General features: G+C 39.0%; 2 protein-coding genes across 3 annotated transcripts; both read right to left on the bottom strand.

The window, feature by feature from the left end:
* Positions 1 to 6,655: 6,655 nt before the first annotated feature.
* On the bottom strand, positions 6,656 to 26,151 carry LOC149827102 (ATP-dependent RNA helicase-like protein DB10). Of its 2 annotated transcripts, XM_090019175.1 has the most exons (8): positions 25,992 to 26,151; positions 23,223 to 23,913; positions 14,409 to 14,633; positions 12,705 to 12,773; positions 11,763 to 12,032; positions 8,988 to 9,338; positions 7,979 to 8,256; positions 6,656 to 7,781 (listed from the first exon to the last, which is right to left on the bottom strand). In XM_090019175.1, the coding sequence occupies exons 2-8, from the start codon at positions 23,691 to 23,693 to the stop codon at positions 6,833 to 6,835; spliced, it is 2,613 nt and encodes an 870-aa protein (XP_089875301.1). In that variant the 5' UTR covers positions 23,694 to 23,913; positions 25,992 to 26,151; the 3' UTR covers positions 6,656 to 6,832. The 2 variants fall into 2 exon arrangements, with proteins under 2 accessions (XP_089875301.1, XP_089875302.1); XM_090019176.1 differs by lacking the exon at positions 12,705 to 12,773 and having other exon boundaries at positions 25,992 to 26,150.
* Positions 26,152 to 29,721: 3,570 nt separating this feature from the next.
* LOC149827101 (DNA (cytosine-5)-methyltransferase DRM2-like) lies at positions 29,722 to 69,290 on the bottom strand. Its single transcript, XM_090019177.1, has 11 exons — positions 69,113 to 69,290; positions 66,031 to 66,121; positions 65,782 to 65,910; positions 65,550 to 65,679; positions 65,399 to 65,445; positions 65,097 to 65,226; positions 64,938 to 64,984; positions 64,198 to 64,293; positions 61,905 to 62,022; positions 31,175 to 31,299; positions 29,722 to 31,085 (listed from the first exon to the last, which is right to left on the bottom strand). Exons 2-11 carry the CDS (start codon positions 66,031 to 66,033, stop codon positions 29,841 to 29,843), a joined length of 2,070 nt encoding a protein of 689 aa, XP_089875303.1. The 5' UTR covers positions 66,034 to 66,121; positions 69,113 to 69,290; the 3' UTR covers positions 29,722 to 29,840.
* Between the last annotated feature and the right edge of the window lie 2,799 nt (positions 69,291 to 72,089).

Below are 72,089 nucleotides of genomic sequence, written 5' to 3'. Positions count from 1 at the left end.
ATCCTCCCTCTCTCTAATATCCTTAAAAATTAAAAAGTACCTACGTGCTCTCTCTCTCTCTCTCTCTCTCTCTCTCTCTCTCTCTCTCTCTCTCTCTCTCTCTAGAGGCCAAATACTCACCATCCGTCATACATTACCATCACCATCATCATCGTGCAGGTAGAAGAAAACAAGACAATGGTCTGGATTGATGTCATGTTTACATAAGCGTGTAGTGATTACACTGAAGATAACGACACAAACCAAAAAAAGAAAAGAAACACTTCGTAGATCGCAACATTTCCATCGAAAACCAGGAAACACGTTACCAACCGTAGCAAGAAGACATGGACTCCTTATTCCACAAATGACAACATGCTTCTTCTTCAGAGTACGTCACTTCTGTTTAATTTTATTCAGCCTCCCTTAGTTTTTACACCTCTTTTCTATCATTGAATCCTCGCCTCCCACCCCTCGAAGGAAAAGGAATATGTGAAAGAGACCCTTATTTGTTAAGTGTTGAAGTCATTTCGAAATACAATTCCATCAAATCCACATCTGTCTTCTTCTCTCGACGCTCAGGCTCTCTCACTTCTTTCTTTGGCTCCACCAGTTGGAAAGATGGGATCTCAAAAAGATTATTGATATTAATATCTTGGCTGCCATTCTTGGCCCTCTCTTGAAAAGGAATTAGGAGATCACTAGAGCTTAAATGGTAGTTACCATCAATGTGGTTGTAGTCAGCACATATGAACCCTTGCTCTCCCATGACACTTGAAGTCGCATGAGATGAAAACTCTTGTGTTAGGGACTGGTTTGGTTCTTGGGTAAGTTTCATAATGGGGTTATTGATTTGAGTTTGGAGGTCTTGATGATGATCAACTATTGATGATGGTGCTGATGCTGAGGATGAACTCAAGCTCTTGATGTAATCCTGCAAGATGGAACTTGGTATTTTGTTCTCAGAGTCTGATGATTTGGACCTTCTCTTTGAGAGCTGCCTTCTTTTTGTGGCGTTCCAATGGTTCTTTATGGAGTTCTCAGTTCTTCCTGGGAGCCTCTTAGCAATCTCTGCCCATCTGTTTCCGATCTCTGAATGGGCTGCAATCAACATCCTCTCCTCTTCTTCGGTCCATGAGTCCTTCTGCATTGCAAGAAAAGTATTCAAATCGAAACACGTAATGTGAAAACCAATTGAACATGCACAAGAATATTATAAGCAAAACACGACTTTCTTGGTCTATAGTTTGTTTAAGACATTGGGATTTATAATACAAAAACAATTTAGAGAGAGAGACCTTGATGTTAGGGCGCAGATGATTGTGCCACCTCTCACGGCATTGTTTTCCTACCCTCCCCTTCAGTATATGGGCAATGTGAGACCATTTCCTCAACCCAAACTGATCAACCAAATGTATCAGTAGCCTGCACACATCAACCTGATCAATAAAAAACCAGAGAGAGAGAGAGAGAGCTTTCGTTTTCCTAGTAATGTGGTAGAAATTCGAATGAAGTCACCCACCCATCTTCGAGGCAAATCAAAATCGAAAATCAAGATGGAAACATTTATTAGCAGTGAGGTGATATGTTGCAAAAACCTACTGTTCTTTTTGAGGCATAAACATATAAATAATAAATGTTTATTCAAGGAGAAGCTTACATAAAATGGTGTTGTGCACACAAAAAGAGAGAATGATGCAAACTTTCCCATTTTTTAAATAAATAAATCTTGTAAGAATATCATGAAAGATCACCAAGTTACCCTAGTCAAGACAGTTTAAGGAAGGAGTTGGGCAAGTAAGAGCGAGAAAAGAAAGAGGACCTTTCTGAATATAGTTTTCAGCTTTGTCATGCAAAATTTTTATTTTTTCTAAAAATAACATGAAACTTGCATGGTTTTAGAATAGTTGTGTTGGGCATAATCCCCTCTTTTTTTTTGGCGTAGAAAGATCTAGATCTCAGTCTTTACATTCATAAGTGCAAAATGAAAAGCCCAATCTAGTAATATTGTCCACTAGGGTTAAGAAACCCTAGATTTCCTTTCTTCAACAATCTCAAAAGTCCAACTGTGATTTCTCCTAATACTTTCCCGCTTTCCCACTTCTCTTTACCTTTAATTCACATCACGTAAAAGATGGTAAAAAGGAAAAAACTGAGTTTGTGCTTAGAAAAGTCTCTCTCTCTCTCTCTCTCTCTCTCTCTCTCTCTCTCTCTCTCTCGTGCCTCCAGTACATTTGGATGTAGAAAAATGCTTACATTTTAGCATGAATTATTGTACAAATCATATTATCTTTGGAAACATTTGAATCTAACAGAAGTACTAAACTCAATTTATGAGGCCAAAGAAATGGTACGTCTTTGATAAGTTGGGTAGGCCAGGAACTAAGAAATTACAATGAAGAAAAAGAAAGTCTAGTCAAGAGGACCAAGATTTGTTTTTGTTTTAAGTACATTCAGCACAAAAGAAATTATTAAATAAACAAAATTTTGAACTTTTTCAAGTTATTTTAGGAAATTAGGTGAAGCATCTTCTACTAACTGGAACTAATATTGTAGTGTACACTAATATACATGTATATGGCATGTACTCAACAAAGAGACTCAAAAAAGTTAATACATCAAAAACAAAGTTGGTCCATTTCCCTCTCAATTTCTTGTTACCTGTCTTCTTCAACAGTCCATTGTCCTTTGATCACATTGCCTTTCTTCAGATTCGTACTTGATTTTTTGATTGAGATGTCTTTCTTCTTTTCAAGACACCCTACATCACCTGTGGTAACACAAGAAATGTCTTGATCATGTGATGATCCATACTTGCTCCCCTCAATCCCACCATTCACTGCCCCTCCTCCACTCAAACATGAGCCTACTGCATCATTGTCACTAAGGAAATCCTCAATCCCAAATTGAAGACCATCTGTGCTGCACAAAAAATAGTCCGAGAAACCGGTATCCTCGGGTTGGAGAGTGGCTGCTGTTGCCGCATTCCGGTAGGTCCCCATTAACAAATTTGATGGGTAAGGGTGGAGATGAAGTCTATTGGTATAACTCAATGCCTCTGCAATAGTTGAAGATGAACCTTTGGACACAAATGCGGGAGGATTGGATGAAAATCCATCTCCAAACATGGTTTTCGAGCATTTGCCGGCCTGTCGGAAAACGACGTTTCCCGGAAAATCAGACAATCCTTCCATCATCTGCTAGGGAAGCAAAACAAAAGAAGAAATGGCGACAGGCTCAGAATGCAAGAAATTTATTCAGTCAGCTATTTAGGCTCTTTTTCATTGGCACAATGAATTTGTCTTGATCTAATGTTAAGAACTCTGACCGTTGATCTTGATGTGTATCCAGGGGCTCAAATCTCCTCTCTATTGTGACCCCTCAACTTCCTTTTCAAGAAGGATTTATGTAATGATGGAATTATTATTGTACTTTCCAGTTTTGGAAGACTGAAGTCAAATCGGATCAGTGACACGTGGCACTAACACCACCACCACCACCCAATGGGCCTTGCTAAATTTTATGTGGGGGAAGGATAGCACAATATTTTCTTAAATTGCCGGAATGCCCTATCTCTTTCTTTCATTTGTTAATTAATTATGTAGGTCACGAAAATAAAAATAAGAAACCCAAACTTCGAAATTTTAAATTATATAAATGTGGGTTCGCTAACAACACATAGAAATTAAAAGAAAATGCATTTTATCTTTCTTTAATTTCATTGACTACAACATATTCCCCACAAAAATGTGCAAATTTTCAAGACATTAATGATAATGGCTTTTTAAGAAAACAATAAATAAATAACATAAAACTAGAGTAAACTGGCTACAATAGTTAGGTTAATAGAAAATTAGGAAAATAGCTTACATTGGAAAAAAAATATAGAAAGTGTGATTTCTCTAACTATAGAGCATCCTAGATTAGAAAGATAAGAGACCAATATTGACTAGACTTAGTTGGTTCATGATTCATAGAAACTTTTGTCGAACATTCAGGATATGTGAAAGAAAAATGAGAACTTTAAAAAAACCTCAAATTTGAATTATTTAGCATAATATTGAACATTTAGCTTTATAGGGGCATCTTGGTCGTGTTTAAATTCCAATTACCTTCCTTTTATTCCTTGTTGCATTTGAAACAAATTTGAAATTGTAGTTATGATGTTAATTAATTTCTAGTAATTACACTCCATGCAAGATAAAAGGATCGTGATTAAGAAATTAGAGTCCACTAAGGAAACGGTAATGCATGGTTATTATTAGTATTGATTCAGACATAAAAAAAATGTGTAATAATTCACAATTATGATGCCTAACTTCCATGACCATGTCTCTAAGATTAATTGGGTTTTTAACTTTCAAATTATGACCAAATTATCATTATGGCAGTACTTGTTTCTTTAGCAATGAGTAGAGGCTTTTTGGTTATTTCGGAGAATCAAAAGGGCTTAATGGTTTGCGAATTGTGGGGCTGTTGAGACTTGGGATGAATAAAAGTAAAAAAAAATAGTTATTTTTAGCTGGGTAAAATTCTTTTTGTAATTTTCCTGATTATCACAAAATTTTGTAATTTCCTTGGAAGCCTAGGGAATTGAACGGTAGGGGCCAAGTCACCAAGAATCAAGGGTATTAATGTGATTTAAAAAGAACGAGGGTTTGTCTGGTTATTTGGTGAGTGGTCAAAGGCCTTAAGAACGGACCAAAAACGATATTTGTGCTTTGTTCTGACGGTGAACAGAAAGACTACTGGGTGCACCACCATGACCGTCCATCTCCAGATGAAGCGCCGTTCCTAGTGTTGCACAGAAGTGGACACGTGGCTTTGAAGCAGAGAACCGTGGAAAAATAGGCGAGCTGCATGAAGAATTGGTGGTGGTTTACTTACGAATGCATCTTTTACTATCGTAGGGTTCCGCTATGGACACGTGGCTTTAATAATGTGTTTCTGCCATGCCCACATGGCTTCTCTCATCTGGTAGGGACTACTTGTGAATGTCACCAAGTTGACGACACGTCATGAGTTCAAAACCTGATGTAAGGTTGAAACTGGGAGCCTGGGTGTACTTTCAGGTGGGCAGGGGGGACCTCAAAGGTTTTACCAATCGGAGGCCAGCCAATGTGCTGTAGGTAAGAACTCGGTTTACAAATGGGAGCAGGTAACTGCCAGAACTTGATTTGGATACATCTTTGTTAGTGAATCATTCCATTTTTTGATGGATCAGCACATTCTTTCACATGGGCATAGGGCACCCATTCATAGTTGAATGAATGTTAAGTAACCTACATTGGATATCATGAAAAAGGTTTAATAGAAATTGGGAAACAAAGCAATAAACAATATATTCATATGCTTGATGCTCTCTTTAGTTTGTTTGGGAGCCCTCCTTTTGTTGGTTTAAGAATCCACAAAAAAAAAAAAAGCAAGGCAATAAAAAATGAAGGAAATGTGAGACCATCAAAAGGCTTGTAAATAAGAGTACCATCCTTCACGAAGCTTTTACTATACATAGAATTGTACAACACGATCACCGAGTGATCAATCTTAAAAACAAGACTTGATGGCCTATGCCTGCCGCATATATGTTATGGTAATTTTCCTCCTTTGTTTATTTTTTTTGGAACCCAAAAATATCGTCTATTTACCTTGCGATGAGTGATTCCTTTGCAGTGCTGCCATATTTCATCCGAAAGAATAAAATAGTGAAGTTCATTTACTTCTCATATGAAGCAGTGGAAGCATTTAAAAACAATGAAGATTTTAGGAATATAAGGATTAAAAAATTAAGAAAATATAGAGCAGAATTTCTTAATTTAAAAATCGCATACATAATATTGATATCCTCCTCAATATTTTTATTTCTTTGAAAATACCATGAATTTTCAAAAGAATGTAGATATTGATGAGTTTTTAATTTAATAGTCAAAACTATTGTTTGCCTCTAAAAGGAATTCAAACCGAAAATCCCCTTTGATTAAGACGCGTGACTTTAACCAGCCGAGCTGCTTTATGATGCATGTTTCAACCATATGGCTTTGCATGCACCGCGTGCCATAGGTGAATGCTACAAGTGGTGAATGGGTTTTTTTCACCTTGATGATAAAGCTGGCGTTATTCGATTATTCAATGTCATATACTTAGTGGGCATAAAGAGATAAACTTTGTTCTAACCTCCGGTCCGAATTCAACAAAAACTTATTTTCGAATATGGATCATTAGAGAAACGATCCGAAAGGGTATTTAGATTATATTTGTATTTTCACATTTGGATGATTTTAGATTGGTCCTATTGTTCAGATTCAAATTTGATCTGATTTGTTGTGTATTTTACATGAAAACCTAAATTTAAGTCTTTTATTTACGGGAACAGTATCACCATATATTACATCTGACACTACTTAGATTCGGACCTGTATTCAGATTGCATAGAATTCAGATTCCAATCAGGCAGGGTCAAGCATTTCCCCCTTTCTGATGCATCAAATCAAAATAACTTGATAAAAAAAACTGCATAAGATTCCAGATTCTAATTACAATGCCTCCAACTATTTGTTTATAAACCACAAACCATATTAACAATGTAACCAAATACATTTGATAGCCCAAAAAGAATGTTTGATCACTATTGCCTTGCATTCATGTCTCCAAACAATCGCAGAACCAGAAAACAAAAACATGACAAAAAATACAACATTAATTTTGATATTAATATCTTTTTTTGTTTTTTGGACCAGTTTGCTTGCCACAAATCCATTCCCTACATTAGTGCCCCCAAAAATTGTACTTTAAAGAGGGGCAAAAAGAACAGAATAATAGAAACAAAGCCACCGTCAAGCATTTACATCCCATGGTGTCAATCCGGGAGTGCACCATCCCCAATAGCCATGTCCCGCGGTGAACCCGGCAACTCACCAGCTTCCTCTATCATGCCCTCTTCATAGTCAGAATACATCTGCCCATTTGCATCACCACCATCATCGTTAACAGGAACTGGAGAGTGCCTCTGCATGCCACCAGCATCGTTCACAGGAACCAGAGACCGCTTCCGCATGCCATTATCAGCACGAGGGGGTGAAGGCTTCCATATATCCCCCTCATCGTAAGGGGATCTCCGGTTGTGCTGTGTTGACATGCGATTTGCTGGTGGGCTGTCCCTCCTAGCTGCAGGGGAGCGGACACGCTGCTTCATGCCACATCTTTCACCACTGCGGCTCCTGCTCCTACTACGACCCTTGCTCCGGCTCCGGCTCCGGCTATGGCCATAACTGAAACCCCATTCCCATTCTTTCCCCTTGTTTGGGCTGCGGCTACGGCTCCTGCTCCTGCTCCTGCTACGACCTCTGTCCTTAGCACCACCACCACGCCAACTATCAATGTTCCGATCATACCCACGACCATGCCCATCACTGTGACCTCCATCATACCCACGATCCCGGCCACGTCCTCTTTCTGATCTGCTAGAAGATGAAGGTCTGCGACCACCACGTCCTCCATGTGCAGGTGCATCACTTCTGCTGGAACCATGCCCACGGGCACCACCACCGCCGCCAGACCTACCACTGCCATAGTCCCATCTATTACGACCTTTGGGAAGACCCACGCTTCGCACTGCTATGTCCCGCAATTCTTTTGGCACCTTCTGATTCGCACCTTCCAAAACTTTCACAAGTTCACCAGCATACTTTGCATCCTGATCAGAAAAGAATGTATAAGAAACGCCAGTTGCACCTGCCCTTCCTGTTCTCCCGATCCGGTGGACATAATCTTCAACCCCAGTAGGGAAGTCATAGTTAACCACCACCCTGCATAGCATAGAAGCATGAGAAGACGTTGAAAATCCACAATAGTTACACGATGGCTACAAATTATATTCAGAGGTCAAGCATTGGAGAGGCAAAGACTTCCTTTTCAAAACAGATGAAAAGGTATTTGAGGAAAGTACCATCATAAATTTCCATGCCTGTCTACACAAGATCTTTTGCGGTTTTCATTTCACTACCTGATGTCCTTTATGTCGAGTCCTCGGGCTGCAACATCTGTAGCCACCAGAACAGGAGACTTTCCAGTTCTAAACTGGTTCAAGACCCAGTCCCTCTCTCCCTGAGACTTGTCCCCATGAATAGCAGCAGCATTGAACTGGCGGGACATGGACCGAGCAAGCTGATCGCACATCTTCTTTGTTGAACAAAAAACTATCACCTTTGATCCAGGTTCCTGAGAGCGCAGAATCTGCTCCAACCGCCTTTGTTTCTCATTGGACGAGACCACTTCAACATACTGCAAAACAGGATTAATATGAAACTATTTACCAGAAAGGCATAACCTTATGTGATCTATTGTGCAGTATGCACTACAGGGTTTAAATCTGCTGGATATGATACATGTATTCCTACCAGTACAGGTGCAAGTGATCCCTAGCGGCAGGACAGGCCGATTATCATGTTCAGCCTTGCCAATGTGTTAACCAAACAGGTGCTGTAAGTACCACATCAAGCAGTTCTTGACAATCCAACTTAGAACTTAGTATTTCATAGCTAACCAGATCAACTTGCAAGCCTTTGCAAATCCGATCCTTCATGTATCAATCCTCTAGAAGTCTTCTTAAGTGATCCTAAATTTTGGATGCAAGATGGCCAATTTTTATAGAAACCACAGCTTTGAGATCCAAAGGTTCAGAGTCTGAGGCCAACCTCACCCAGACCCCATGGGACCAAATGTATAGTTTGTTATCAGTTCTGGATCAAGTAAACTCATTTAACCCAGATCCAATCAAGTGTAATTGATATACATCTAAAACATTTATATGGAAAACAACTATTTCAGACAGTTTGTTGCCCAAACAGCAACAAATATGAATCAGTATATTGTTTAAAAATATTTATACGCATCGCTTTTATCTATCATTTATAGATGGTAAAGATAAACACATCCAAACGAGGCCTGATATTTGCATATAACTCCAGCTTACATAAACTACAAGGAGAAAAACTCATACTGTTCATGCTTACCTGGGTAATGGCTTTGTTGGCAACAAGCTCATCAATGTTCCCTATGTTAACCTGAACAGGGTGGACGAGTAGATCAGCAGCAATCTTTCGAACTTCCTTTGGCCAAGTTGCTGTATACATGAGAGTTTGTCTGCATGCGGGAATCTCATTCACAATTTTCCTGATCTGAGGTTCAAAACCCATGTCAAGCATCCTGTCTGCTTCATCAAGCACCAAATACGAAACTTGACGGAGGCTGATCCGCTTCATCTCTAGAATATCATTCAAGCGCCCTGGAGTTGCAACTACAATATCTACTCCTCGATCTATATCCTTCAACTGGGGGCCCTTAGGGGCTCCTCCGTACAGACACTGACAATCACAGAACAAAAGTGAAGCAATGATCGCTAACAGGCTCACACAAAATTCGGCAACTGATAATGAGCGTTCCCATATGGACATTTGATCACCACTAATGCAAAGCAAACACGTCCAGAGACCAATACATGCATCCACATCACACATACCAACATATAAAACAAAGAAACTAAATTACACACAGAGAGAACAATGCAAAGTTTCCACCCAGGTATACATGGATACCTCAGCGAGGTTCAGGTTGGCTGGTGCCAGGGTCCCAATGTAACTGGAACCTAGCACACCTGGTTCCAGCTGGCCAGGTCCCGACCTTACTGTGTTTCAGGCTGCAAAGAAAGACTCATGGTTGGGTACCAGAAATGCTGGATACCTGACCTGATGTCCATCCTAACCTACATGATGTTAGCAGGCAGGCAGACAGAACATGCATCATAAAGCATTAAAAATGCACAGCAGTTAAACATGCACAATGTACCGCCAAAACCTCCCAATCCCCTCTTCCCCTGATCAGTTGACAACCCAAAACTGAAACTCATTGTTGTGTCCTGAATTTCAGGAACACAATTTGGGATCCCGGGACCTGTGGGTTATGGGTTGCGTGCACAAGCTGACTGCAAGCTATAAGCAGGAACCGGCAGTTTTGATCTTCGTGATACATAATCCAAGTAGTTTGGGTCTGAACTAGGAGCCCTAGGGATGTGTGCAGAGGCCTAAGACAGTTGGTTATAGTCTGGAATACATGAAAAGGCTGGAAAAGGCGTAGCACAATCACACAGTCTAAATAGAACCAAATGGCTAAATCGAATAGGCCTATTTTGGATGGTTGGGTTCTACGGGTGAAAGGCTGAGTCAATGGCTCAACCACGACTTGTTGAGTTAGAGAAGGTTCTAAGGAAATAGAGGGAGGTCTGAAGAGAGGCTGGAGCATTGGGATGAGTACAAGTCAGTTCCGAAAGTCAGAACTGTCCCAGTACACTCACTCAATAGGTGCGATTTTGGGCATTCAGGTAGAGACAGGTTGTGGGACGGTTCATCGAAGCTCCAAAGGTTGTATTAGCTTAGGTATACCTCTGATATACCTATGAGAATACCAGCAATGGGCTAGACCAGCAGAACTCTGGCTGGTGAACAGCATTAAGTCAGATTACCAGGATGAACGACACTTCTAGATGGCGTCAAGGAACTAGAAGGGCTTGGGCCCTTACAAAGGTGCGACCAGCCAGAGAGGGAAGAGAGAAACGTGAGAGAAGTGAGAGAGAGGAAAAGAAGAGAAAGAGAGATTCCAAATTTATTTCATAATTCAATTCCTTTCAATAATCAATAAGGGGATCTCATGCTTCTATTTATAAATTTGAGGCATGGAGAAGAGTCCAATTTTAATTCTTAAAATTAATCTAACCCATAAAACCAAAACACCCTCTATTTGCCAAAAAAAAAAGTCCTACTTGGCAACAAGAACTCAATTAGAATAAAGAGTCGAGTCTTACCCTGAATAAACTCTTCACAAGTCTAATTTCCTAAAATCATAAAATAATAAAATATGCATAATTAGACTCAACACATTCAAGGGAAGTAGGAGACATTTTAGAGAGGGAGGAAACACCCCCCTTGTGGGCCCAGCTAGCTTGTTCTCTTTCATCAACGTGCTGGAGATGTCATCTCAATTTTGAAAACTCCGTAAGAAACTGACACTTGTCTTGAGTAGCGCCCACTCCTGATCCACCACCTAAGTTGTCATATCAGCATGTGTGGCTCCCACATTGATTGGGCTGTCCATCTCAACAGTGAATTTGGGGCGCCATCTGGATCTGGATCATTGGCTGGATAAGAATCCCCTCTTGGGCGTGGAAGCTAGACTTGGATCAAGGACGACTATTGAATCGTGATCTGTAAAGACTTGACCCACTTCTTTAAAAATAAGTGGATCAAATACTAACATTCAAACCCAAAGACTCGCTACACCCGTGCCATTGAAGTTAAAAATTGAAACATCAAATCTAACTAAAATTAAAAGAACACCAAAGTAAGTTGGTGTGATTTCGAACCGTAACACTCATTAATGCATTGTAGAAAAAAAAAAGTAGAAACCTCTCATTTGCTGACCAAAATAACATTTCTACGACCAACATCCATGGGTACCTTCCCAGTTCATGAACCCCATTAACTTTGGGAAATTCAAGAGAATGCACAAACTTTCTCAAACACCATTAACTTTGAAAAGCCTCCTATTTTGATTCACTTAATACAATCCCAAGGAACCAAAAAAAAAATAGGATAAAGTAATCTCAGTTTTATTAAAAGAAGTAAAGCTTAGCATGTAATGCTAATATATGTTTGCAAATCCAACATATCAATAACCTGCCAATAAAAGCATATAACCTATTTAAAACACAAGATTGGGCAGAGTGATATACACACCGCAAATGAAATCTTAGATGACCTGCCAAACTTCACTGCTTCTTCTTGTATCTGTGTTGCGAGCTCTCTTGTTGGTGACAAAACCAAAACAGTTGGACCCAAACGTGGGTTGTTGCGGCAGCGCTTGAGATGAATAAATCCTGGGATCAGATAACCTAGGGTCTTTCCGGAACCTGTCTTTGCAATGGCAACGATATCACGACTCTGTAAAGCAATTGGCCAGGTCTGTGCTTGAATTGGAGTAGGAGAGGTGAAGCCAGCATTGTGCACCTGAATGCAAACAATAGTACCTATTCAGAAAGAAAACAAGTGGCATCTACAAATAAAGTAAAAGCATGTAAAAAGAAATGACAATGAACTGTTTTATTCTGGGAATTGTAATTGGAGTAGTAACTACTGCTAGAAGAAGCATCCCCAAATGACAAGACCCCCTGCTGAAGCAAGCTGGAGCAGGATAAAGGGGTGGACTTCTTTGGACTGAGTGGCAGACTGAAGCAGACTGACCACGAGCTGGTGATTCGGAAAGCCCATTCATAGTTGGTCCACTGTTAAGGCTCTCCAAATACATGCAGAGTGGCAGCCCTGGCCACAAGCTGGTGATTCGGAAAGCCCTCTCATAGTTGGTCCACCATTAAGGCTCTCCAAATTCATGCAGAGCCCCCCAAAACAAGGGCAGCACAACAGCAGCACAACAAAAGACATTAGCTCCTGCAGGAGCGAATATCGTGCCTACCACAAAGTAAAAACCAAAACTGGAAATGAGTCAGATGTAGGGAAGAAGAGCTTCAAAAATGTAAATCATAAACTAGAACATTTAAAAAGAAAAGAAAAGAAAATTAACTTACAAAAACAATGGAAAAACTACAGAACATAGTGAACCTACAAAGAAATATGTACAAGTGTATGAAATGCAGATGCTTAAAAGGTAAAATAGATAAGTACCGCTTTGAGAATCTCTGATGGGAAACCTGTTGAGTCAAATGTTGTGAGCGGTGAAGGGATATTTTCTCCCTGAATGATCAGCAGAATGACGTCTCTCAGATTTGTAAAAAATGGTAGACACCATGGATCTCACACACACACACACACACACACATTATACATATCACTGTCACCAATATCAACAATATTTTGAAAATATAGTGAGAAATATCAATATTTTAAGGTAGCCGACATTAAAGAGAATACCTCACGATATTTTTTAAAAATAGAAGACAAAATATTGTGCTATTATCACAATATTATAACGATAATATTGTGATATTTTTGGGAAAACTCTTTTTTTAAGTTTGCATTTTCTATTTTGTTGTTTATTTTATATTTTAAAACCTTTAGAACATGTTTCTTTATATTTTTGGAAGAAAAATAATGAAAAACTTATTATTTTCTTAGCTTTTTTGTTGTTTATATTTTTTTTTCAATTTTTTGAAACTCCCAAGATTTTCCTGAGATTTTTCAACTTTTGAAAATCTCTTTGAAAAATAGCCTCGCCGAGATAATACCTTGAACAATATAGGTGACTATGATATATATATATATATATAGAGAGAGAGAGAGAGTTTTACAAGGAAAAAGGAAAAGAAAATCCGTACTCCAAAAAATTGAACCAAGGGTTGTTTACTTTACTGTTAAAAGTGAACCTTTTCATCAAACCTTTAATCGAAATAAAATTTCAGTGCCAATAAAAAAAAGGGGAAATTTTCAAAAGAACCAGCAACCAGAATGTATCATCTACAGATCCATATATGAGATATGCCAAAATTGCTACCAGAACTGCACACTTAAATCTCTTGCAAAGACTGTATCTTTAAAACTCAGTTGACATGAACCACTGCACAGACCTGAAGCAGTGGCTAAGAAAGGAATGCCCATCCCAACAGCATCTATCTAAAGCAGAGGATAAGCTGTTTTTACCATCCTATACCATCAAGAGATTCTAAAAAGCTCATGAAATCTCTCCTATGCATGGCAGGTTCAGCATTCAGAGCCCAAACTAGAATTTTTGAAAGTTCCACTTTGTTGAAGTTGGTAAAGAGGTTCTTTTTAACCTATTTATTTCAAAATCAACATGAAACTTTGGGGGTTTAGCTAGAGGTACATGAAGATGTTCTTCCAAGCTTTTAGCCCTGGTTAAAACGTCAAATGGGGTAAAGGGCAGAACAAATGTTTTGAACAAAAAAATAACCCTTCCATCAAACTTATTCTTAAATATTGTAATCGATAAATATCTAACCTAACAGTTTGAAAAGGGTCAACTATTGTGTGATGAAATGAGACTTGAAAGCTTCTTAGAAAGCGTACAATAGAAACAGTGTCATTGTTTGAATCTTCCACATTAAGAAAATGAGTAAAAAATTGATTATTCCGCATTAAGGGGCGGGCTTCAAAGAACTGCACAAAAAGAATTCTCCACCTGCAACGCTTAAAAAATATTTTATAGAACCAGTTCAACCAATTTGCTTCAGAGAGCTCAGCTCCGAATTTTTCTCATTAAAAGGACCATATCTTAACCAAATATCTCTGAAAGCAACAAACTCATGGAATTTCATTTCCAAATGAAAATGCCAAAGTTCTCTGAAAACTACAATAGCTAGAGCAATAAAAACACTAGCAACAACCGCATTGATAGAAGTTGTAGATACATACCGCAATGGTAATTTCATGTTGTCTGCGATATGAATCAGCAGATGACGCGCTCCTAGAGTCGGACCCATGTATCCTTCCAGACGATGGCGGAGGTTGACTGCTTGAATATGACTGAGAACTGGGACCATGACCCTGTGTATTTGATGTACCTTGTCCAGCACCCAATGAACCATTAACATGTGAACTTGGACCATTTTGCATATGACTGCTACCATTCCTCACAGTCTGGTGCAAAAACGAAACAAAACTTCCTGTTAATTCAGGGGGACTAGAGAAGCATATGTAGGTTGATGTTTGGACACATAACTACAAGGGATCTAGTAAATATCAAGGTATAGAGAATCGTATTTTATCCCAAACTGCACACCATAAACTACCATTTGAGAGCATTATTGGTTACTTTTTCCACTTATTCTCAGAACCCCAGGCAAACAAGGTGCCCATATCAATAGAAAAGACACAAGGCTTGCCGGTACGATCACAATGGTGGGGTCCAAAAATGAAATGGGAAATAGCAATCCACAAATGTTTATCAAGTACATGACAGCATCCAGGAACCCTCCATCCCAAACCCATTTCTTTACCAGAATGACATAATGCACACAAACCCTACAACGTGAGGCTTTGTCAATCTTAGAGGGCCTCACATCCACACACCTATACTTGCACACACATGCAGGGTAAGGGCTTAACACAAAAATGAACCAGTTGACAAACTTATATTGCCCTTGATAAGAGTCAAATACCAATGTACTGTTCTGTTTCGGGTAGCACTAGTAAAGGTCTCATGTTAAGATTATATAAATTATGGATGCAATTTCTGAGACTTTGATTTTCCAAAATCTACTAAACAAGAATTTGCAGACGTTGTCAATTTGTAGAAAGTACCCATTGTAACGCTCCAGAATTTCTAAATTGTAAAATTTAAGAAAAATTAAAAAAAATTGGTAGTCAATCCTTTTTTTAGAGTAAAAAAGGATAGTTCAACAAAAGTAGTGGTTTGCAAAGACCAAGTCAGTGAACCTTGGGCAAATTACAGTTTCAACAAATGAATTGGGCCCTCAAATATCTTGGATTTTGAACCTACATCACCACACATCTATTAAAATCACGAAGATTAAAAAACAAAGTTTTATAATGAAACAGAGTTATACAAAAGTTCTTTTACAAAAAATCAAAATATACTCAGGAGTGAACAACAAAGATAATGGATTTTGCGCCATCGCATGCAGCATCAGTCTACTCTTCATCTGGATCCTATAAAACGGGTAGACTCATGAAAGTCTGGTAGGTACAACGATGTTAGACAAATAGAACAAGACTAATACAAGTATTTATAAAGATTCAAAACATTAGATTATATGCAATTGAACAAATCACGAATTTGTATAAACGGGGTATTGTTTCTCTTTTGAATAAGCAATGTCTACATCATATTTTTGTTTCGATAATTACCTACATGTAGGTACTCACAATATGAAATCGTAGAAACAACAGAGACCATTAGAGGGTTTATTATTCCACGTGAATTGATAACCCAAATGGCTAGCTAAGTCTGATCCAAAGATGATGGTTTAGAGCAAAGTTGTTAATCGAGGAAGCGGAAGCGGGAAGTGAGGCATTTTCAAAATTTTAGGAAGCGGGAAGCGTGAGATGACTTAGAAGCAAACCAGGATTCGTCTCAGAAGCGACCTAGGAAGCAAAGGGGAAGCGAAAAAGAGAAAAAAATATAAAAATAAAAATACAAAAAAAAGAATGAAAAAAAAGAGGAAGCGAGGGGAAAGCGATCTCCCCATAAATGGAAAGTGCGCTTCCCAATTTTTTTTGCGCTTCCTAGCGTGTTTCGAAAGAGCAAAATGTTGCGCTTCAGAAAATAGTGTTTCGAAAGTGCGAAACGTCGCGCTTTAAAAAAGCGTGCTTCCCCAAAGCCTATGGCACTTCCGATAACTCTAGATTAACCGAGAATTTCCGAGAGGCAACAATAAATGGGAGATGAATACTAACTTCTACAAAAGTTATAGGATCTACCACCTAAGATAATAATTGATATTCCTGCCCTCTAACTCTGATGATCAGAGACACCAAGTCATTGTCACTCGAGGAGCGTAGATGTTAACAACATTGTCCATCGAAGGTTGTACCTCATATCCTCTCTCTTGATAGAACTCAAGAATGAATGGGTGTGTCGAATCTTTATTTATTTAGCAACCCATTTACCATGCTCTAATCTTTGAAACTGAATCGAGCACCTTTCCTGTGAAGGCGATCCAAGTATGTATACGTGATTTTCCTGTAATACTGTGTGTTATCGCACAATGAGGTTTTTCATAAACCTCAATTCATTCATTAGCGTACGAGCATCTCTAGCATGTCTGATAGTACCACTGCTATGAGAATAATTTTGGTTTCTCAAAAAGAAGACCAACCAAAAAATCTAAAAATTCAATGATTTCTTGTACCTCAAGTCAAGGGCATATCTGGGTCATTCTTGGATACAAAACGAAAGGATTTGAGATAAGTACGATCGAAGTCTACGTAGTCAAAGTCTCTAGTTTGTTGGTTTGAAAAGAAGATTAAGTTGCGAATATCTGAATCGTGATAATGTCATCTTATTTAAAGTTCAAGCCAGGTAAGAATTGTGTTTCGAAGAACAACATTTGAGGGATGTCTGATGCATATGAACATGAAAACTTTGATGTATGCGAGCACGAGAGTCTTATTTTATTTGTAGGATAAGCAACACATGTGAATGTCGAATATCTCATGCATGCGAATGTAAAACACTTGTTTTATTTTGTGAAATGTTGGAGGCATGCAGACTTAAAACCTCGCATGTAAGCCCTTTTGAAAAGGGAATTAATACAAAAGTATGCAAAATTGTGACTTTAAATAAATGCTCAAGTAATTTAAAGTAAACAGAAGTACGCAAAATAGTACACTCTAAATAAATGTTCAGGTAATTTAAAGTAAACAGAAGTATGCAAAATAGTGCACTCTAAATAAATGTGTGTAATTTAAATAGAACATGAGTAGCGCACTCTAAATAATTATATATGCATATATAATTACACATATAACAAAGCAACGTCCACCAAAAGGCCATCGTAAATAAAGCAAGAGTACACAAAACTAGATACGTTAAATAAATGTGTAATTTAAAATAGAACAAGAATATGCAAAATTGCGTACTCTGAATAATTATAAATGTATATATAAATATGTGTATAAGAAAGCAACGTCCGCAAAAAGGCCACAATAAATAAAGCAAAAGTACGTTAAACCGCACACTTGAAATAAATGCAGCATTTAAATAAGACAAGAGTACGCAAAACTACGTAATCTAAAGTCTAAATAATTATATACATATATATAATGCACATATAACAAAGCAACGTCAGACAAAAGGCCATCATAAATAAAGTGAAAGTATGTGAAACCGCACACTTTGAAATAAATGCATATATATATATATATATATATATATATATATATATATATATATATATATATATATATATATATATATATTAGTAATACTATATTTATAGCTCACGTAAATATAAATATGTATATTCATAATGTTCAACTCTCATTATCGTCTGCAAATTTTCCCTACCTCGGAGATAGTATGAATGCTTGATGATTTTAAGCAGGTGCTAGCTTGTTCGTGAATCAGTATTCATGACAAAGGTATGAAGTCTTGTTAGTTGCACTGATATGATGCACTCAAAAGGTTTTTATCGAACTACATAAAGAACGAGGTTATAAAACCTTTTTCTGGCAAAAGGATGTGATCATCGCATCGTCAAGATCAAACACGAACCCTACTTGAACCGATCAGACCAAGGCGGGCTTAAAGTAGCTCACTCGGGTGACTCGGCTAACAGAACGACTAAGTTGGCTCAGATTCGTTTGCAAGCAAAAGCACAACTTGGTTAGGAGTTACCCGAGTTGTATACGTTTTGGAAAAGGACCCAAGCTTGGTACAGATGAGCCAAGTCAAGCTCGGTTTTGAGGAAATCGAGTTTTGACTCGATTTACGTGGAACGAGATCCACAACCTAACTGGCTCAATCAAACTGAGTCGGGCAGGAACAAAAACGGGAGGGGGTTGGAGCTCGAAGGCTGAGCCAGCAACTCAAAAGGACAGGGGGACCCCGAGGGTCCATGATCGAGTCTTGGCTCGGATTGGGGAGATTGAGCCGAGCTCAATTGGATTTAATTGGGTCATGGCTCAGTTAAGATCTAGCCGAGTCGTGGCTCTGTTAGGGGGCTTGACCGAGCCAAGCTCGGTTTTAGTCGAGCTCATCTCTGTTGAGGGGCAGCACCAGCATGGGCTACTGCTGTTGAGGACACCCGAGGGCGACAACGGGGCTAGTGGTGCCATCATGGCTCCTCCCTTGGGAGGGGGCGCGGCAGGGAAAGACCCGAGCTCAGCTCGATCTGCCAAGACTGGCAACAACCAAGGCTGCTGCCGCAGGGGGTTGCCAAAACAACCAGAGAGGGACACGGTGGCGCAAGTGTTGTTGTTGTGATCTGTTTCAAGAAAGAGGGAGCAAGGGGGACGACGGTTGGGCCACTGTCGGAGGTAGTGGCCAACCACGGCTGATGTGGACAGTCGAGGCAGGAGAGAGGGGTGAAAGTGAATCGTGCACTGACCTCTACCTTAGCTGAAATAGAAAGGGGAGAGGGTGCCACGCACCCTCTCATTCGAAGAGCAAGAGCAACCCCTGCTGGGGGCTCTGGTTTTCTAGTGGCTTTAGTAGGGTAAACAAAAGGAAGAAGGTGAAGGACAGGGGAGGAGCTCACCTGACGGCGGCGGTGGGGAAGCGATGCTTCCTGCTGGTGGCGCACGAAGGAGAGGAGGTTAGCAGGGAGAGGGAGAGAGGGAGAGACAGAGAAGAAGTGGTGAGACGATGAGTGAGGGAGAGGATGTCGTTGGGGGGTTTATAAAATTCGAGATGGGGTCGGTGGGCTGGTTGGATCTAACCTGGATTCAACCCAAACTAAGGGCTTGTGTTGGGTTTTGGGTAGGGTCCAATTAGATCCCATTCCAAACCCAACATTCAAAAAGGGGGTTGGAGTGGGTTGGGTCCAATTGGACCCAACTCAATTCACTATATATATATATATATATATATATATATATATCGAGAAGGGCCGTTTGGATTTGGATCATTATAAAAAAATCTGAATCAAAACAAAGAACTTATAACTATGTCTTGAGTATTGGTTTGAAATGGGTTGGGTTTGGGTTGGATCCGATTGGATCCCATCCCAAACCCAACATTCAAAAAGGGGGTTGGATTGGGTTGGGTCCATTTGGACCCAACTCAATTCACTATATATATATATATATAGATCAAGAAGGGTCGTTTGGATTTGGATCATTACAAAAAAATCTGAATCTAAACAAAAAACTTATAATTATGTCTTGAGTATTGGTTTGAAATTCAATTAGATCCAATTCTGATTCCAATACCAAGATAATGCAACGGTGTTTGTGTTCTTAGTTGGTTTGGGTCCGAATGCACCCAAAATCCTAAATCATCTTATATGAGGCCCATTTTGGGTCTCATTTTGGATTTCGGATCCAAAATACTAGTATATATATATAGCCTAGCGTGTTTGAGAATTGATCCACTTTTCTGGATCTGATTATGGATTTATAATGTTTATCACTATGGATCTTATTTGGATCCAATTTTTTTCAAGATTGGATCCATCTAACGGATCCAGTCTTAATACTTAAAGGTTTTGAGTGATCCGGATCTGTTCAGAGATTCGTTTCTAAATTATTCTGAATCTGGGCCGGGTCCACTAAATGGATTTGAGTCCTTGTTATGAGGTTACTTAGATTCGGATCATACACTGGATCCAAACATGGTTGCCAGTTGAGGAAGCGGGAGCGGGAAGCGATACGGGAAGCGGGAGCGGGAAGCGAGGCACTTTCAAAATTTTAGGAAGCGGGGAAGCGTGGGACCACTTAGGAGCGATTCGGGAAGTGTCTCGGAAGCAACCTAGGAAGCGTCTCGAAAGCGAGGGGGAAACAAAAAAATAAAAATAAAAAATACAAAAAAATTGAAAAAAACAATGGAAGCGAGGGGAAAGCGTGATGGGAAGCGCGCTTCCCATTAAAGGGAAGTGCGTCCCCCATTAAAGGGAAACACGTCCCCCATTAAAGGGAAACACGTCCCAAAAAACGGGGATGCTTCCCCCCACGCTTCGGAAGCGCGACGTTTCGCGCTTCCGAAGCGCGCTTCCCCTTTTAGCTAGGCCCTTCCGGTAACCCTGGATCCAAATCTGTCTAAAACAAGAAATTCAATGGATGCTTTGTATTTTTAACGTATAATTGGAACTGGGTTTCAGAGGGATTGATCCTTGTGGATCCCTTATCGAGATTCAAATCCATAATGAGTTTGTATACGCTACATGCCTCTTTAACATCCAAAAGTTCATCCATTTATTCACGGTTGATGAATTTCTCATAAAAATACTGGGAATAATCTCGTATCATTTCTGAAAAACCCAGAAAATTTGTGGACTTTCCACCCATGGTAGTTTCCTTTAATACTAGGAAGCAGTGTTATTAAAAACGCACCTCAAGGCGCAAAAAGCGCGCCTCGCCTCAAGGCGAGGGCCTTTGTGCCTTGAGGCGCTGGTATAAAGCGTAAAAGCCTCGAGGTGTACGCCTCACACGCCTTGAGGCGTACGCCTCAGGGCGAAATGTGCCTCAATGTGAGGCGTATGCACCTCTTTTTGTTGGTCAAATGGGGGTCAAAGCCCCCATTTGACCAAAAGTTAGATGTTATTAAATCAGGACCCCGAGCCTAATTAGGGTCGGGGGCCCTAATTTCTCATTTTGTCTCGCAGTCACTCTCTCATCTCTCGCAGTCTCTCTCTTGACTCTTGCAGTTTCTCTCTCGTCTCTCGCTCATCTCTCTCTCGCATGCAGTTCCTCACTCGCCTCTCACTCATCTCTCTCTCACAGTCCCTCACTCGTCTCCCACTTCTCGTCTCGGTGTCTCCCACCTCTCTTCGTCTCGTCTGTCAACCTAACCTGAGCTTGGGTTTCGGAAGAAGAAGAAGAAGAGAGGTACATGTTTTATATATTTGTAAATATTTTTCTTTTCTGTTATTTTTTTGTGCTAAATTTCAGTCTGCAGTTCAGTTGAGTTCTAATCTCCTTTAGCGTTAAAATTTGGGTGCCCTGTTAGTACCTGTAGCATCAGCAATTATGCCATGTTCTCTTTAGGTACATAAAACAATTGTAAAATGGATAATCAACAAATGAAAGAAAGATTACCTACAACTTGTACAAGCCTGTACATGTCTTGCTTATTACCCGAACCAAAAATCCTGATTCTCACAAATGAACCAACTTTGTCCTGGAATTTCTCCAGATCATCTAGCAAATCCTCCACCAAGTTCTGTCTCAAGTAAATTAAGTTTATGTTGTGCACATTCACTGCTGCATAATCACTTAGATTAGCCTATGGTATAGTCTCCTCGGTCTTTTTCTTAGTTCTACGTTTCTTATCTGACCCTGTCTTAGCCATTGCACTTCCCTCAATCTCCACTTGTGCAGTCTCATCATGTACATTTCTTCCTTGGATTTCATTCACTGGCACTTGAGAAGAGGTCTCCTTTATAAGAATGTGAGACTCGATAAGTTTTAACATTTTAAAATGCCCAACACGAGCCTTCCCAAAAAGATTTTGGAGCCTTCTGGCACTTTTTTTAATACCACGACAATATTTTCTTTTAAGATAACCTTAGTGGCAGAGGTAGTATGATGTTTTCTTTTTATGGTTTCAACAGCTCGAGCACTTTTTTCCCAGAAGGTGAATTCAGCAACATTAGTAATAAAGTTGGTGGGTCGAAGCACCCTATTAGCAATCTTTAATTTTGCATTCACTGCTCACATATTACAGGATTTCAAGTTCACTTGAAACAGAGTTATTCAAGACAAAAAAAAGTTGTATACTCTTTAATATTTCCTGGACTCATAAGCATGACGCTGAAATAACTTTTTTGTTCATTTAAAAGTTTAAGCACCATGCTCTTTGAATTGTTTGGCAAGTACAATATCGAGATTGTATAAATCTTGTATGGCTTGGAAAATTTTATTATTTTTGTAGTAGAGATTAGAAGGAGAAAAGAAGTTGTATACTCTTAGTTTCCAAGTTATATATGTTAAATCTTATTGAATATGAATTTGAATTCATTGGATTATATGTTAATTTCATATTTTTCAGTATTTATTTGAGATTTTTTATTTCTTGTTGGTTGTTGCTTCATCAATAAAGCATTTTTTATTTATTTATAATTTTAGATATTTTTTATAGTTTTTTTTAGTTTTAAAAAAAATCGAGGCTTACGCTTTACGCCTCGAGGCTTACGCCTCACCTCAAATTTTGGTGGAGCACCTCGCTACGCCTCAATGCTTTTCACAACACTGCTAGGAAGCATAGATACCATACGGGTTCTCAAGAGCTATGCTCCTCTTACAATACGATTGATCAGATAAAGAATCATCAACTTCAAAGAGATGATTTTCCACAGTGTGTGACTACATTGTTTGGCTGACGTTACTTAGTGTATCTAGGGATCACAAAAACAACAGATGGTTAAACAATTCAGTCAATGAATCATGGAGTTGGCAACACCACTCAAGACAAAGCACTCGTATAGGATTAGGCATTCTTTAGGGGTTGAAGAAAATTGGTTAGGAACACACACTCATCCGTGAACATGCACCCCCCCCCAAAAAAAAAAAAAGAAAAAAAGAAAAAAAATTGCTAATGGGAAATACCTGATGACTCCTTGAAGAGGGGATTGGAGCAAGCTTAGGTTGCTGTCCATGCCCCCCATCACTGCTACCATTGTAATGATGGCGATTGTAACCCTCATCTGATTTTGTTCCCATAGAATTCCCACTACCATGACGATGTCCATGATTTGAAGAAGAGTCTCCTATCTGCTGTCCATGGGAAGAAGAGACACCTGATTGTCTCCCATGCCCTTGACTTTCGGAATGCTGAACATGAACCGAAGAGCTGAGAGATATTGGTGCTAGCTTTGGAGTGGATGGAGGAGGTGGTCCAGGAGGAGGAGGAGGAGGGGGTGGGGAAACTGGTCGTTCGTACTGAGTAACATTTGTTTCAGGATTCCAGAAATACAAATAACCAGTGCTTCCATCAACTAAACCTCTCCATGGTTTTGGAAGAGTTGGATCTTCTGGAGCATATCGTGGGCCACTAGAAGTAGATGCTGATGTAGCCATACAGTGTATATATTGATGAAAAAGGTAACTTGAAAAGCTTCTTTAAGAACTTAAAACACCTTAAGTCAGACGTCTAAAGCAGACTTCAAGGAACATTAGAGAGTCACACGTCCCCAGCCTACACATAAAAGAAGAGATCATCAAAGAAATCTATAAACAAATTTGCAGATACTATGCACAGGTAGTCACTGCAAACTGATAGCAACCAGCTTCAATTTTCCTGCAAAAACCAAATCAAAATCCTCTTTTAGTTACAAAGTGCTGAAGACTGGGAATGTCATTAGCTATTGAAATCAAATAGATCCTTGTATTCTTCTAAAATGGACTAACAATTCCAGAAGCATTAATAAATGAACAGAAAGACTTTCATTCCTGCAGACCCTGGATTCTTACATATGCAGCTTTAGTTCAGAAACCTCTGAACTAAAAATCAAATAAATAATGTACAAAAATCAAGCTACAGTTTTCAGCAATTAAAAGGCCAATACATCTAAGGCCTTTCTAGCCTCAGCTATTTCCTATTTAGTTAGCACAGTAAAGCATGTTTTACTTCTTTTTTAAAAGTGCGACATTAAAAAGAATGCATTTATCCAAAAAACGATGTTCTAATTTTATAAGGAAAAAGTAGACATTCAATAGATTGAAAGCGGTCGGATTTACCAGGTGGTTTACAACACTTAGCAAACAAACTTTCTCAAGTTATACACATCTGCTCTGAGGAACTCAAACTTCCCATAAGAGGGCAAAGGATTTAATTTTATTTTAATCAATATCATGGTATGAAAAGTAGATAGCATCGTCCAGTGTCATCCTAGATCACCAAACAAGAAACAAAATATAAACATTATTTCATCGATGCACAAGAACATCAAGCACTAAGTCAAAAATCTTTGCAATGAGAGCTTCTCACATGAAACAGTTGGCAATATCACTTAAAAATATGACAAAAAATGAGCATCATAAAAACCACATATTAACTTCATCCAGAGAATAAACTTCCTAAATGTTACACGCGTATATTCTATTTCTCTCACTAAAAGCATCCTAGCTGTATCAGTGAAAGAGAACCTCTTCATAACAGTTCATAGAAACGTTAGAAATGATAGTAATTAGAAACTGATACTCCCACACAATTAACAAGGACACTAAGATCAGTCCTAGATGCGTGATCATAATGTGTATAAGCTAGAGAATTTCAACCACAAATTCTAGGTTTCGACAAAAACAGGAAAAAGAGGTCATATTATTGAAACAAAAAAGCACAGGCCTATAGATGCATCAGGCATCAAACCAAACAAAAAACACTCCCAAAATGCACCTTAGAAACTAGGTTTTACTAACAAGAAATTTAGAACTTCCATGAAAATGAAAAATATCATCTACTGGATTGAAACATACTTTTTCAAGTGATCAGTTAAGTCCCACCATCTTAGAAAAAGTGTGCAGCGTAAAGCCTAAATCTGTGACAATGACAAGCCCTACATTTCACCGAAACATAGTGAAGAAAATCCCACCAATAAAACCCCAAAAAATGCACATCTTCATCTTTTGCAGCAACCTATAGGCCACTCAATCAAACTCAAACACAAAAAGTCCCAGTTCCGCGCAGATTCCCGCAAAAATGATGTACCCTAAAACCCAAATCCTAGACCAAATTCTCAAAGAAAGCTCTGATACTCAGCTGTGGAAGCAAAAAAACTCAAGAAACCAACAAAAACCAAAGAAATCTACCATAACATTGGAAACCAAAAAATCCAGAATGCATAGATCTGCACGTTCAAGCACGCTAGCCTCGAATTCCTACCCAAGCCAAACGAATCACCCGTCATTCACAAACACTAGACCGAAAATTCATGCCAAAAAAACGAACCGAACGACTCAATGGAACAAACCCTAGGCCCTGAATTCCTACTGAAACGACCTCAAATCACCCACTGATGACAAATCCTAGGCCCTGAATTCCTACTGAAACGACCTCAAATCACCCACTGATGACAAATCCTAGGCCCTGAATTCCTACTGAAACGGCCTCAAATCACCCACTGATGACAAATCCTAGGCCCTGAATTCCTACTGAAACGGCCTCAAATCACCCACTGATGACAAATTCTAGGCCCTGAATCCCTACCAAAACAAACAGAAATCACCCGCCGTTCACTAAACCCTAATGCCCTATTTCATACTGAAACCAAATGAATAACCAAATTTACAAGAATTAGGGCCCAATTTCCAACCAAAACCAAATGAATCCTCAAAGCATTCACAAACCCTAGTTGCCAAATGAGAGAGAGAGAGAACCTTTAGTCCGTAAGGTGCTTGAGAAGAAACAACGGTCTCTCTGATACTCTTCCCCGTTTTGAACCCTCTTTTTTTCCGCTCAAAGAGACTCCGATTTCTTCTCGCTCACCCGCGGCAATGGACGCCCAAATTGAGGCCTTCAGTCTTCCCCCTTCTCCCTTTTTGGGATATTTATAGACGACGTGAGGGGGTTGGGGAGCTCGAATTCGTGGTCAGATTCGATACGCTGGAGAGCCTAACCCCATGGTTAGCCTTGTCTTTAACACTACACGTGAGGAGCGGTTCCATTAGCATTTTTTGTATCATAACGGAAATATAACGTTACGTTAAAATAGAGTGAGATTCGATTTATTGCCGTCTTTAATCGAGAATGAAGGTTAAAATCAAAACCCGTGCCGGGATGGACTTACGCTTTCCCTGCCCTGCCCCAATCCACCCGTCCCCGATCACTAGTAAAATAACTAAAATACTAATCTTCATGTGCTTTATTATCTTGCAAAATATAGTACAGTTTTTTTTATAATTACACGGAGAAACCGCCCTCATGATCAGTACATATGATCACTGTCTTGGCATCCTATCCCTTGCTTCGAGGGAGTCGCCACGCTTCGGCTTGCGAAAGGGGTGATGCCAGTAGAATTTGAACCTAGACCACCTAGCGGCCTAGGCCTAGGCCCCCCATTCCAAGCCTTTGGGGCAATTGGGCAGCTTGTTTCTCAGCATCTAGTTATTCACTTACTTGGGTGGTTTCGGTACACTACCTGATCGGTCGGACACCCAACTTGCTGACAGCCCTGAGACACATGGAACCTGGGAACTCAGTTGGGCTCGTCAAACATGAACACACTGACTTTGAATATGAAAGGTGCTCAGCTCAGCTTGTAAGGGCTGAGGGGAACCGAAGCTCCGATTAATACATGGATCCAGGTATAGTTTGTTAAATTTTATACCAGAACCGGGACTGACCCCAGTTTTGATTAAGACCCACAATTTTTTAATATAAAAATGATAAAAAATTTATTATTTTACTGGGTATGGCCCAGGTCTGGTTCAGGTAGTTTTTATCAGATCTGGGTATGGTTTCTCTTATAGTGAATCTCATTAGACTCGGGTCCGAATCAAACTTGACCCGTTGACACCCCTAATTCTTATTAATGCTCTCCCTCTCATGCATTCATATTAACGTGCTCTCTCTTTCTATCTCTCTCGCTTAAATGCATGCCTTTTTTTTGTATGACAGAGAACGTTTCCACCCTCATCGAGGATGAAAACCCTAGGTGGGGCCCTACGACCACCCTGCCTTACGTGGCCTGCTACGTACACACCTGTGCACTATTGGGGTTTGATCTGGTGCTTTCATCTCAACACCTTCACAACTACCCCGTTGGCCACACCGGCGACCCCCGCAATTGTGAAATGCACGTCTCTTTTATCTTTGTCATAATAAAACACTGACTGCAGCTCAGCAGACACCTCTAGTTGGTAAAACCCTTGGGGTCTGTCTATGTTCACCCCTCCTCTCTCTCTCCCTCCCACTCTTTTTCCCAAAAGTATGCCCTGCTAGACAGACTTTTACTGGCGCGCCAGTAAAGGTCAGATTTCTTCTAATGCAAAGGATGCTTGGTGACATTCACAAGTCCCCTATCGGGTGACAACTCACTGAGTAAAAAAAAAAATAAGCAGATAAAGAATAATCAATCAAACAAAAGCATCCAAGTTCAAAACTCCATATTGTCATTCTCAGCTATGTTACGAAGCGTAATGTTGACCACATTTGTACTATGTCACATATGACTCAAGTTTTAAATTATTTCGTGAAACAGGACACGAAGACAATCTTTTTATTTTTTAATCAATAAAAACTACCTTTTGATATTTTAATAGTAAAAAATACATTTTATTAAAATAATATGAAATTAAAAATAATAAAATAATATCCATATGTGCCGATGACCGTGTCGGTGTCCACTCATGAAAGCTTGTGTCACCAGAGGCAACATGTATGACCTGATTGACAATACATGAGCGTGTGTGGACTACCATGTTGAACAACAGTTAGCTTCAGTATAGCCCCAAGGGGTTTGGCTTAGTAGGATGGGGCCTAGACCTTTTGATGGTCAGTCTAGGTTCAAATCCCATGGGTGTCACCTCCCCTGTGTAAGCCGAAGCTTGGTGACTCTACGGGGTCGAGGGGTAAGCCCTCGGAGTTTTTACGCTAACATGAACAGAGACCGTAAGTACGGCAGACTGAGTCAGCATGACTAGGTCTCTGTGCCTGGAGCGATTTCTCTGAGTAAAAAAAAAAAACAGTTGGCTGAGGTATGCTGCTCATAATCGAGGTTCATCTCAGCACAGGCTCCATTGAGCTCATGGTGAGCCTCAACCCAGCCCGAGCTGGGTTTGAGCCTGAACAAACCTCTCTCTCTCTTTCATACACAAAACATATGCAGGTCATATCATTGAGAAGTGGATCTTGACGCTCTTCAGCTTTGATGAAACCATCAAATTGAATGAGGGCATTTCCCATGAGACCCTTAGCAGTTAGTAGATTGATGGCTATGGTTATACATAACCAAGTCCTAATTTAAATACAGCCAAATAATCAAAGACCATTGCCCACTGTTAACGCTTGCTACTGTTTAGGGTCTTATCAAATTAATTACCAACTCCACAAGCACTGAAGTCCTGCAATGCACAAAATGCTGAGGGTTCATGTGTTACCATTACAGATCAGTAGCATTGACCTGATAGATCCATCCCGCAGAAAACCACAAAAAAAAATGGACATGCTTCTAGTAATGGTAACATAACCTACATCAAAAACTGGACATGAACATATACATTTATTGTAAACCTACCACAGTGAAGGTCAACATTCCACTGATCATACTATTGAAACTGAAAATGAAACAAAACTCCAAGTGATACATGCATCTTAGATCAAACCATTCTATAGCATGCCACTATTCATAGGATCTTTTCCTCATGTCTTCCTTGATTCCTCACATGCTATACACAGTAACACATGGAAGCAACTTTCAATTTTCAGATCCTGCTGATGTTCAATTAAATTAATCAAAAGAAGAAAAAAGGCATGACATGAAAGATGAAATTCAAAATTTGTTACAGTGAGAAGGGAACATAAATTGAAAAGAACATTTTACAAAACAGAAATAAGTAATTGTTGCTGAAACTCACTAGATGCAAGAGTACCCCAAATCAAGAACCATCGAATCAAAATTTTGTATCAGATTGGTGATAATAAAGATGAGAACAGGTAATACAATTTTCCACCCCTGGACTCTCACAGAGCTAGAAATAAATATGTTTTCATGTACATCAAAAAAGCAAGGGAGGCGAGTTTCAGTGATGAGGTTGGAGTCACCCAGTTCTTTCCACCAAAGGTTTAGAGAAAATCCTGCATACCAACCATAGAGGCCAAAGAGCCATTGCAAACTTGTAGGGTTTCTCTTTAAGTCGCCCAAAATATTTATCTTTCTCACAGAGCTAGAGAAAAATATAGTTCCATGTACATGAACAGCAGGGGAGGGGAGTTTCCAGCCACCCAGTCCTTTCCACTGAAGGCTTAGGGAAAATCCTGCACACCAACCATAGAAGCCAAAGAGTCATGGCAAACTCGTACAGTTTCATTAAGTCACCCAAACAAAGTTATCTAAAACGCATGAAACGGGTTTAATTTCTGGAAGCAGTCTGCAGGAAAAACGATAAGAAATCATTAACAGGAATTGTGGTAAAAGTGTAATAGGGAACAAGCTTACATTATTTGAACAGAAATTTGAATGATCATCAAAGAAGAGCATGTCTGCAAGAGAAGCATGTACCATCGTGCTATTTGTTTTTCGACATAATGCAATGCACTAGGTCCAAAATCCGGAAGTAGTCATAAAAGAGTGCAGAATGCTTTCCTTCAAGCCCATCTCTGCTGACCCTATTACTTCCAGTCAGATTATTGCATGGGCTTCCTCCTATGATCAGATCAAAACCACCTAATGTGCCGATCATGGTTTCCAATTGGTCATTTGTCAGTTGCTCAACATCTGCAATCTCCACCAGCTTGCCCTTCTGATCAGTCTCGTTCCACCAATTTGTAAGGATGTTTCTGCTGATTTCAGACTTCTCAACAGAGACAACATTTTTTAGTGGAATGCCAAGCCTATGTAGAGCAACTTCAGCACCTCCGATTCCAGAGAAAAGGGAAAGGACATTGACTCCATTGGGAAACATTCTCTTCAACACAGATAGATGGTAGGCTATCGTATCCACTTGGAAGGAGTTTCCAAGAGCCTTCAACCTCTCAGTCCTGCTCACACCACCACCTCTAGTATGATGCTTGGGGAAACCCAACAAGGGTTCAATCTCATCAGGCTCCAGGGGTGCCAACTTATGCAGGCCAACCCACACAAGGTTCCACTTCCTACATTGTTCAAGTACGGATTGTAGTTTAGAGTAAGACAGAGGACCATCGGAGTCAGCAACAATCTTGCGTAGCCTCTCAGTGAGTTTTGCACTTGCAGTGCATGTTTGAATGCAGTTGAGCTTTTTCCTTGGGTCCCATGCAGGCCACCACTTCTTAGTGTATGGCAGTGCCTCTTGTATCGTTTGTGGTGGAATTGGCTGAAGCTGAAACCTGTTATCTATTGGTAGATTGTGGATGTAACCTCTCTTCCTACAAGAAGCTGAAAAATACTGTGAGTCCACAAATTCAGGTTCTATGTCATATAAAAACCGGGATATTGTTTCCCATACTCCTTTGGGCGTCAAAGCAACATTTTCATAATAAAAGTATGGAGGCCCTACAGCTGCATCAGGAAGCCTTCTGCACGTTCTGATGTTTTGTTCATTAGGAAGACCAAAACCAACCATATGTTTAGATGGAACCCATAAATCTGAAGGTACAAGTTCATCATCAAAGTCCTCCCCTATTTCACAGTTTTTACGTCTCTTCAAACATGTGGCCTTTCTTTCTATTGTCTTATCCTTTCTCTTTCTTTTGCCATCAGAAGTGGATTCAGCAAACCATTTCATCTTTCTTCGGTAGCTTGAGAAATCATTATCTGTGCTAGCTGCACAACCCTGCAACAGAAATGGCACATGAGATACTTCACACAATGCTTCCAAGCAATAGTTAAACAATAAAGTGGTTCAACCGTTAATAGCCATACCTCTTCCTCCCCTGATGGATCACATCGAAAGTGTGGTGCATATTCAGGATCAGAATTATTTGTTGCTCTCTCTGTTTGAGATGCATATATTGAATCAGCCAGTTCCCAGATTGAAGCATTTTCACCTGGTAAGAAGATCAGATTCAACAACCATTATATGAAATCAAAACATGAATGCATATGAGATAGCAACTGAAGAGATGAAAAATGGACTGAACCAGAAAGATAGAATTCAGAAAAATGACAGCCGGAGATGGTTATAAAGCAAAACTCTCTGACTATGGTGCACAACATTGTTTATCACATCAGTCCAGCTGTTTATCATAACTAATGTGCTTATATACATATTTTTTCTGAAAAAGTATGGCTTAATCAATTTGGTAGTTGTGTTGAATGATTACTCCAGAGGTCTTGGACAGTACATTTGAAACTGCAGAAGTTATACTGATGATGAAAATAAGTGAATCAGTTTTTTCAGTTTTAACACATTTTAATGTTTCTGTATGTTGCTCAGGAGCCAGGGAAAGATGTGCCACATGACAAAGACGACCATCCTAGCTTGTGTCACTCCCAAATTGAGATTGTCTAAAACTATGTCACAGGGATTCGGCTAGCAGGGTGACGCACCCACGTCGACGCGACTCGACGCGGGTGCGGGTGCAGCCAACCCGACCCTGGGTGCGTTGACCGCACACAGGGTCTTTTGTGTCCAATTTTTTTATTAAAAAAAATTGTTCTGGAGGCGCTGCCCCCCTGACCCCCGCCCGCTGACCGCGTAGCGGGACCCACTCCGGGGGGAGCCCCCGGACCCCACTTTCTGCAAGGGCAAAAACTCTGAATCAAGCTCCACAACTCATCAGCTCGACCCCTCCCCTGCACAAATTATATATATATATATATATATATATATTTATTTTTTTGCCGCACCCCCGCACCCAAGTTTTTTGAAAGTGCCGCACCCCCGCACCTGCACCCATGTGACATAGGTCTGAAATATAAAAAGTACAATAGTAAGCACTATTTCTTCAAAAGTAGTTAATATCCATGTGAGTGTACAGAAAAGATTATCATGATTTTTTTTTGTCATAGAAAAATACGTGTTTCGGATACAACCGGGGTCTTTGCCCTATCGGTCCAATAGTGTACTGATTTCAACACCTTCCACAAGGTTATGCAAAATTATCAGAACAACGGCCATGCATTCATACATCGTTGAACCTAAAATTAATGCATTGTTTCGATATTAACTCGTTCACCCCCGGTATACAGGAGAACTTACCTTCGGCGTCAACGAAGTCGTCTGGAGGTTTATTATTGTATTTTAGATACTCCAGAGGCCTGATGACCCTTTCCATAATCGGGGAAGGGGGGGGGGGGGTAGAACTCATACCGTGATAACCCCACTAAGTTGTTTCTGATGCATCCTCTACTGCAATAATGAGGTTCAATCCTCATATTTTAAGGATAACCCGACCTTCAGACCTCCTGAGTGACGGGGAGATCCCTTGAACTCTTTGGTTCATAATAAATACGTGTCACTCGCGGTTGTACCATCACTGTCTGCCACGGCTAGCGTAAGTCCTGAAGGGGATCGACTGCATAATCATTCTTTATAAGTCATTTGAATGTCACTCGGGTAACCAGTGCATTTCGTACTAAACAAATATGTACCCCAACCCATTCAGTATCCCGAAGCACGGCCCTGAAAGAAAGGAGCCTTCAATCTCCACGCTTACCTACAAGAGAGAAAGAGAGAGAGGGGAGAGAGAGAGAGAGAGAGAGAAGGGAGACAGATTTCAGAAAAAGGTGTTCAGTCGTGTATCGGCTGACCCTTTCATTCTATTTAAAAGTATTAAGTAAAAATAAAACTAGGGTACAGAAATACCCTTTTAACATGTTAATTTACATTTACACCAATTGGGTCTAGACCCGATCCAATATATAAATGGATCGGGTCAGACATATACACAGTGATGACTTCTTTTCAGCCTCCCTCAAGTTGTGCATGGTGCTGAACCATGTACAACTTGCTTTTCAGAAACCAAAATTTGTCCTTCGTCAACCCTTTAGTGAGAATGTCAGCAACTTGTTCTTCAGTTGGCACATACATAGGCTCAATCTCTTTATCTTCAACATTTTTTCTAATAAAATGTTGATCTATTTCAATGTGCTTTGCTCGACTATGATGGACGAGATTGAAGGACATGTTGATGGCACTCTGATTGTCACACAGCAACAGTGACCAAGCAATCGGTTCTCCCATTTCTATCAGGAGATGTCTTATCCATGTAGCCTCGGTCGTGACAGTGGCCATGGATCTGTATTCAGCCTCAGTGCTCGATCTAGCAACCGCCTTTTGTTTTCTACTGCTCCAGGATACCAAGTTTGGCCCAATGAAGCTGCAATAACCGGATACTGATCGTCGTTCGTCTGGATCACCCGCCCAATCAGCATCAGCATAAGTGACGATCTCATGGCCCCCGCCTGGATCTAATTCCCTTTTCTTGTATACCAGCCCATCACCAATTGTACCCTTCAGGTAACGAAGTATACGTTTGACTGCCTCCATATGTGACATACGAGGTTCATGCATAAACTGGGATACCTGATTAACCGAATATACTATATCAGGTCTAATAAAAGTCAGATATTGCAACATGCCAACTAAGCTGCGATACTTAGTGGGATCTTCATATATGTCCCCGTCTTTTGAACTCAGTTTCTGATGAATGACACTTGGAGTTATCAACGGCTTACAATCTGGCATGCCTGCTCTACTGAGAATGTCCAACGTATATTTGTGTTGAGTAAGGGTGAGTGTATCATTTCTTTTATCAACTTTTACCCCAAGAAAATATCGCAGCTCTCCCAAATCTTTCATCTTAAATCTCTGATTTAATAACTCCTTCACCTGCTCAATGTGACTTTTATAGTTCCCTGTGATGATGATGTCATCTACATATATTAATAGGAAAGTAGTGACTCCTTGTTCATTGTGAATAAATAATGAGTGATCCAGAAGGGATCGAGAGAAGCCATGTTGTTGTACCTCTAGAGAAAAACTGTCGAACCAGGAATGAGAGGCTTGTTTCAAGCCATAGAGAGCTCTCTTTAACTTGCATACATATTCTTTGGCTTCTCGTTCTGCATATCCAGTGGGTTGTTCCATGTAAACTTCCTCTTTTAAATCCCCGTGCAGAAAAGCATTTTTTACATCCAGCTGGCTCAATGACCAACCATATTTAATAGCTAGACCCAACACAATGCGAATGGTCCCCATTTTAAGTACAGGACTGAAAGTTTCATCAAAGTCTTGGCCTTTCTCTTGTGTAAATCCCTTGGCTACAAGTCTAGCCTTGTACCTTTCATTTCTCCCGTCTGGTTTATACTTTATCTTGTACACCCATTTTGACCCAACAACATTTCTGTTTAGTGGCCTGGGTACAATCTCCCATGTTCCACATTCATGAAGAGCTTCCATTTCTTCATTCATTGCTTCAACCCATCTTCTAGAGCTCGCAACTTGATAGAACATGAGGGGCTCTTCCTCTTTACTTATGGATGTCAAGAACAACTGAAAATCCAATGAAAATTTTTATAACTTATCCACCTGTCAAGTGGATGTCGAATCCTTGAGGATCTTCTGATATCCATTGTCTGTGAAGATGGATCCCTACTCGTACAAGAGACGAATGAAAGCGCTTTTTCTCGCCGGGTGTACACAATACCTTTATACCTTGCTGGCTCCAAGACATGTGGAACAGTTTCTTCCATTTGAGTTTCATTTGTTGATTCCTCATGTGTCTCCTTCTGACTGCAATTTTCTGGACAATTTACTCTATCATTGGAAAAAAGTTCTGAATTTAACCATGGATAGTATACCTCAATGCTGGGGCTTGAGTTATCAGCATGAAGGGTTGAATTAGCATCCTGAGCATCAAAGTTCATCTCATCGAAAATTACATTCCTTAATATCTTGACACGCTTAGTCAGAGGATCATAGCACATGTACCCTTTGTAGTCTTCTGCATATCCTATAAACCTGCATTTTAAGGCTTTATCTTGGAACTTGTGTCTGAATGAGTTGTCAATGTGAACATAGCAAACAGACCCAAACACACGTAATGCATGGTAACCAGGTTGTATGCCAAAAAGAGAGAAATATGGTGACTTATTTTCTAAGATACTCATGGGCAATCGATTTATCACATGGACTGTGGAGTGAAAGGCCTCAGTCCATAATGATACAGGAAGATTGCTCTCGTGCATCATACTCATTGCAGTCTCTATAATATGTCGATGCTTCCTTTCAGCAATCCTATTTTGTTGAGGTGTATGCGGGCAAGACACTATTCTCTTTATCCCATTATGTTGAAGGAAACCAACAAAGTCATTCGAGGAGAATTCACCTCCTCCATCACACTGGAAATTAAGAATGTTGGTAGAGAAATGATTTTGAACAAAAGAATGAAATCTTTGGAACAATCCAAAAACTTCTGATTTGTGCTTCATAAAAAATATCCAAGTATAACGTGAGTAATTATCAATGAAAATAAGATAGTATTTACTGCCAGAAAGAGAAGTAATTGGGACAGAACCCCAGACATCTGAACAAATGACCTCAAATGGCCTTGAAGCTCTTTTATTGATGGAAGCAAATAGTAGGACATGACTCTTACATAAAAGACAACTAGAACACTTTGTATCAACGACCTCTGAACTCAGACTGGACTTAGGAATAAAATTATTCAAGACAAGTTTTTCAATAAAATGACGACCACAATGGCCAAGACGACTATGCCAAAGTCTCGGCTTATTACATTCAGAAATATTGAATATAAAATCAGAATAAAAAAATTGACGCTGGTGAGGCTTCAAGGATGAATAGTCGGAATGAACGAAGGAAGGATCTTCTTGAAAGATATACATGTTGCCCCATCGTTTTCCTTCAGCGAATGTCTTCCTCGTGCGAAGATCCTTGACATAAACAGAAGAGGGAGTAAATTCAACTGAAGCATTGGCATCATCAACAAGTTTTGAGACAGAAACAATGTTCTTTTGAATATTAGGTGCATGGATGACACTTGGAAGTTTAAGAGAAGACTTTGACATCGGTATAATGGCATTTCCAGTATGTGAGATCGAGTGATGAGATCCATCTCCTGTGACTATGCTATTCTTACCAACATAAGGTGTAAGAGTCAAGAGTTTACCTGCATCACCTGTGACATGAGTAGCTGCTCCAGAATCGACATACCAAGTTCCTATGTCATTTTGCTTCATATTCAATCCTGCCAAGGCTGCCAACAACAACTCCTTTACTTCTCCATCCTTCCTAACCTCTGCTTGTGGAGCTTTCCCTTTGTTTTGAGGATTAAACCAACAATTTGCTTTAATGTGTTATTTCTTGTTGCATAGAAAACAAGTGGGAATGGGTCTTTGTCCTTGTAGATTGGGTGTCGGAAGTATGCCACGACCTCCATAGGTGTTTCTCCCTGGGCCTCCTTCTCCTCGAAAAGAACTTCCTCGTCCTCGGCCAAAACTCATTCCCATAGCCAGCACATTTTGTGTTCCTAAATTCCCATAAGAATCTTCAGAAGATCCTTTCAGGGTCATCTCATATTGCAATAACTTCGCACGAAGATCTTCAAACTTTGGAAGTTCTGGTAAACATAATAAGGTAGTCGTCATAACATGATAGTCTGACCCCAATCCACTCAAGGTTTGTTGTACTTTATCCTTTTCACTGACAAGACACCCAACAACAGCTAGCTGGTCCGTGATGCCTTTCATTTTGTTCAAGTATTCCATAACAGACATGGAATCTTTCTTCAGCATTTGAAACTCTCGCTTAAGATACATAATTCTTGCCTCAAAAATTTGTAAATACGTCTGAATTAACTCATCCCACAGTTCCTTGGTCGTACAATCATCAGGAAGAGCAATGAGGACTTCCTGTGAGAGAGTTGAAGTGATGTAGGTCACTAACAATTGATCCCTCTTCATCCAAGCAACATATTCTGGGTTCTTGCGAAGAACAACAAACTGTTCTCCTTTATCGTTCGCCTTTTCTTGTGAGAGGAATTCTGGAGGTGATGGAACAGATCCATCCAGATGACCAGAGAGGTCCTGACTATTTATAAATGGAATGATCTGTCTTTTCCAGGTTAAGAAATTGGAGTTATTCAATTTTTCAGAGACTAGTTGACCGAGAAAGCTTGAGGACAGACATGATTGTCCATAAGAGGAATCCATTCACAACAGAGGACTCGACTAAAAGGGTTTTAGGTATATCACAGCCAAGGTTTCGACTGACAGGGCACTCGGCTGTCACTTAGGTATAGATCAGCAGAAATGGGAATCACTCATAGCAGAAAAGAAAAAGAGATACAGCAGTTCCAATATAGAGCAGTTCCAGAACCCACGAAAACAATAGTTTTAGGATCGCGTACAGCAGTTCCAGAACCCACAAAAACAACAGTTTTAGAATCACGCACAGTAGTTCCAGTCACCCACGAAAATAGTAATTTCAGAATCACGAACTCAGAAATATTTTCACACAGCCGAAATATTTCCAGAAAGGGTCGATTTCCACGAAACAACAGTTTCGGAATCACGAACTCAGCAATAAATTTTTCAGAATCACGAACTCACCGTGAATATTTCCAGAAAGGGTCGATTTAGATTTAGAATCACGAACTCACTGTGAAAAAATTTCAGAAAGAATCGACAGTCACCGTGAAAGGGATCTGTCTTTTACTGAGAAATCGAGCCACCGTGATCAAGCCACCGTGAAACAGTCACCGTGAAATCGAGTCACCATGAAATCGAGCCACCGTGAATCAAAGGCAGCTCTTCACGCACAATCGTCACGCTGCTCTGATACCATGAAAGAAAGGAGCCTTCAATCTCCACGCTTACCTGCAAGAGAGAAAGAGAGAGAGGGGAGAGAGAGAGAGAGAGAAGGGAGAGAGATTTCAGAAAGAGGTGTTCAGTCGTGTATCGGCTGACCCTTTCATTCTATTTAAAAGTATTAAGTAAAAATAAAACTAGGGTACAGAAATACCCTTTTAACATGTTAATTTACATTTACACCAATTGGGTCTGGACCCGATCCAATATATAAATGGATCAGGTCAGACATATACACAGTGATGACTTCTTTTCACAACTATGTGGTTCAGGAACCATCATTAAGTTTTATTCATATGCATGCATGACTCTACTCTCGGCATCTACGGCCATCACGAGAACTTCACTTCTTTTGGGTGGACAACGAACTATGGCACTCCGGCCCTTACTAGTCTAATTGTACAACAGTATTTCACAAGAGCATGCATGTACTACGATCTCATCAGATCGACTGCTCGGCGTATATAACTGCAACAAGCACTTGGCCTAGTCAAGGTGCAACAACTACTCTGGAGTACCAGACCATACGAGTAGGGTGCCCTTCCAGGCGAAGGTGGAACGAGCCATTCTGACAGGGTTCTGTTTCAACTGTGGTGGTATACAAGCCGAAAAGGAAAATCATCCAAACAGGAGTTCACAGACCCCAATACAAAACTCAACAGACACTGACCCCCTTCAAGGGTAGCCCTAAACTGCCTAAGATACTCCCTCTTATTACCCGTGCGCCTAAACCTGTGAGGAGGGGTTGAGGGAGGTGGCTTGGTAGCTAACCACATCACCCTTTTGCATCTTGCAAAAATTTAGGTCATATGTAAATTTTCATTAAAAATATTTTGTTGACATGGGCTCAAGATTACTGGCAATAGATTGCAATCTGGATGCATGGGGGAAGTCTAGTTTTAACTTTGAGGGTGTTTCACTCTTACAATTATAAAAAAGGCTTGCTCCAACTACGCTAATACATTTTAATTGGTGCATACACAGGAAAAATCCTGTTACATGGACATTGTGGCAGATATGGAGAAAACAGACACTTTGTGAAGTGTAATATGTCTGGCATGTAAGTGGATATGCTACGACATTCAAAACAGAATAACCATGTGATGTAGGATTAACACATAGTAGATAATGCTTCTAGTTCAAGGAGCTTTATGCCCTTGATAAGAAGTGAGTACACATTACATAGCAAATATACCAGCATGGAAATAAACTACTGCTGAACGGATTACCTGGGAGCTACCAAAAAAGCAATTGTACAAATTTAATCTTATCAATAGTCAAAATGGACATGAAAAATCAGAGATCAGAACCCTAAACTGTCAAATTTTGCATGAAAATGACCCATAACTGTCAAATTTTGCAGCGTTGCAGTCCTTGGAAGCGTGCCCTAGATATTGTTGAGAATAGGTGGTTTTAGGTTAAGTTATCTTATATTAGAAGTTTTCTGAATTTTTGTTTTCATAAGGACCTAGTTGTAATTCTTCCTTTTTACCCCTCTCTATTTAATATAGAGAGAAGCCCTAATCTAATTAAAAGAGTTCTAGTTTTCTGTGCAGCTCTCTCTCTCTCTCTCTCTCTCTCTCTCTCTCTCTCTCTCTCTCTCTCTCTCTCTACACAGGTGGCTGCCTCCTTCTACATGGTATCAAAGCCCTCGATCTCGGGAGGGTGATCACGAAGAGGACTGATCTTCACCAACGAAAAAAAAAAAATTCAGATTGCGTGAAAAAAATCAGGTTTGCTACTGCACTCGTGTGGAAGATCTGATAACAGATCTGGGATGTTACCCAGATCTGTCGTCAGATCTAAGGATGGAGCTCCTGTCGTGAGTTCCTGGAGCCGTAACCATTTCCTTTGAATCTGTTTTTTTTTGTTGTGTCATCTCCTGTCGTGATTCTCTGGAGATTGACGAGTTCCTGCTGGTGTGTGCCTGCCGTGATTGACGTGTTCCTGTTCCTGCTGTTCCTGTCGTGATTGACGAGTTTGGGTCACGCAGCAGGCTTCTGTGCTGCTGCGTGTCAGCTGTGAGTTGTTGGCTGTTGGTTGCTGTTTGGACCTGCCGTGATTTTGGAATTTCTTTTCTGTGTTAGCTGCGTGTGATCGAGATATGATTGCTCTATTTAATTGTCTTCTGAAGACTTATTGGTCGTTATGCTTTATATGTTTGGGGAACAGCAGTTGTCGTGTTCATCTGTGCTGCAACTGAATATTATTGTTGGTCGTGGTGTGTTTGGTGCAGCAATGGTCGTGACTCCCTGCTGTGTCAAGTCTTGTTTCGTGTTGTGTTAGTTTCAACTATCTCTTTGTCGTAACAGCAACAGGACTGATTACCTGCTGTGTCGAGTTTGGTTACGTGCTGGGTTAGTTTCAGCTATCCCTTTGTCATAACAGCAGCAGGAGTGATTACCTACTGGTTGTGGACATTTTTTTTGGAACCAGCAGGGCTGATTCCTTACAGTGTTGAAAATTCTTCTTGAATTCTTGTTGTTCTAGTGAGCAGTATGGCTGAAAATTTGAAATGTGATTCTAAAATGGAACAGATTGGGGAGTATAAGGCTTTTGCCAACCCCTTCGCGTATGGTGCTTCTGTAAGGTTGAATGAAACCAACTATGCCAGGTGGTCCAGAACTTTTATGATGTCGGTATCTGGACATCGTCGAAAACACATTTTGTTGGAAGGCGAACCCATTGAGAAATTGGGAAAATATGTTACTTGGGATGAAGATAATGACATAGTTATGTCATGGATCATGAATAGTGTCGAACCCCATATTGCAGATGGATTGATCTACTATAATACAACCAAACTGATGTGGGACAATCTTCGTGATACATACTCACAAGAAACGAATGTGAGTCGTATTCTGCAAGTCGAACAGGAAATATATAATTTGCAACAGGGAGATCAGACCTTGGCCCAGTACTATGCCTCTGTCAAAGCTGCGTTTGAAAGACTTAATGCTCACAGGCCTCTTTGTTGCTCGAAGCAAAAGGATCATCAAGAACAAACCATGGTTGCTCGTTTTCTTACAGGTCTTTCTTCAGATTTTTCTGTTGCAAAAGTTCAAATGTTGACTGGATCAGATGTTCCCACTCTTGCTGATGCTTACAATCGTCTGAGTAGACTTGCGATCTCTCTGCCACAATCTCGGCAAATAACTCAGTCATCTGCTCTTGTTGTCCCATCTAGTTATGAGCGTGGAAATATTCAGAATATCAGAGGACGAGGACGTGGACGTGGTATGGGAGGCAGAGGAAAGCTTCAATGTACATTCTGTGGAAAATCTGGACATTTAGAAGATCGTTGCTCGGATAAACATGGTCGGCCAACATCTTCTTCATCCAAGTCATATACTCCTAAAGCAAATGTGACTACTATCGAGGCAACAAATGTACAAAAGAATATAGCTGAAAATGAGAGTAGTATCACCCTTAGTCGTGCGGAATATGATGAGTTGATAGCTCTTCGACCTTTGAGTTCCACTCCTCCTGTTGCTGGTGTTGCATTTTCTATCAGAAATCATCTTCATCCGACTGATAGTAAGTGGGTTATTGACTCTGGTGCTTCCAGACATCTGTGTGGCAATTCACGTGTTTTTTCAGATCTAAAGGATATTAAGGCTCAGATTGGAGTCTCCTTAGCCGATGGGAGCTCCTCCCCGGTTGTTGGTCAGGGAAATATTTCTATATCTTCCTCATTACAGTTGAAAAATGCTCTTCATGCTCCAAATTTTCCTCAAAGTTTAATCTCTGTTAGTTGCCTTATAAAAGAACAAAACTGTAGAGTAATATTTGATCAAATGGGTTGTCATTTTCAGGATTTGCTGACGGGGAAGAAGATTGGTGGAGGCTATGAAGAAAATGGAATTTACTACCTACATCATCCAATGGGGACTGTTCATGCTGTAGTGGAACATTCATTTAATCCTGTTCAGTGGCATCGTCGTCTTGGTCATCCTTCATTGTCAAAGCTTAGGTCGGTCTTTCCTCAGATTCCTTCAACCACATCATTTCAGTGTGAGGCATGTCAGTTGGGCAAGCATCATCGAAGTTCGTTCCCTTCGAGTCAGAGTCAGTCTAGTAATAAAGTTTTTGAACTTCTTCATGCAGATGTATGGGGTCCTAGTAAGATTCCTGCTAGGACTCAGTGTCGTTATTATCTTGTTATTGTTGATGATTTCTCTAAGTTGTCATGGGTATTTTTAATAAAAGAACGATCTGAAGTTCCAAGTATTATCAAATCCCTAATTCTTGAAATAAAAAACTCAGTTTGAATCTATTGTCAAGATTGTTCGCACTGATAATGCTCTCGAGTTTAAATCAAAAAGTTTGTTACAATTTTACCAAGATCATGGCTTCCAACCCCAAACTTCATGTGCCTATTCATCTCAACAAAATGGGGTGGCTGAGCGAAAACATCAACACCTCCTTGATGTTGCCAGGACCATTATGATTCAATCCAATGTTCCTGCGTCATACTAGGGTGATGCGATTACCACTGCTTGCTATCTGATCAACCGCATGCCTTCGTCTTCTGTGGGTGATCAAATTCCATTACATATCCTAAAACCTAATGCTCCACTTTTCTCTTTATCACCAAAAATATTTGGATGTGTTTGTTTTGTACACAAACTTGGCCCGGACCGTGATAAATTAGCCGCTCAAGCTACAAAATGCATATTTATCGGTTATCCAAAAAATCAAAAGGGCTATCGATGCTATGATCCTATTTCTCGCCAAGAGTATGTCAGTGCGGATGTATCCTTCCTGGAATCCTCTCCATATTACTCTATTTTCGGTTTCTCGCTGCAAGTTGATCCAGTTGAGTCTTTTCCATTACCTATACCTCTTTTTCCTTTGGAATCTGTGCCTTCATTACCGAACCAAACTTCATCCACTTCCAGGTTTAATAATCCTCCATTGGTATATGTGCGTAGAGCTCCACTTCCGCAAGAGCCTTCATCTTCTTCTTCTCCTGAGGTAAGTTCTACTGACAATAGTGATCTCCAGGATGATGATAACAGGCCTATTGCTCTACGAAAGGGGACAAGACAATGTACCTTATATCCCATATCTCATTTTGTCTCCCATGCCAGAATTGGACATCAGATGAACTCCTTTATTTCAGCCTTATCTGCTGAAACTATTCCTCTGAACTATCAACAGGCAGAACTTGATACTCGCTGGAAGCTGGCTATGCAAGAAGAAATGACAGCATTAATATCTCAACATACCTGGGATCTAGTTGATTCCCCAGCAGATGCTGACATTGTTGGATGTAAATGGGTATATACAATAAAGTATAAATCTGATGGTTCTATTGAAAGGTACAAGGCCAGATTAGTCGCGAAAGGGTATACTCAGACATATGGAATTGACTTCTTTGAAACTTTTTCTCCTGTTGCACGGATGGGTATCATCCGTCTTGTTCTCTCAGTAGCAGTTCAGCAAGGTTGGAGCTTGTGCCAATTAGATGTGAAAAATGCATTTCTATATGGGGATCTATCTGAGACCGTTTACATGCAACAACCTCCAGGATTCGAGGTTGAGGGGGAGTGTCAGAAGGTGTGTAGATTGAGAAAGGCGATTTATGGCTTGAAACAAAGTCCTCGTGCATGGTTTCAAAAGTTGTTTGAAGTGATGTCAAACTTTGGCTTTAATAGATCAGCAGCAGATCATACACTTTTTATAAAGAAAACTAGCTCTGGCATTGTTGTTATGGTGGTATATGTGGATGACATCATTCTTACAGGAGATGATGTGAAAGCTATTGAAGCCACAAAGGCTCATCTTCAAAAACACTTTGTTACAAAAGACCTTGGTTCACTCAGGTATTTTCTGGGTATAGAAGTTGCTAGAGGCCGTGAAGGGATAGTTTTGTCTCAACGGAAGTATGTTCTTGACTTATTAAAGGAAACGGGCATGTTGGGAGCTAAACCAACAAATATTCTCATGGACCATAAAGTTCAGTTGTTTGAAGAAGGGTCAAAACCAGTTGATAGCAAAAGCTATCGCTCCCTAGTAGAGAAGTTATTATAGGTAACTGTGACCAGGCCGGATATTGCTTTAGCAGTAAGCAAAGTTAGCCAGTTTATGGACAAACCAACTGAGGTACACTGGAATGCAGCCATAATGATTCTCAGATATCTAAACTCTTCTCCTGGAAAGGGGTTATTGTTCAGGAAAGGTGGAACTCTGGAGATAGTAGCATATTCTGATGCTGACTATGCTGGATCTGTAGTAGATAGAAAGTCTACCACAGGATTCTGTGTGTTTTTGGGAGACAACTTGATTTCATGGAGAAGTAAAACAAAATGTGGTTTCCAGGTCAAGTGCAGAATCAGAATATCGGGCTATGGCCCAAACAGCTGCTGAATTGATATGGGTTCGAACTGTTCTTCATGATCTCCAGGTGAAAGTTTCCTCTCCAATGACCATGATGTGCGATAACAAAGCGGCAACATATATTGCAAACAATCCTGTCTTTCATGAGAGAACAAAGCACATTGAGGTTGATTGTCACTATGTAAGAGATATGATTCAAGCTAGTCATATCACTACCAAGTACCTAAAGTCGGAAGACCAAGTTGTAGATATGTTTACAAAGCCTCTTGCTAGGCCAAATTTCTCAAAATGTTGTGACAAGCTGAGCATGACTGATATCTATGCTCCAGCTTGAGGGGGAGTGTTGAGAATAGGTGGTTTTAGGTTAAGTTATCTTATATTAGAAGTTTTCTGAATTTTTGTTTTCATAAGGACCTAGTTGTAATTCTTCCTCTTTACCCCTCTCTATTTAATATAGAGAGGAGCCCTAATCTAATTAAACGAGTTCTAGTTTTCTCTCTCTCTCTCTCTCTCTCTCTCTCTCTCTCTCTCTCTCTCTCTCTCTCTCTCTCCACAGGTGGCTGCCTCCTTCTACAGATATCTTGAGGAAGAATAAAGAGAGAGAGAGAAGTCTATGGATCGTTCCTCAATCAATCTAAGAGGACGGCCTATGTGCTCTTATATAAACTTTAAAACATCATGTTACAAAAATACACTTACAAATAAACCTAATTACAACAAGACTTATATAGGACAAATGACCAAACTGTCCTTAGTAGGGCGACAACTCTATCCTTAATAGTCCCCCTCAAACTGTGCATGGGTTAAGGCCATGGACAATTTGTTCATAAGCATCCAATGTCGAAATAAGGGTAATGGTTTGGTGAAAAGATCTCTCACTTGATTTTCTCCAGAAATCAATAAGGGTTGCACCTCTTTATCTTCCACTCGCTCTCGAACAAAATGTTGGTCCAGCTCAACATGCTTCATCTTGCCATGCTGAACAAGATTGGTTGCAAGAGCCACTGCATTTCAATTATCACAATGTATAAGAGATTTATCTATCCGTTGTCTCAATGACGAAAGAAGATGAGTATTCATAAAACTCAACCATGACAATGGCCATGGCCCTATATTCAACATCCATGCTCAACTGCAATACCGTTATTTGCCGCTTACTCGAGCAAGAGATCAAATGTCTTCACAGAAATACTCCATAACCTATAACTGACCTTCTCATGGAAGGACCTCCTGCCCAATCTACTTTTGTATATGCATGCCACCACTACAAGGCTCATCTAATAAGCATAATTCATTGGTTTGGAGTACACTAAACCATTGGTGACCGTGCCTTTGATGTATCTAAGAATTCGCTTGACAACATCCATATGGCTTCACCTAGGAGCATGCATAAATTGTGAAACCTGGTTAACAACATAGGCTAGATCTAGTCGTGTGAATGTAAGATACTGTAGTGCTCCCACTATACTTCTGAATCTTTCTGAAAAGGCAAGCAAATCATCATCTTCTATCTCTTCATGCAGTTTTGTATTCAAAGTCATTGGCATCTTTGAAGGCTTAGATTTTGACATGTCACTTCGTTGAAAAAGATCCTAGGCATATTTACTTTGCGTAAGTATCAATGAATTGGTTGTCCTGTCCACCTGAACACCAAGGAAATACCTAAAAGCACCAAGATTTTTCATGTGAAACTTATCATGTAGAAACTAGAAAGACCATGAGATCCTGAATACGAGATTGACTACTCCATGTGATAATTATATCATCTACATAAACAAACAAGAATCAGTGTTATATCACGATTATCAATGTGGGTGAATAAGGAATAATCACATTGATTACATGTGAAGACAATGGATCTCATTCTTATGCTAAAAGTTTTGAACCAAGCCTTGGAAGCCCGCTTGAGCTCATAAATAGCCTTTCTTAATCTCAAGATTATCTTAGCAACATCATCTTCTGGCAGGACATGCTCCGTATACACTTATTTATACAAATCACCATGAAGAACCACATTCTTGACATCAAGTTGATACAATTGCCAACCAAAAGTAACAGCAAGTAAAAGAATAACCCGTATAGTCCCCATTCTAATAACAAGACTAAAGGTTTCATCAAAATCAAGGTCATGCTCTTGAGTGTACCCTTTGGCAACTAATTTAGCCTTATATATTTCAATACTACCATCACCATCTGACCATACTTTTACTTGGTCTATCTAATACCTCCCAATTGCCACACTCATGAAGAGCATTAATCTCTTCATTCATAGCATTAATCCACCAAGTGTTCTTGCATGCTTCAGTAAAATTGCACAATTCCTTTTCTTGATGGATAGATGCGATAAACAATTGAAAATCAATAGAGAAGGCATCATAACTTACCCACTTATCCAGCGGGTGGCGTGCCTTAGTGGATCTTCTCAATTGCACTTTCTGTTCAGCTACATTAGAATGTGGTTTAGCTACCTCTAGAGGTCTGTCCATAGTCCCATTTGTTGTTCATTCTTCATCATTAGCCTACTAGTAGATTCCCACTCCAGCTGCATCTTAGAGTGTCTGTTGTAATTTAAAAGAAATTGCTGAAATTGGGCTAAATGAGGTCCTTTGTTAGGAACAACAGTGAATGGTCTGATTCCTTCATCTCGGTCAGCACTCAAACTATGCTGTATGCTGAATTCATGTTTTTGATTATCATCACAGCTGGACTGCACATCATTAATCGTTGGCTGAACCTGCAAATCACTGCTGGCCGACTGAACCTGATCTGGAAATGAACCTGCATGTCATTGTGACTAATTGGGTGCTAATGATACTACTGGACAAAACTCTATTAGAGATCTGAACTGATTTGGATTTTGTTCTTCAGCAGAGACTGCACACTCATTTTCATTAAATATAACATGTCTGGAAATCACAAGACGATGAATCTCCAAATTAAAACATTTATAACCTTGGAACTCATAATCATAGCCTTTGGAGCAAACTTGTTCATAAGGGAATTATCAATGTTAACATAACACTTACAACAAAAGGTATGAATAATGGAATAGTTAGGATGTTTCCCAAATAGTTTGAAGAAAGGCGTGTCACCATTCAACACTTCCAAAGGCATACAACTATTAAGGAATATGGTGGTGTGAAAAGCTTCAATCCACAAATGTGTCCTTAATTTAGAGTCAACCATCATAGTAAGGGTCGTCTCAGCTACATGATAATGTTTTCTTTCAGCAGTCCCGTTTTGGGTTGCAGTTCTTGGATAGGACATTTCATGCACAATGCCATTATCATGAAGATATTCAATAAAATAAGTTGAGGTGTATTCACCACCCCACCACTACGAAAGGCAAGAATTTTCCTAGAAAATTGTGTTTCAACATAAGCTTTGAATTGTTTAAAAACAACAAAACTTGGTTTTTGGAATCATCGACAAAAATAACATAGTATCGATATTTAAAATAAGACATCACAGACACAGGTCCTCAAACGTAAAAATGAACGAGTTCAAACAGGAATGGAGTTCTTTTATTAGAATGTCCAAAAGCTAATTCATGACTCCTACAAATACGACAAATATCACAAGAAATAAAGGACTCTTTGACTTTGTCTCTCAACTAAATGAGATCCTTATTAAACAGAAGACTTAAAAACCCAGAATTACAATGACCTAACCTACGATGCCATAACTCAATATCATTAACAGGATGATCCCCTCTAGACAAAAGTAACAAACATGAGAGAGAAGACACGGCAATATCTGATAATGATGAAACTTTATTCACCCCATATAAACCACCACATCTCTTCCCTTCAATGAATATTTGCTCTATGTGAAGGTCCTCCACAGAAACAAAAGGCAAAGAGAAGAGAAGAAAACATGAGACTTCATTTGATCAGACAATTGAGAAACAAAAACAAGATTACGCTTAATACTAGGAGCGAGTCTAGGCGGTACCTCAAATAAGAAAACAAAAAAAGCTTATACCTGCACTGAACTGGAAGATAGGAATGTTGAGAAAATTCTTAAATTGCTCTTTACACACTGTGAAAGTGACAAGGAAGGAATTCACAATGTTGTGGCTGAATGTCTTGGAAAAATTGCTCTTATCGAGCGTAAGAAGCTTACACCTACACTAAAGGTCTTGTATCTTGGCTTGTCTAAGTCTTGAGTGGGAGTGTGTGTCATACTTGTCATTGTTTAGCTTGTTGGTTTTCAGGTTTCTAACATATTGTTTTAATATGAAGATGTCATTGTTTTTTAGTTTGTCAATTGCTTTCAGGTTTTAATATTAATGTTCATCTTTCTGATACTTTTTTATTTGTCCAGGTGCAAACAACCAGCCCAACTGCCTTTACTGGAGAGAGTGAGCAAGAGTGAGAGAGAGAGAGAGTGAGGTGTAGCTTTTTTCTTTTTCTTCTTCTTCTTGCTGAAGCAAACCAAGAGGGAGAGAATAAAAGGGTGAGAGAGAGAAAAGGGGAAAGGGCACCACCCTTCCCCTTTTTATATCACTTTTTTGGAAAATGGTTGACCAAATGGTCAACCAAATAAAAAAAAGTCAAAAAAGGCTTTTCATCCTAGAAGGCGCCTAGGCAATAAAAGAGGGCCCCACCGCCCAATCCTAAAAGCCCAGGCGGTGGGGCTGCACATAGGCCGCCTAAGGGGCCCGCCTTTGACAACTAAGAAAACAAGTACAAAGGGTGAGAGAGAGAAAAGGAGAGAAAGCATCACCCTTTCCCTTTTTATATCACCTTTTTGAAAAATGGTCAACCAAATTAAAAAAAAAAAGTCAAAAAAGGCTTTTCAGCCTAAAAGGTGCCTAGGCGGTAAAAGAGGCTCCCACCGCCCAAACCCAAAAGCTCAGGCAGCGAGGCTGCACCTAAGCCGCCTAGGCGCCACCTTTGACAACTAAGAAAACAAGTATTCTGAGAGGAGGAAGGAGCCTACTGCCCCTTATTACTTTGTTGCATATATGCACCTATAGGCCATGAATTCACAGATTGGGGTTGTTGTAGATTAAACTAACTGAACACAGTGCTAAGAGCATCGTGATCCTGGTATGATGCCACTGACGTAGGATATGAAGGCGGAGCAGAAACATGGGGTGTCGAAACTCATGGAGAAGATGATTGTGGCTTCGAGACCCCGAAAGGAACTCCAGATAGCGCACAAAAACTGTAAGAAAACAAAAGGTTTGATAATGAACCCATAAATGCACACTTAAGGTGCAAATACACAAACCCACTAAGGGGCAACCAAAAGCACATAAAGTGCTAAACCCATAAACCCACAAAGGGGTTAAGCCAAAAGGCTAAAAGAATATTTCTTTATTATGAGAAATAGGGTAAAAACCTTTTTACAATGGAGCTAAAGCTCCCACTTGAATCATCAAATACAAGGGGAAGTCCCCTATTTATAACACAAAAGAGAAGCAAGGAGGGGCGCCTCTTATAGACGTTGGAGCCCCTCCAACGGTCACAATTGTGACCGTTGGAGGGGCCCAACGTCTCTAAGAGAGGCCCCCCCAATGTACTTTGAGAAGTACGAAAATAAAAAAGAATAAAATAAAAAAATGAAAAAGATTACAACCATATTCGTTAAATAGAATATGTGTAAAATTAAGTAAAATGACTAAACTACCCCTACGACTAATAATAGAGAAATATATATTTTATATATATAATTAGGAAGATACATATACATATATACCATATATGTATATGTATCATCCTTTATACATATGATTACAATGATTAAAGAATACATTTTAACACCCCCCTCAAACTTTGCGTGGGGGAACGAAAAGATTGAAGAATACGAGAGGAAGAATCTCAAGGCTTCAAGAGTCATCAGTAAGGATGCTATTGAAATTTGCAAATGTCTTCCTCAAATTGTCTTTGATGGTAAGCACCTTTCATGATCTATCCAAGGTGCTTCTTTTCATTTCATCTTCAAGATCATGTGGAACAAACCAAGAAAAGGTCCAAGTAAAAAATATCTTTGCACTTTAATCAAGTGGAATATTCCAAACAAAATGAATCAATCAAAACCATATCATATGATTCATCCTTCTTATAGCATTTGTTGTGTTCATCATAGAATTTTATATGATGCATTATTTCTCTTGGCCTTGTTATTTTTTATTTAGAGATGTCGTTGGAGTGTGTTGTATGCACATCGTATCGTTTTATGTCAGTTTAGATTCTCAACTTATGGTTTGGCTCTAACTGACAGTTGTTTGATCTCTAGATCTGATTATGTTGTATCAATCATTTGTTGTATGGCCATTATTATTATGGATTATTGTAACTTTGTTTATCTGTGATGACTATCTATTTTTTAAACCATGGTGTTTCGAAAGACAGTTAAAATTGATGATTTTATTGATAACATTAGTGTATTTTTATTACAAACTTTCCTCCTATTATGCCTCTTATCTAAGTGTTAATATACGTAGACAAGAGATGTTTATTCACATCTTCGTGTGTGAATTTAATTCATTGTTGGCATTATACTTTTGATCTAGTCGCTGATACATTTGATTTTTTAGTGTCATTATATATAGACAAGAAATGTTTATTCACACCTTCGTGTGTGATTTTAGCCCATTGTTAGCATTATACTCTTGATTTAGTTGTTGATACACTTGATTTTTTAATGTCATTATATGTAGACAAGAGATGTTTATTCACACCTTTGTGTGTGATTTTTTCCCTTCGTTGGCATTATGCCCTTGTTCTATTTGTTGATACACTTGTTTTTAAGTGTTATTATATGTAAAAAAAAGATTTTTATACACACCTTTATGTGTGTTTTTGGCCCTTTAATGGCATAATGATTATACTCTTGTTCTAGTCATTGATACACTTATGTTTGAGGTTTGGAGGCCTAGTAGGTGATTGCTTGTGGTGGTCAAACTAGTGTTTCAATTTCAAAAATTCATTCATTATGATGTATGAGATTTTTAAAATTTCTTCGCAATTTTTCTAAACTCATTTACTCTTTTACAAGAAATGGTTGTTGAAATATTTTCATGAATTTTGCATTGTATATGCTTTAGTAGCATGAGTTATTTCATGATTAAGTGTTTTGCATAATTTGCATAAGGTTATGTTTTTCAAAGCATATATTCAATAAACAAATATATATTCTTTTTTTACTTGTGTTGTCCTTTGTTGGCTCTTTGTATTGTCCTATAGTGGACTTGTACTTATGCACTTTTGTGCTTGTATTGTGTCTTCTTGTCTTTGTATTCTCCATGCTTAAGACTTTTATATGCTTTTGCATTTAGTTTTTATAATTCTGCATATTTCATTTCATGCTTTTCTAAGCATTTCATTAGTAAAATCTCTTATGTGCATGCTCACAGTGGCTATTGTGTGTAATTGACACTTGGTATTATCTTTTGAAAAATCAATGTTTCTTTAACACTCGTCTTTTATGTCTTCCGCTATGTAAAATTGTCTTGTGATTTTAACTCTTTTATGAGTTCTTTCTTTAATAATCATGTCTTTTTTGTGATATATATATATATATGTGCATAATTTTCATAAAATAACTTTATCAATGTTTGTATCTCTCTTAATATTATTCTATTATAGTCAAGTTTGTCAATGACTATCATGTTTGAAGTTATTGACTATTCAAAATCAATTTTTACTTTAAATGATTTTGAAAGTGTTAAATTGACTTATTAAATATTTTGTACATATTTTATATTTGTGTCTCTCTATAATATATATATATATAGTTATTTTTTGTTAGATTGCCCTTGTTTTGCTCTCTTTATAGGTTCTCCAAATATTGGCGGTATGGATGATTCTAAAGACATTTCAAGAATATCAAGAATTGATGATATTGAAGATCCCTTATGTAATAGAGCATATGATTGAACACCCCTTGAAGAGGCACCAAATGGAAGAACTTGATGAAGTCTGTGAAGACATTTTGTGTAATGAGTTTCTTCTTTTGTAATTTCAAACTTAAAGAGTCAGTGTAAGTTTAAGGGGAAGTGTTAAGAAGGATGTATTTTTGTATGTATATATATATATACACGTATGTGTACATAAATATGTATTAATATATATTGTTTAATATAATATATATGCATATAGTTGTATATATAATATATACTATAGTCAACTTAGGTTGACTAAGTCAACTAAGGTTGATTATTTTTAGTTGTTGGAAACGGTCCAACGGCTAGAAATCTAGTCGTTGGACCGTTTCCAACAACTAGAAAAGGTGCTCACCTTTTCTCTCTTCTTTACCTTCTTCTCTATAAATAAGTGGGTGCGCATGAGTGAGTTTTGAGAGTGATGGGTAGTTCAAGATATTTTTTAGTGTTCTTGAGTGCATTTTGTAGTGAGGTTTGTATGTATTTTATTGTTCATTATGAATATGAAATCATTTATTCACAAAACTTGTATTAGATTGTATCTTGTTAGTATTCAAATGTATTTTGATTTTGCATTTGGATTACGATTTGGAATGTCTTGGGTTCTGCACCATTTTGTAATACATTTTACGCTTCTCTTCGAAAACTAAGCCCAAACCACTCCAAAGTGCATGCTAATAAAGCGTGCACTTTTTCTAGGAAAGTGTACGCTTCATTGCGCCTTGTGCTTTGAAGGCGAAGCATAAGCTTCACTTTATAAAGGTTATTTTCGTTTTTCACCCAAAGGAAAAAACAAAAAAGATGCCCTATGTACCTCATTACCTCTCCAAGTCTCTCACATCGGGCAAAAAGGTTAAAATAGGCTGTTTAGTCAAGAAAAGAATAGCGAGAGAGCTCCTTCTCATCGTCTCCTCCTCGACGGAGAGCCCTATCGATCGCAAACTACTCGTCATAGTCGATGATCTTGTGATCCAATCCACCCACTTCCTCTTACTCAATTCCCTCTAATCAAGATTCGAGAGGGTTTGACCTTAATTTTAGGGTCGTTGACGATCTGAAGCTCGCATTGCAGCGTCACTATGACCATTTTATTTACTAATTTTTTATCCGAACTTGTTGGTTAGGCACAATTATGATGTAAATGTTCATGTTATTATTTTTCACTTCAGTCATAATTTTACTTTTTATAAAAAATATATATATATATTTTGAATAATTGTGTGTGAAGCATACGCTTTTTACGCTTTGAAGCATATGCCTTGCTTTAAGGAGGCCTAACGCGTCACTCGCTTTTTAGCTTTTAACAACACTGCAAGAAGGAATAGGAAAAGATGCAAGCAATAAAGAACAATGGAAAGAGACAATGACAATCCAACCAAAAAGAAAAAAAGACAATATAAGGAAGGGAACGAGTTGGGTTAGAACCTCTTTGGGATTCAGATCATTAATTTTTTTTTAGAGGGAATGATGAATGAAAACAAGATAGGGAAAGGAAGAAAGAAAGAGTAAAGATCAACCCTACCAGCAGCATTGATTTGACGCGGGGCTTATTGTCGCGCCCCCGTTCTGATACCATGTCAGATTTCGTGGTGTTGCAGTTCTTGGAAGCATGCCCTGGATATCTTGAGAGAGATCTATGGGTTGTTCCTCAAGCAATCTAAGAGGACGCCCTATGTGCTCTTTTATAAAAAAATAAAACATCATGTTACAAAAATACCCTTACAAAAAAACCTAATTACAACAGGACTTATACAGGACAAATGGCCAAACTGCCCTTAGTAGGGCGACAACTCTATCGTTAACAATAACAAGGGAAAGAGTAACATTTTGGATCAAACTAGACACCTAGACCATTCACCCAACTGCACATTTTATTTTACATATCAAAATCCAAGTTTCCCAATCCATGAAGCACAGGAGCTCTTTTGATTCCACGTAACCAACCATTTGAGTAAAAATGAGATCACATGTAATACCCATAATTTTTAGGCATTTATTTAAATATATTATAATATATATTTCATAACAGAGTGATTTGGGCCTGGGATCCAATTTCAGATCCAGGACCCATAAAGAGATTTTTCGAATAAATTTACCTCGTAAATTTGATATGTATGTATAAGTACAATAATTTTTAATTAATTAAATAATTCGGAGAATAATAATTTAATAGGGGTGTGTAGATGGGTATGGGATCCATATACCGGATCCATATACATATATATATTTTAATATATCTATATATATATATATGTATAATCATAAATAAATAAAATTTTAATTTTTAAAAGTTAATCCGAGGATCCACAGTTGGATCCATTTGGATCCAACTTGTGGATCCATAGGGTTTGGAGTCGGGTTACGGGTCCGGACCCGAGCCCCACCTTGTGTAACAGGCTTTTTAAAGAAAGAAAGGGCAACCCGATAAGGGTTGCCCGATAATGCTGTAACCGAAAACAAGAAAGGCGCAGAGGGGGGGGGGGGGGGGGGGTTACGCAAGGCGTAACCGACCCCGCACCTCTCGGTAGAGGAGGGGTTTTGGGGTCGATAAAAGGAGGAGTGGAGAGGGGGTTTTTCCCTCTTCACTCAGTGGCTCTCTCTCTTCCCCGGTCTCGCTCACTCTCTGTCAGTGTACGCACGTCGGAGGAAGGTCCGGTTGTTGGCAAAGCTCCGACCATCCACAACCAGCAGGGGCTTCGTCTGTCACGGCAGTGAGTGGAGCAACACCAGCCGGCCCTACCCACGCGATTGCAGCCTCCGATCACCGGAAAAGCTTCAAAAAAGGTACGGTGCTTCTTGGATTTTGGGTGAGGGATCGAACCTGAGTTCGATTTCGGGTAGTGATTTGAGAGGTGGGGTTCTTGGCTGCCGGAAAGCCTCAGATGGTACGGTATCGGGTTTTTCGGTGGCTGCGACCCAGATTTTGGGGGTTCTCGTGTATAACCCTAACCTGAAAGTGGGGTGGGGGTTATGGCTTCCAAAAACCCCACATCGACTGATTGGGGGTTATACAACAACAACTACTACGCCTTCATCCCAAAACAATTGGGGTCGACGATATGAACCAACAAAGAAAATCATTCTGGGTCTTCCACATGAATCCTTCTCCTCCATTCATTTTTATCCAATGTCATGTCCTCGGTGAGGTTCAAAGCATTCATATACTTTCCTATCACCTCCATCCATGTCTTCCTAGGCCTACCCCGACCTCTTTTAACTAATATATTTTCCCATTTCTCCATCCTTCTAACTGGAGCATCATTAGGCCTTCGTCGAATATGTCCAAACCACCGTAAACGATTCTCTCTCATCTTATTTTCAATGGGTGCAATGCCTATTGTATTTCCACACATCCATCTCAGCATACGCATCTCAGCTACACTCATTTTTTGAATATGATGCCTCTTGGCAGCCCAACATTCCGTACCATATAGTAAAGCGGGCCTAATAGTCGTCCTATAAAACTTTCCCTTCAACCGCAATGGCATTCTACGATCGCACAACACTCCAGTTGTGCTCTTCCATTTCATCCACCCAACCTTTATCCTATGATTTACATCTCCATCGATTTCTCCATACTTTTGAATGATAGATCCCAAATATTTGAAAGAATCATCCACCGGTATTTCTTGCTCACCAAGCTTCACTACACTCCCATCTCTATTTCGTTGCTTACTAAATCGACATTCCATGTATTCTGTCTTACTCTTACTCAACTTAAAACCTTTTGCTTCCAATGTCTGTCTCCATAATTCTAACTTAGCATTAACCCCAGCTCTAGACTCATCAATCAAAACAATATCATCAACAAACAACATACACCATGGTACATTTTCTTGAATTGATCTCGTAAGCTCATCCATCACTATAGCAAATAGGAAAGGGCTTAAAGCAGATCCTTGATGTAACCCAACCGTTATAGGAAAATTGGTTGTCACCCCTCCACAAGTGCGGACATTGGTTACTACTCCTTCATACATATCTTTAATTATACTAATGTACTTGAGAGAAACACCTTTCTTCATCATTGTCCACCAGAAAACATCCCTAGGTACTCTATCGTAAGCCTTCTCCAAATCAATAAAAACCATATGCAAATCTTTGTTCCTCTCTTTATTTCTCTCAATAAGTTGTCTAAGAAGATGTATAGCTTCCATAGTAGATCTTCCAGGCATAAAACCAAATTGATTCTCCGATATCATGACAACCTTCCTCAACCTAGACTCAATCACCCTCTCCCAAAGTTTCATAGTATGACTCATGAGTTTTATACCACGATAGTTTGTGCAATCTTGTATATCACCCTTATTCTTATATAGAGGCACCAAAGTACTCTTCCTCCACTCATTAGGCATCTTATTTGTCCGCCAAATCTTGTTAAAAAGATTTGTCAACCATTCTAAACCTTTCTCTCCCAAGCATTTCCAAGCCTCGATAAGTATACCATCTAGGCCAACTGCCCTTCTTGATTTCATTTTCTTCAAAGCCTCTGCAATTTCTTTCTTTTGAATCTTGCGCATGAAGTCACGATTCATCTCATGAAAAGGAATGGAAAAGTCTCCAAGATCCTGAACATGACTTTCATTAAATAGCTTATCAAAATAATCTTTCCATCTCTCCTTAATCTCCTCATCTTTGACTAAAACCCTTTGCGTTTCATCTTTGATACATCTAACCATACCCAGATCCCTCGATTTCCTATCTCTCATTTTTGCAATCCTATAAATATCCTTCTCACCCTCTTTGGTATCTAACTTGTCATAAACCTCCTTATATACCTTATCCCTCGCGTTCCGAACTACTTTTTTAGCTTCCTTCTTTGCTATCATATACTTCTCCAAATTCTCATTATCACGACTTTTACTTAGATTTCTATAACACTCTCTTTTAACCTTAATAGCTAATTTGACATCCTCGTTCCACCATGATGTATTCTTACCTAGCGGTGCACCGCCTTTAGACTCACCCAATACCTCCTTAGCCACCTTTCTCATGCCACCCGCTATCTTATTCCACATAGATTCTGAATCCTCCTCGAGACACCAATCAACTTCCTTAACTACCCGCTCTACAAACATTCCTTGTTTAGCTCCTTTCAGTGCCCACCACTTAATTCTAGGATCTATCCTATGTCTATCCCTTTTGCGGCATTGTCTAATTCTAAGATCTAAAATTAAGACTCTATGTTGTGTAGCTACACTTTCTCCCGGTATAACCTTACAATCGATGCAACAACCCCTATCTCTCTTTCTAAGTAGGAAAAAATCTATCTGACTCGTATTAACCTCACTTTTAAATGTTACTAGGTGAGACTCCCTCTTCCTAAACCAAGTGTTTGCTAAGATCATATCATAGGACAAACCAAAATCTAAAATCCTTTATCCACTATCGTTTCTTTCTCCTATACCATAACCTCCATGGATACTCTCAAATCCATCCCTACTAATGCCTAGATGCCCATTAAGGTCACCGCCGATGAAAATCCTTTCTCCATAAGATATCCCTTGTACTACTCCATCTAAATCTTCCCAAAATTGACGCTTAGTGGAATCATCTAAACCTACTTGAGGTGCATAAACACTAATAATATTAATAATATCCGTACCTAATACTAATTTAATAAGTAAAATCCTATCACCCTTCCTACGGACCTCAACTACATTATCTATAAGCTCACGACTCATAACAATCCCTACTCCATTCCTATTCCTATTTATTCTTGTATACCAAATCTTATATCCCCAAGGTTCTATCACTTTTGCTTTCTCACCTACCCATTTGGTCTCTTGTAGACATAAAATATCAATCTTTCTCCTACACATAACATCTACTAACTCTACCAACTTACCAGTTAAAGACCCTATGTTCCAAGTGGCTAACCTAATTTTATGGTCTTGGACTAACTTCTTTACCCCCACCCGTCCAACAAAGTGAGGGAACCCTTGCCTATTTGACACCACACCCGGGCGCCGGTGTGACGCGTTGCTTCCGGGAGACGACCTAGCAACCCTTGCCCATTTATCACTGCCTCCAGGCCTATAGAGTACAGCGCGTCGCTCAGTAGGGAACGCCCCAACAAAATTCTCATATTGGTTCATATTCATAGGGTATGACTAAGTTTTTATGTTGGCTGTCACAGGCCTACCGCAACCCTCCTCCTTTATCCGGGCTTGGGACCGGCAGTGTATAACTAAACAGTTATACACAGGCGGATTGGGGGTTATGGCTTCCAAAAAAAAAAAAAAACACATCGACTGATTGGGGGTTTCGGCTGCCTAAAGGATCACGGATGGGGGTTTCCTAGCTGGGAATCGACGAACACAGGTAGGATGAGGGGATATATTGGAATCTGGAGATTTTAAAAAATTTTATATAACCCATTAATGGCAGATTGTAGCATATACCATGAGTTTTTCCTTTGTTTTCTCTGCCAAGTGTTCTATGCTTGAATATGCTAGGGTGACGATACTTTAAAGTCATGTAAACAATTGATCTTGTGTATGGAGTTAAGTCTTGATATCATTACTTACCTGAAATGCGCTGTAATTGAATCTGAGTACTTGAATTCTTGGAAATCAAGTTCATAAAGATTGTTTGGGATTTGTAGTTGTTGTTGATAATGGAGTAAGTTGGTCTCATAAATTTATTGCAAAAATCTTAATGTGTTGTTTCCATAATGTAGCATTGTATGCTGGACTGAATGTTGGATTTCCAGAATTTGAAGTCATAATTTCGGTTTGATATTGGTTATTTTGATATCAAAAGGGACTGTGTGATGATATGCATATAGGCAATTTCTTGTTAATTGATTTTTGAAATCTTGCTATCCTCAAAATGGAACACTGTTGTGTATACTGAAACAGGGAATAGATGGGTTTGATGATGCAGCACCATTCGATGTTTTGATTTACTAAAAGTCAGTATGTGTTCCAGCTAACTGTATATATATATATATATATACACATGTCCTGATTTCTATTGGCAGGACTGATTTCCATATGTTTTCGTAGTTAGCTGAATGATGTTAATCGGATTTCCTATTTTCATAAATGAATATACAAAATCCTAAACCATTAAAGCATGAATAGTGTGATACACTGCTGCTAGGTTCATGAACTATTAAGGTCCGACAGGATCTTGCATGTATTACCTAATGTTTGTTGTAGGTTGTCTATTGGCATAAGTTGGTGCTTAAGTGTGGTTAAGCTCAAAATTTGTAAGATGCAGCGTGGGATCATTGAAACATAACCTGAAAATTTTCAGTTGTGTATAATAGTGTTCATGTTACACTGTTTAGGGAGGGTGGACACATAAAACTGAAATTTTATATATAATGTATCTTGCTTTGTCGTCTCTAGCTGAACGTTATATTTTTGTCTAGAGTCCATGTGTTATTTAAAAGCTTGTGTATTGCATTGTATGGAAACAATTGTCATGGAGGTTTATGCTTTCACTTGACTGTTATGAATTAGGTTATACACCTTAATAAATACTGTGTAAGTTTTGATATGAATAAAGGGAAATCTTGGAACCTACATACACTTATATATGTGTTAAGAACAGGTTGGAATGTTATTTCTAAGAAGGTTATGTAACTGTTATTGTTATGATTATGGTACTCATGAATGTGAGCATAATCCAGTTATTGATAATTCTTCTTGGGTAAGAATACTTGAATTGTGCACTCACACACTCAAAGAAGACATACTTTGATTAATATCCGTATGTGATGTAGGTGACACACACATAGAGAAAATGCATCTGTTTAATAAACGACATGCATATAGCTGGATCATGATTGCATGAGTGCACATGCTTTTGGCACTTTGGCCTAGTGTTACGAATAAAACACTAATTTGGTTTTATTATGTGGTGCATCGATGGCCTAAATGGACCATCACCGGCCTGGAGAGCCGTGGGTTTGGTTTTCTTTCTCATATGTTTTTAATTGCATCACTTGAACCACATAAGATGGTTTGGCACATTACTACACTGTTCTAGTGGTTTATACAGGCTGGAGTCCCGAATGGGTCCCCGCAAGGGAGGATGCGGGTTTTCACTTTACTTTTGCATATGGTGTTGCAAACTTAAAGAATTAACTTTAATAAAAATATAATGAATAAGAACAGTGTAATATACATTCTGGGATATCTCATCTGGAGTATGAAAATCTTAGATATCCGGTCTTGGGGAAACTGTGAGGATACAAAAACTCCGTGTGTTGTAATTTGGTCCCCTGAACCCGATATTGAGGTTCTTTCTCCTGGTCACGGTTTTAGGGAGAGTCCGCCACTTTACACGGGAGTAGTGTGTTGGTCACAACTGTGAGTTTGTTTGGTACCAAGGAAGTGACACATGTGGGCGTGAGGTGTCCCTTGTGTGCCCGACATTAGATGTGGAGGTCTAATGTTCCGAAGGTGATTCGGTCGAGGGTTAAGTTGGAACCCAGTAATAAAATACAAATTGTGTGTTAAGTTGCCCTAGGAACCTACTTGACCTCGAGGATTGTACCCGTTTGGTGTATCCGCGGGCAACGGTAATTAAAAAGAGGAACTTAAAGTTGTGTGCATTTAATAGGGCATGCATATGGAAAGATGGAACTTAAATGGAAGATAACAGAAGAAATCATGCATTTTCCTGTTATGAATTAGATCATGCATGTTTGAATCATTCTCTATATCATGACATGAATTGGTGGTAGTATAGGATTTACTTATTGAAATCATGCTGCAAGGTTTGGTTATTTAGTTCTTGATATATGGTACTGCTTTATTGTTCTTGACTGGTGAGCATATGTAATTGTTGGTAGGTATGGATATTTGAATGCTGCAAATTTTATATATGTACTCACTCAAATCATTGCATGAAATCTTATCCATGTTCTTTGTCTCACCTGGTTTCTTTAGAAGTAGTTGTGCTCAGAATTTCGGTTTTAACACCATACTTTGTTGGTTTTTCACAGGCCATGGTGAACAGTGAGGTTGAACTGGCTACTGTGGATGGATGAGAGTCATACTTGCGCTTGTCAGTTTCAGTAGGGGACAGAGTGACTCTATTTTTGCTTCTTTTAGTTCTTTTTACTTTCTGCAGTTGTTACTTCACTTTTGAGTTATGTATGAGACTCTTATTGGTTCATTAATAAAAGAGTTTTAGTTGGTTCTTATGGATGAAGATTGCAACTTCGTTTGTGGTAGTTGGGCTATCCAATGAAAATTGAAACTGTGAGGACCCCGGATCTCTGGAAAGGTTTCCGCATTGAAAAAAAAATATTCCGCATTTTCAAAGGGTATGGATTGGGGTCATTACATCACAAGTAGAAAGCAAATGGCTTAAAGAATACCATCAACCTCAACCTAAGAGCATCCTTCAAAAAGTTCCTTTGGCAGAGCATCTCAACAAATATTACTCTTCATGAATTGTCTATACAAAGAGGTACATATTTAATTTACATATAATTCTTTTCCTGATGTAGTAATACAAATTATCATCATCTAAGACAAAATACTTTAAATAGACGAGGAAAACAAAAACCAGTAATATGAAAATAGAACTATAACAAGAAACATTAAATTTCATACACACCACATCTATCAATTGCCAGAGTAATCTCTTCTGTGGGGAAGCCCATATCCATCAAAAGAAACCTTTTCCCATCAGTGGCATATGCATTTTCCAGATCACATATATCATCTGCAGATCCCTGATGCATCATAGCAGCTAAAATTAAAGACACCCTTCCATATTCAAAATTCAAAAGCACTCAATGTCAACACAAGCAGATTGTGCGGGTGACTGAAATCGAAGCATGGACTTAGCCCAGCAATGAAAACATCAAATATTAAGCAGCCAGAAGTAGAAAGGTGAACAAGATCATGAGAAAGCAAGTTTGAAAAGCAAATCTCCAAAGTTTCATCCATTTCATTTTTCAGTTCCTTATATATGTAACCTACATGATTTGTTTAGTAGGATTTAGGTTTTAAATCATCTGATTATGACGTGAACAGGTTCTTAAAAGGCAAAAAACCAAGGCTTAGAATTTTCATAAAGTTGAAGCTCATAAAATTGTATTTTTTCATTGAGAAAACACAATCCAACAGTCAATTTCTAGCAAATGAATCATGTTGAACATGTCTGTGGGGTCTGATTTGCAAAATTTTAGCCTGGAATATTGAAAATCAGAACTCTCTCTCTCTCTCTCTCTCTCTCTCTCTCTCTCTCTCTCTCTCTCTCTCTCTCTCTCTCTACACGTGTGTGTGCGTGTTCTCCTGTTCACTCTACATGGAGCTGTGTGTGTTCTCCTACTCACTCTACTTGGAGCTTAATGCATAATATATGAGACCTAAATCTGACCGTGGTTCACTACTAGCTCATACATATCCCTCAGGTATTCCTTATCCCCCTAATACAGCAATAATCAACAACCGCTATGGGCCAAAGCACTACATAGTATACACATAATTGTTACTTCTTAGTATATTTATAACTGTTACTTATTAACTCCTATGCAATATCTTCACAATCTTCTTTCTAAACACCTACTGATTACCATGAAAGTCCTTCAGGATGTAAAACTATGTATGCATGCATGATGCATAGGTCTTGACCATATCCTGACAAGGCAAAATCTTAAGATATTATAGCTTTTGTAAATTGCAGGATTTAAAACCAAAAATTATACAAAGATAAGGGAATGAATAAGTTTTCACAAAGATGTAATGAAAGGGCAGTAAAGTTGTTAACAACAACTACGCCTTCATCCCAAAACAATTGGGGGCAGTAAAGTTGTTAAATTATAAAAAAATACAGAACAATTCCCATTACTACCATTATCCAAGGAAGAAAACAAGGGACAATGTGAAGTTGAGCATTAAGGCCACTAACTGACCAGCAAGGATAACTTAGCAATTCACAAGATAACAATGTGATTTGTAAATGCAACAAATACTTTAAAAAAGTTTGCATTGTCATAAATTTACTAGATTACTCTTTGCTGTAAAAATCAATGTGATGCACATTAGCAGCATATTATTATGTAGTCCGGCATCAGGAAATATGACCTGGTTGTACAATTAATAGCTTAGATATGTTTCTGCAGCATTAAAAATATGAGAAGTATTCTACCATTGTGGCCTAGAATGAATGTTATTCTTTGTTATCTTTTCAGTATTATAATAGCCTAAAAATTATTAATTGCATAATCTGCCATCTCAGTACAAAATCCAGAACCCAGTGTTGCACAATTTTATCAATGATCACAAAGGATATGGCTGATATTCCACTGGAAGACCAAGAATCTTGATCTCCCATCATGCTTAACTTTAATCATTCCAGATAGTATGGTCCTCAAGAAAAGTTGCACAAACTTCAAGTGTGGTACTAATGAAATCAGCAAGAGAAAGGATATTGGGTTCTTAAATGGGTGCTAATAATGTGACAACTCATGGCACAGTTGTGCATTAGCAGTGTCTTCATCTACAAAACTAGACTGTCTGCTAAACTAGCCCAGAAGACACATCATTAAAATAAGCTAGAGCAAATGTTATGGATCTGCAATCGTGAGGCTTATTATATTCATAAAATTGGCCTTTAGAATGTACTCTTGAGTTCTGAATCCACCAAAGTTAGCCTCATTGAGACTAGAGAATATCTATACTAGAACAGAAACCTAGCCATTTCTGTTCTTAGTTATCAAGCCTGCGTGTAAGAAAACTTCACACTCATTTCAACATTCAATATATACTATGCATCTCAGAAGATTTGGATACAAAAACCAATTCATGTTAACAGCTTAAAATTTATCGTCTGAAATTTGTGCCACAACACAAAGGACTGCTTCAAATTCTTCTTGTAAATCCATTTATCATGTAATATTTACCTTATTTCCAGCATCACCTTCAACATCACTTTGTTCACTGTCAGCACTCCATGGATCATGAGGAGAATAAACATGAAGAGAAGAGCCATCAAGAGCCTACAGATACAATAAATACCATGATCATTAAGAATTTTCTTTCCATAAGCCAAAAAAGATGTGAAAAATCCCATTCTCTTGAATTGTCTATCAATGCATATGTTTTCCACTTGTCCTTTATGAGAGCAATGAGTGAAATAACAAGTTCACATATAGCTACTAACAAAAACTCATTGCTAAGATACAGATAAGATGATAGGACTACAACCCAATCACAGTTATGGCATTATTGTCTTTTAAATTTGTAATAACTTTAAAAGATTTCTTTGTAGATGAAAGATCTCCAAATATGGTGATAGATAGTAACATGAAGAAGCAAGCAAATTCGATGATAAGTTGAAAATGTGGAGATTTTACTATTTAGACTTTCCAACATTTTCCACTTTTTCTTAAATTCTTTGAAGAAAGACCCACATCAAGATTATTGTACGACACAATTTTGTGAGTACAGGTTTCAGTAATAAAAAAAAGTTAGAAAACAAGGATAAAGACTACATGCAACAAATGGCAAATAAAACTGTTTTGTCCTTTGAGGCAGATGCACAAGATCTTGTTGGAAACTTGGAAGCATGGTTTGAAACTTTGAAAAATAAAAATGGAAAACAAATGAGGATGATGAAGAGAAGAAGGAAAAACACACTTACAGAGTAAGCAAGTAGTGTCTCCAGTACAGCATCAGCATCCCCATTTTCTGCATACCAAGGGAAAAAATTCCAGTGCCATTATTTTTCAATTCGAAAGAATGTATCGGTTGTAGACTTGTAGTTTAAGCAAAATCTAGAACATCCATCACGAATCCCAACCATTTTGCTTAAGGGCTCTCTCCACCATATTCTCTGCAAAGCCCATATACAAGAAATGGCGTTTCAGCCCCGACGATGATGAACTGGAAACACTATCATCTTTCTGACCATTTTCTCCGCGACCTTGAGCCTAAGAAAAGTTCAAAAACAAGGATAAAGATTAAAGACTACATGCAACAAATGGCAAATAAAACTGTTTTCTCCTTTGAGGCAGGTGCACAAGAGCTCGTTGGAAGCATGGTTTGAATCAACTAAAAATGGAAACCAAATAAGGAGGAAGAGAAGAAGGAAAACACACTTACAGAGTAAGCAAGTAGTGTCTCCAGTACAGCATCAGCATCCCCATTTTCTGCATACCGAGGAGAAAAAGTCCAGTGTCATTATTTTTCAATTCGAAAGACTGTATCTGTTGTAGTTTAAGCAAAATCTAGAACAGCCACCACGAATCCCAACCATTTTGCTTAAGGGCTCTTTCCACCATATTCTCTGGGAAGCCCATATCCAAGAAATGGCATTTCAGCCCTGACGACAATGAACTGGGGACACTATCATCTTTCCGTCCATTTTCTTTGCAACCTTGAGCCTAAGAAACTCAAAAATCAGTCAATTCAATGAGTACCAAAAACCTCAGCTTCAATAACAATGAAAGCAGGCAAGAGCAAAGCAGTATTGATAAATCTCACACCTTACTGGACTGGCAACCAACTTCAGAACCACAAAAACCAGAACTCACACAGGAAAATGAAGAAGCTTGTGTTTCCACGTCATCTTCATCTGATTCAGATGAAATGCTCTCTTCATAGTCCACAATTTTCTTCACAAAACCCGAGCAAGAATTCATAATTCAGCAAAAACATGGACGGCAACAAAAGGAAGAAGGCAAATATGAAGTGCCCAATGACAAGAAAGATTCAATTTAGATAGGTGAACCCACCATCTTTTCATGAGCCAATATTTCTGCTTGAAGAGGCCAACTGAAACACCACCACCACCAAGCCAGGCTCTCAGAGCCAAAATGTGACAATCTTGAGTTCTCCACAATTGGTAACAATGGAAATACAAATATGATTACAATATACAAGAAAGGAAAGTAAAAACAACTCTAGATTGCAACGAACACGTCAGAGAGAGCCACGGTGAACTGGAGGACAAAAAGACCAAAATACCCTGATGTTGAGAAAAACAATTGGTGCCATCATGGTCCCAAAAGCAAAAATGAATAGCTCATCTTTAACAAAATTTATAATAAAATTTACAAGAGGGACCGAGACCAACGATTTCTGATAAAGAGGATTGTTTCGGTGACTGTATCAGTAAAACATTCAACACTATATAAGAGTGTCAACCATCAAACACTCGGATACTTTTATAACATAGCATGCCACCAGTTTCTCTCTAGTTTATTCAATCAGCACAAATCATACTAGTGATGTCTTTTTTGAATCAATCATCTTGATATATTGAAACCTATGACATTGTTGAATTGCAAGATCTTGTAATTTTATGACATTTTACTTGGTAGTTTCTTTACTAAACCTATTCAATGCATTTTGATTTTGTTTTGTTCAGTGTTGCTAAAAATGCGCCTTATGGCGCAAAAAGCGCACCTCGCCTCAAGGTGAAGGCCTTTTTGCCTTGAGGCACAAGCCTTAAGCACACTTGCCCTGAGACGTACGCCTCATATGCTGTGAGGCATGCGCCTCACATTTATGAGTCAAATGGGGCTCAATTTGGGGGCTAAATAGCCTGAACTTCGGGCTATCTCCCTCCCTGCTGTTCCGATCTCGTCTCTCGGTCTCCCTGCGTCTCTGGCAAAAAAGAAGAAGAATAAAGTACGCATGCATCTCTCTCTCTCCCTGCGTCTCTTTGCTCTCCCAGCGTCACTCCCTGCATCTCTCTGCTCTCCCTGTGTGTCTCAGTCTCTCCCTGCTCTCCTTGTGTCTCTTTCTCTCTCTCTTTGTGTGTCTCTCTGCTCTCCCTACGTCTCTCAGCCTCTCCATGCATCTCTCTCTCACTCTCTCTCCCTACTCTTTCTGCTCATGGGCATTTATATGTTTTTTGGGGTATTTTATTTGCACTTGTGAATGTTAAAACTTTTATTTTGAAGAATTTTGGACAAATATATTAACATTTTATTGTTAATGCCAATATGCATTTTCTAATGATGACATTAATGTTAATATGCATTTGACTGTTAATGTTAATTTTTTATTGAATAAATGCTCATATTTTATTTCTTAGATACTTATGTAGAACAAGTTGTTGCATTAATGTTACTTTTACATGTTAATCTTATATTTTTTTGGTATTTATTTGAGATTTTTTATTTCTTATTAGTTGATGTTTCATCAATAAAGCATTTGTTTATTTATAATTTTAGATATTTTTATAGTTTTTTTTTTAGTTTTCAAAAAAATTTGAGGCTTACGCCTTGCTTCAGTTTTTGGTGGAGAGCCTCGCTTCGCTCAACCCTTTTCACAACATTAGTTCTGGTAATTCTCAAACCATTTTTCTTTAACAGATTCCCCAAACTTGTAATTTTCTGCAGCTTACTTCGACTCAACACCAAAGAAACTTACCAAGTTCAGGCATAGCCGAGTTACCAAAAGCATCATAGGAAGTGGAAAAGCGCATTTCAGAAACACAAAACGTCGTACTTTTGAAATGTGTTGAGAAACGCAAAAAAAATTAGAAAGCGCGCTTTCGACTTCTCATTTATGGGAAGCTCGTTTCTCCCTTTCTCTTTTTTCTTTTTTTTTCTCTTTTTTTGCTTTTCCCCTCACTTCCTAGGTCGCTTTCCGTTCGCTTTCTAGCTTGCTTCCGAGACGATTTGTGATTCGCTTTTAAGTTGTCCTACGCTTACCGTTTCTTAAAATTTTGAAAGTGTCTCGCTTCCCGCTTTCACTTTTTGAATCGCTTTTCGTTCCCGCTTCCTCGACTGGCAACTTTGGGACATAGTAAGAATTGTGAATTGAGAATTGAAGCTTTCCTTGATTCTATTGGTGGTGATGCATGGCATTCTTGGTTGGTGGAGCCATTTCTAAATAGAATCTAGAAAGTATAAATAGTTTGGATTTAATAGGGTCTTGTCTTATATCCATATCCAAGAATAAGTTGTTGGATCCTACTGAACCCGATCCATTTGCACCCAAAGTGATGCAAAGCCCTGCAAACTACGAAAATAACCCTCCACATCCAACAGTGGAGGTCCAAGTCCATCCATTACCACGGAAGGGTACTTAGGTAATTTACTCAAATCTTACGAAAATACCCCTAACCAACGCAGAACTACACCGAGATGCCACTCAACAGCCCAAGAAGCACCGGAATTCTCCCCGTTTCGCGCTCCCAGGAAACGAAGCGCAAGTAACTTAAAATGACAAAGGTACCCCAATACTCGACCGAAGAAGGGTATTTACGTCAATATAATTTCGTCTAACTTAACCTTCACTGATTTTACGCAAACACCCCTAATGAAAAAATGTAACCACCCTGACGCTCGGGCGTCCAAGACATCACCACAGTCGGTGAATACATCATTCCTCCGTACAAGGGTATTTTCGTCATTAAAAGCTCACTCCAGCTCCAAGAATTCACGGTCAGCATCTTTTTTTCCACCAGGAGCGCCGAGCAGAGACCAGAATTGATCACGAGGAATAAAATGACGAAAATGCCCTAAGAGTTCCCGAAGGAAGAGGAAGGGGAAACCCTCGTTCGGTTTCAACTCCTTAAACCCTGAATTTTCCAAGGAAAAAAGGAGGGGAGGAAGGCGAAGACGCCAAAGAACGAAGAAGAGAAGATTTCTAGGCTTCTGTTTCTCGGTGCTTCCGTTTTCCTATGGGTTCCTCGCATTCCTCCATCAGAAAGAGAGACGAGAATCTCTGAAAGGACGACTCTGGACTCCAGGGCTGTCCGCTTTCCTCCATGAGAAGATAAAAGAAAGAGAGAGAAGAAGACCAAACCAACGACGTCGTCAATCACCTCGGAAGGAAACGGAAAATGCGTACGAAATTTACCGGGAAAATCTCGGGCTCTGTCGCTGCTTCGCGAGAAAAGGAATTCTCCACAGCGGATCGTCCCGGCTCTGAAGAATGTTGAAGAGAGAAGAGAGGAGGTGAAAAGAAACTTCCTCTTGGTTGGTTAGAACGATGGAGAGAGAGAAAGGGGAAAGGAGAGAAAGTAACGCCTCTCTCTCTCTCTCGCTCTCTCTCTCTGTCTTGTATGGGATGACGACTTCTAGACAGGAAGTTACGGAAAACCCCTCCACTCTTTCGTCAAGGACGGACTGAAACTTTGCGAGACTTGAGATCAGATTTTTCGTTCGATAAAAAGATTAAAAAGTGAGATAATTTGGGATATTTGCAGTGTGGCGTAGAAGCGTAAGTCCTGCCAGGGCCAAATCCGCCAAGATAATTTGGGATATCTAGACGTGCCAGGTATGACCCATTAGAATGTACCCAAATCCGTCAAGATAACTTAGTTAGAGGGTGTTGTGATAACTTAGTTAGAGGGTGTTGTCCGAGGAAGAGGCAAGGTTTGCTACAGTTCGGGGTTCGAACCTATATAAGCATGTGGAGCTCGTATCTCCGTGTGTGTTGGTATCACTTAGGGTCGGAGTTCAGTGTCATTGCAAAGACTTAAGTACCCTTTCTTGCCATTCTTGTCATGAAACGCTGGTTTAAGAAAAGGACAAAAATGTCTTCTATTCAAAAAATAGAATTTTGATCTTAACTTTTCAAAAAGTTCAAACGTTTCGTTTTTGCCAAAAGCAGTAAACTCATATGCTGCCAGTAGATCACCATTTGACGATGCACCATCTGTTGTAACAGGAGCTCCCTTTCACGATGCACCATTTACCATCGTATGTTGTCGTCGGAGCATCTGTTATCATCGTATGTTGTCATCGTAGCATTCTTTGTTGTCGTCTCGAGTCCAGGTTCCCGCCTTGGTTTTAGCTTGTATTATAATACATTGCCGCCTTCTCATTCGTGCCTTGTGTTACAAAACATTTTTGAGTTTGTTTCTACCTTATGGAGATAACTATAAATCGATCGATTGGTTCGATCATTGGTGGGCATTGTAGGGGCATTTGTTGGCCATCTCTTTTTACAGTCTTCTCTTCTTCTTCGTTTTTGTTAAGCAGTATGGAAAAAAGCAATGACGTACAAACATTTCAACAAGTTTCATTAAGGCATCGTGAGTACCTTTCCATGTCATCATGCTATTGTTGAAGAATGTATGTCATCATGAGTGTCATTAAGGCATTGTTTTATATTGCAGGTGGATGTTGTCTTTTTAACGGTTAGGAAATTAATGATATTTATAAGACGTTGAGACCTATTGACAAGAATGCTTATTTACAGATGCGAGGAAGGGCCTCTACATCATCTGGTATCGTTCATTCACTCAGTATATGCAATGTAATGCAAATCGCGGTTGTAGTAAAATAATACCGATTTGTGAGATATTGTATTGTTTGTTAATATCGATTTATAAGCTATTATGTTGAATTCCTGTATCGATTTGTAATATATTATGCAATATGTATATCGATTTGTAAGATATTATGTGTTTTGTAGTGTCGATTTATAAGCTATTATGTTGAATTGCCGTATCGATTTATAATATATTATGTGATATATATATATATATATATATATATATATATATATATCGATTTGTAAGATATTATGTGTTTTCTAGTGTCGATTTGTAAGATATTTATAGTATGATTTTAAAACATGTGTACTGAAATACATTGTTGCGCGCTTGCGGTGGCGATTTGCGTATTCAAATTGCTGCTTATTTAGTGATTTTTATTGAAATCGCTTCACAACGTCGTAGATATAATTAAATTGTTGTCACGTGAATCACTATCGTCAACACACATATACGATAAATCGTTTCTTTTATTGGCATGGTAAATAACAACTCGATGCATAGTATAAGCAAATAACAAATCGTTGTTGCTTTTATACTGTGATTCATTCAATTGTTTCTTTGACTTTCTTAATTAATCGGTATCTGTTGTTATATGCATCTTGAGTAAATCGTAGTAAATGCATGCGTTGTCTAACACAAATTGATATCTTGTTTATGACAATGGTAAGTTTATCATCTGGTTGCAGTGAAGATGATGTATCTCAATCATTGTAAAGTTACAGATAAGTGAACATACGTACTAATGACGCACCTGGAGAATTGAACATGTGCACTAATGATGCACATGATAAGAATGGTGCAGACATTGGATTCACTCTTGACTTGAATGTTTTAATAGAAGAAATGCAATTCAAAAATGAGGTAGACTATCATGAGAGTACACTTGATAAAGGTGCAAACATTGAGAATGTACATGATAGTACACTTGACTCTGTTCCCGTAGAAAAATGCAGTTTAATAATGAGGAAGCTGCATATAAATTTTACAATGATTATGCCTTAAAACTTAGCTTCAGCGTTAGAAGGTATTTTTGATCAAAAAATGCATAGGGTATCGTGATAAGAAAGACATGTTTGTTTTAAGGAAAGTTGGAAGAAGTCAAGTAGAAATCCAACAGGGAGCAAGCCAGATTCAAGATGTGGTTGTCCAACGAGAATGGTGTTAAGAATACTTTCGAATGAGAAATATATAGTTCATACTTTAATCAATGATCATAACCATGAATTAGCAGCTTCATTTATGACTCTTATGTTAAACTCACATCGTAAAGTAACTGAAGCACACACTGCAATTGCTCAAATAGCTGATAGCACCGACATTGCACCAAGGAAGACATACAATTTATGCATGCACATAGATGGTGGTCGCGAGAATGTATTATTCACATCTATAGATATAAGAAACCACTTGAGAAGGAAGATGACAGATAACATGAAGAATAGAGAAATATGTTGTTTGGTTGATTACTTATAGAAGAAATCAAGCAATGACCCTCATTTTTTTAGTGCAATGCAACTGGATGAATATGAATATGTTGTGAATATATTTTTG

The sequence above is a fragment of the Nuphar pumila genome, chromosome 10, assembly GCF_984573655.1.
Source record: "Nuphar pumila chromosome 10, dmNupPumi1.hap1.1, whole genome shotgun sequence".
In the NCBI taxonomy this organism is placed as follows: Eukaryota; Viridiplantae; Streptophyta; class Magnoliopsida; order Nymphaeales; family Nymphaeaceae; genus Nuphar; species Nuphar pumila.
This window is presented reverse-complemented; position numbering and strand designations above follow the sequence as displayed.

What these genes read in the sequence shown, in the direction of transcription:
- LOC149827102 (XM_090019175.1), bottom strand. Translation starts at nt 23,693, where the DNA reads ATGGCTACATCAGCATCTACTTCTAGTGGCCCACGATATGCTCCAGAA. An exon ending in CCTCTTCAAGGAGTCATCAG is followed by an intron (nt 14,634 to 23,222) that starts GTATTTCCCATT and finishes TTTTTGCACCAG; the next exon opens with ACTGTGAGGAATGGTAGCAG. An exon ending in CTCGACATAAAGGACATCAG is followed by an intron (nt 7,782 to 7,978) that starts GTAGTGAAATGA and finishes TATGCTATGCAG; the next exon opens with GGTGGTGGTTAACTATGACT.
- LOC149827101 (XM_090019177.1), bottom strand. An exon ending in GAGAGCCCTTAAGCAAAATG is followed by an intron (nt 64,985 to 65,096) that starts GTTGGGATTCGT and finishes CTTGGTATGCAG; the next exon opens with AAAATGGGGATGCTGATGCT. An exon ending in ATCCATCAGGGGAGGAAGAG is followed by an intron (nt 31,086 to 31,174) that starts GTATGGCTATTA and finishes TTTCTGTTGCAG; the next exon opens with GGTTGTGCAGCTAGCACAGA.